The following is a 69,844-nucleotide window of genomic DNA, read 5'->3' on the forward strand; positions in this document are numbered from 1 at the left end:
GACAAGCTGAATAGCGACTCGTGCCCTTCTCGAAGGATTTCATATTAGCGTAGGAACATCAAAACTACTTCAAACGGAACGATAACTCCGGATCCACTCCATATTTTATTACAGTGGAACAAATATCACTGAAACTAGTACTCATACATTGTATTGTTGTTGTTTTTGTTTGTTTTTGTTTGTTTGTTTGTTTGTGTTTATCTATTTAAAAGAATCATACCTCTTTGATACAACTCAGAATGGAGATATTCTGACGTACTTATCACCAGATGTTCACCCTAAGTTTCTGAAAAGTGTTTGAAAATCAATCACAAATGGGGTGTGTTTTATTGAATATGCAAATACAATTTATGAAAAGGAAAACAGCTTCATTAAATTCCAAAGCAGAAACTGAAAAATTACAAACATTTTTTTTCTAACTGAACATTTGTGTAACCTTGCTGTCATACCCCAAGTGGAACGTTACTGTTTATGAATTCGCGGACAAATATATGAATGACCAAAAACGAAGCCAGACTAAAATATTCCCAGAGATGTGGAACAGTTGCCTAATGTTATAGATTAAAGTTGATTAGTTACATACGTATATAATATCATTGCTTTGAAACTCGTAATTACATTTCCTAATTCTGTCGGAAGCGCACGTATAATCACCACAACAAGCCAGAAAGGTCATCAGAAAAAATACTCGGTGAGAGCCGTTGTCAACAAACACACGTGCGTGTATTTGAATTTCTCACCGTCAGTCGCATGATATTTATCAAACACTTCACATTAGACAGTACAATTCTGTTAGTTACGTTCTTATTATTTTCAATACGACGATTTTTTTTCAAGATTTTTTAAACAATAACATAATGCTGTAACGGAATTGACTAGTTGTGACTATTTCTATCGAAGCACCCCATCCATTACGCGTGTTCTGATTGGTTTGTCGCATTTTCGCACACAGCAAGCATCGCGAGAGGGGCGAGTCTTCATGGAGGTTACGGAAATGGGCGAGTGGTGACGAATGGAATGGTCACAGTATATGCAGTTGTCTTTTCCTGGGTACAGAAAGGTCATGGTCGTGATCTGAAAAATGGAGGCCTGTGCTGCAGTGGAACGGGAAATCGACAGAGTTTTGTCAAAATTCACATCCCTCCATAACCACAGCCAGCGAACTGTTGAAGAACTAAGCACTTCCATAGAAAGTTTACGTCGAGAACTTAATGAGGGTAAGATTTAAAACGAGAAAACATTATTTTCAGCCTTGTGTTTTCGGCCTCATCTGCTCTTTGTTTGTAAACAAACTTGATATTTTGATATTTCATGTCTAGTAAAGACGGCTGATACTGTTTCTTGCTGTGGGTAGAGAGGGTGCTGTTCTTACGATATTTTTATAGGGATTTAGAGGAATTGTTAATATGCAATAATGACTCAGCAATACCGATTTTAGGTTGAAATGAAAAACATTGTGATTATCAGTATATCAGTTTTATCACACGCACACCAAAGTTGATTTCCTGATACTTTTTATTTGTTTCCATCATAGACTACTGATCATACATGCAGTTCAGTTTCATGAACAAACTACTCATGTGACCACCAGGAAGTATCTCGAGATGAATCAGTGATAGTAGCCTACAGTATTCCTCGGGTCCACTAACACTAACAATTTGTTCCTATTGTTATGGATATCAGCCCATTTGTGTTTATACCAAGTAACCACACCTGTCAAACCCAGATCTGAATATAGATTGTCGGGATTTATTCCAGATTTTGTTCAAAGACTTATGTTGCCAACCATATTGATAACTATCTGAGAATTCAAAGAAAGAAGCATGAGAGATCAGTGAAGTAAAAGCCTCACCAAGAGCAGCTGCACTAAATGGATCTCTATGCTACTCCCTTTACACAACTGAGGCTGTCTGAACGATTTCCTACTTCTGCTACTACTAGATCTACGATCTAAATCTGCACCACACGCATGCTTCCGCAAAGTGCATGCAGATATGACAAGTTAGGTTTTAGAATGAAACAACAATATATTTAGTTCTCAATTTAGAACCCAGACTGATAAACATGATGAACATTTTTCGTCTGCCTTTATGCTCCACCATGTAAACGCTGGAGACCAGTAAGAGAAGGATCATCACCAATAATGAAAATACATTTTTATAGATTCAAGCTCCCCTGATAATATGCCCATGGCAACTAACATTCAATATCTTACTGGTGAACCCAAAATGAATCCCTTCAGGTTTTCCCAAGCATCATGTAGGAAGACTAATGTTGTCACCAGATATGGGCTTCACACACTGTAGCCACATTGGGAATCTAACCTGGGTTTTCGACATGATGAAGAAAGAAATATATAACAAAGTTCACTAAAGAACCATTTACTCATCATTCTGTCGTAGATCCTTTGCAAAACAAAAATGATACTGTCATAAACAGTGTTTGCCTATACTTATGCCATTTACAGAAATTGATAAACTCCAGGACACAGAACTGCAAAATTGTTTCGGGCACCTACTAAACACATTGTCAGACTGATTGTATTATGGGCTTGGGTCTGTCAGCATGGTTTACCATCTCCCCATGGTTATGCACATGATAGATTTACATTTCAGATCTGTTTTCATTTGTCCCTTCCCTAGTTACAGAGGACCATGAACTGAGTCACACACAGTCAATGATCCTGTCACAGAGTGTCAAGAGGATCCGAGATGCTGTGTCAAGACTCAGCACAGAGCACAAGGACCTGCATGGAACTGTATCCAAAGTGGGGAAAGCTATAGATCGGGTGAGACATCTGGATCATTGTCATCGTGATATTTTAACTGTCTATGAATGTTATCATGATTACATAAGATGCGTATATGGAGACCCATGGAGGTCCGGGTAGAATAGTCAACCTTCAGCGAACCATACTTGGTATAAAGGTTACTTTTATTTCTTCCTCTTTCGCGTTATGTTCAACTTACTGGTGGGGCATGTTTTGGTCATAATTGAGTCATATTTGTGAGGTCAGTCTGTATCGATTGTTGATTATTCATCATTTATCATTTTCTGTACTAGTGCGTTACGTAGTCATATTTTGATTCATTTTCACTTTGTATGTAATGTCAGTACTGCCATTGCTTTTATCTCTTAATAAAAAAGGAATGTCTCTCTGTTCAAATCATGAAAGCAGTTCACTGGCTGTTGTGATTATCTGACAACTCAATTTTGATCTTGAGTTTGAAATAAAATGTGTAACATTATTCTGTTATATCCAGACTGAAACCTTCCTTGGATGATTTTACAAGAATTTTGGAATCTGGGCATCATTTGGGTTTGTCATTAGTCATGATGTCAGTTGTATACACAACTGCACACAGCAACTAACCGGATTGAGTTGTCAAACTCACACACTTGGTTGACACACGTCATTGTATCCCTACTGAGTAGATCAATGCTCATGTTGTTAGTCACTGGATTGTCTGATCAGTTATTTACAAACCATTGCCATATAGCAAGAATGTTGCAAAGTGCTCCATTAAACAAACAAACCACAACTGCACACATTTTAGGATTAATTGCTTTCAGTGTAATGAGGACGATGTCATGTTTTGTGTTTCTATGCATATAGATCTAAAAGAGTGAGGGATCACAGTGACTTCTTGTAGTAATAAAATAGAAATTTGATGTCTACTCTTGATAACACAAGCTAATGAGTCTTGACTTGCTCTTGGGTGTAATGTTGAGGATTTTTTTCAGAACTTTGTGTCTGACTTCTCTGCAATAACCACTGAGGGAGCATTTGATGGCGAGGACAAGCAGAAACTTCTGAATGAGGTCGTGTGTGAGCACTTCCTACGACAAGGCATGCTGGACATTGCTGAAGCTCTCAATGAGGTAATATGATCCAGACCTCTACTGCCTGTCACTGTGATTAATGTAGAAATTGGTGTTCGATGCAGACCAAAATTTACTGTCCAAAGATCACAGACCACATCAACACCATGTGTTTAGTTTTTCTGTTCCTTGAGACCAGCAGACCATTGTTTGTGTTGAATACTGCAGCTTACCAGCAATTATTATAGGTCCGCATGTCTGAATTCAGAAGGCTAGAGACATTTCCTTTTGAACTACAGCTTTTGCCATCAGGTAGATTGCAACTCAAGGAACAGGTGACAGTTGGAATTACTTTCCTAGCCTGATAATATTTTTATGAAAAGCAGGTTGATCAGATATTTACAGTATGTAACTATGGAGATTCTTTGTAAAGTATCCCATTCTTGTTGTCAGTTGGGAGGGTTCAGACCAAAGCATGGCACCAAGTGCTCTCTCTCTCTCTTCTGTGGTGACACTACTTCAGGTGGAGTGAGGTGAAAGGGTATTTAGCATGGCATTGAAACCTGTCACTCTGTCACCAGCCAGGTGTATGCATATATATGTGTTTTGTATATGGCTGCTTGTACTGCTTCAGATTGAGCCAGGTTTCAAAAGTGTTAGTGTCCTTAGACACTCTGACACATCATCTTGACTCACATACAAACCAGTCCTTGTTTTACTCCACTAATGCTGAGTGCCTGGCAGGGACCAACAAGTGTGATGCATACTAGAATCAAACCACCAGCAATCAAAGTCTGGGTAGATGCTGAATCTATTACACCACAGACTGAGGTCACATTACTTAAGGCTGTATAAAGCGTAAAGGTAGACTAAGCTCAACAGCTCAGTATCCATTTTATGATTTGATCTGAATACTGTGACTAATACAATCTTGTTACTTTTATGACAGTCTCTCTGTAATTTAGGCTATTGTTCAATGCTGAATTTGCTTTCCTCATGATGTTTGAACTAGCCAACCAAGAAACTGCCAGGAATGTATATCAAATCTGCTGAAAGAGCCAGTTCCACTGTATATATGTTGAAGGTGAAGCATTCTATTGTTTCATGTACAAAAACATGATGTTTGAATATTGAATTGGAGGGGATTTTTAGAAGTCTCTCCTGATGATTGAAGGTTGAATGACCTTGAGCTTTGTGTGGTCACTTGTTACATATTTCTGGTTTAATTCTTTCATCATGGGCCCAGTGTGCCAGACCTATTTATGAAGATCAGATTATGAAAAGCAAAAGTGTTATCACCATGGTTACAAGGATCTATGAATCTTGTGACAGGATGCAGCACTTAAGCTTGACGGAGACAGGAAGGAACCATTTCTGGAGCTGCATAGAATTCTTGGAGCCCTTAAGATGAGAGATCTACGACCAGCTCTTGGGTAAGAAAATGAAATATCACAACCGATGGGTACCATTGTACAAACAACTAAAGTGCTAAATATTTGTTAAGAATAGAAATTACGATCATAAGATAATATTGTGCATGAAAGCACTCTGGATGGATAGTTATGATTGCCTAAATTTACTATTGACAGTATTTGCAAGTATCTTCACTGTCTTCATCTGGATTGTGTTCTAGGTGGGCAGAAGCTAATCGTGACCGTTTGCTCCAAAAGAACAGCTCCCTGGAGTTTAAGTTGCACCGTCTGCAGTTCATCGACCTTCTCCGACAGGGCCCGGAACGTCAGAAGGAGGCTCTTTGGTATACACGCAACTTCTCACCTTTTGCACATCAACATGCAAGAGGTGAGTAGAATATTCAACAAAAGTATCCACCACAAGAAATTGAACTTCAGTATTTTAGTCCATGATGATCCTATTGAATTGGGTGGGTTTACTCATTACAGTGAAGGTGTGACTTTATCATTATTCCATTTACCATTATTTGTTGTGACAGAATTACAGGCCCTGATGGGAAGTCTCCTGTACCTAAGACAGGGAGTTGAGAACTCTCCATACTCCTCCCTGCTTGACCCCATCTACTGGGAAGAAATCTGTGACGTCTTCACACGTGATGCGTGTTCCCTCATGGGACTATCAGTTGAGAGCCCTCTCAGTGTCAGGTAAGTTAAACTTACTCTGTTCAAGGTCAAGCTGAATTGATGGCAAGGCGGAGTAGCCTAGTGATTCACAGAGTAGCATAAAACCTTTTTGACTCACTCACAAATGGCATGGCATACTGACCAACATTTGTTAGTTAGTTATTATGGACCAATTATAACTGAAACTTTGTGTAGATGATGATGATTTATGATTCTTTTGGGCACCAAAGCGTGTTCTCAGTATGTCTGTTGTTAATAATATCTCTGAAATGAAACTGCTTGACTGCCTCAATTTGAAACTGATCAAATGCAGAGAGTGTAGATGAATGTATTGTACCCAGGTTTTTGTTTTGCATTGCGTAACAGTTATAATATTCTAATCATTTTAGATATACTATGTGAGTAATAGTGCCTATCCAGAGCTGACCATTAAAATTAGTTTTGTAAATTAAATACTGACCACAGGTGTTATGAGAGCTTTCATCTGAATTGTAGTATTCGAGCCGGCTGCAAGTCACTGCCTCCCCTGCTGAGTATACGACAAGTTATGCAGCAGAGGCAAGTCACTGGGGTTTGGACTAACAAGGATGAGTTGCCGGTAAGTGGTGTTATACTCCCAGGCTACCATAGTCCAGACTAACCAGGATGAGTTGCCGGTAAGTAGTGTCGTACTCCCAAGCTACCATAGTCCATACTAACCAGGATGAGTTGCCAGTAAGTAGTGTCATACTCCCAGGCTACCATAGTCCAGACTAACCAGGATGAATTGTCGGTAAGTAGTGTCATACTCCCAGGCTACCATAGTCCAGACTAACCAGGATGAGTTGCCGGTAAGTAGTGTCGTACTCCCAAGCTACCATAGTCCAGACTAACCAGGATGAATTGTCGGTAAGTAGTGTCATACTCCCAGGCTACCATAGTCCAGACTAACCAGGATGAGTTGCCAGTAAGTAGTGTCGTACTCCCAAGCTACCATAGTCCAGACTAACCAGGATGAATTGTCGGTAAGTAGTGTCATACTCCCAGGCTAACATAGTCCAGACTAACCAGGATGAGTTGCCGGTAAGTAGTGTCGTACTCCCAAGCTACCATAGTCCAGACTAACCAGGATGAATTGTCGGTAAGTAGTGTCATACTCCCAAGCTACCATAGTCCAGACTAACCAGGATGAGTTGCCGGTAAGTAGTGTCGTACTCCCAAGCTACCATAGTCCAGACTAACCAGGATAAGTTGTCGGTAAGTAGTGTCATACTCCCAGGCTACCATAGTCCAGACTAACCAGGATGAGCTGCCGGTAAGTTGTATCATACCCTTATCACAGGATTAAAAACAGTATAATTTGTCGGCTAGTAGCATCATATTTATTTAATGATTTCTGCTAACCAAAACACTTTGTTTGTTGTGTGCTGTGCCCAAGAGTCTCCTTAACATGTCACACCCAGACATTTTTGACATGATTTATTCATGTTCTACTTTTCAGGAAATAATTAATCTTCTCATTTGTGTTATATTTTCCTAAAGATATGTTGAATAATAGCTGAGATAATACAGTCTGATATACATGCATCAACACAACAAAATATTTGTATTTGACACAGGTTGAGATAGACTTGGGTCCTGAATACAGATACCACTCCATTTTTGCGTGTCCCATCCTTCGCCAACAAGCTACAGAAAACAACCCTCCAGTTAGGCTGGTGTGCGGCCATGTGATCTCACGCGACGCCCTCAACAAACTCTCCAATGGAAACAAGTATGTATTTATAGAAAACCCCCTCACATCGATTGACTGTCATGGTGTTAATTGTGCATACAGAATCTTTAAATTGTTATGTTAGTAGAAAATAATTAATCTGTTGATGCCTTTAATCAGTTTGTTTCTAGGTACCATGTTTGCTGTGATTATGACTTTGAAACAATTTAAATAATTCGTATTATTGAACAATTAACTTACCTTCTTACTTTTAATATAATCAGTGGGCATGAATTTGGGCAATTGAGGATGAGAATAGTCTTTGAAAGGGTTCTTTTGAGATATGTATTTTAGAATTCCAGTAGAAGTCATACCTTATGAATGACAGTGTGCTTTATTCCAGAGTGAAGTGTCCATACTGTCCGATTGAGCAGCTGCCTGCCGAAGCCAAGAGTATTTTCTTTTGATCTCATTGTTTGGTTGTACCCATAACATACAGAGTTGTCTCCCCTGTAGAGTATTCTCCCATGATCGCAGCAGCACCACCACCACCTCAGAGTGTTACCACATTGGCAGTTGGAGACCCACCTTTCTCAGCATCAGAAGTCTGATATTAAGATTATTTTATCTTAAGTTTAGTGAAAAAAATCTGTTACTCCACCCCGACAGCTTATGTGCAAGTTTCAAAACGTTTATCTGATCTGTCATTGAGAAATGTTTGTTTCAGGTATGTAGTATTATATACAATTATATATGTACATAAAAGCTTGAAAAATTGCTAGACAACTGCAAAAAATTAAAGATTGTTTTTGCAAATATTATGACATTTTCTGTACCTTTATTCTATTCGAGATAAAATACTTTACTGACCTCATGTTGACTTCAAGGCAAGCAGACCACATTATTTTAAAACTACTAGTTCTGATCAACAATTAAAGGCATTTGTCTGGTTTATAGGATTTTAGCTGACATTCTTTTCTTCCTGCACAAACATCTGCAGCTAATAACAATAAAGGGTTACTACACAATCAACTGAAAAAAGTGAAAATCATCCAGGCTATGAGTCTGTTTTGTAAATCATGAGTTTATTATGAATTAGATTGGTTTAACTCAAATATTTACTTAACGCAAGTCCACACTCCGTCTCAACCATTTTTCTAACTGTCAGTTTGGGTGCTCCCGATGTGCAGGGAGAGTTATGTCCCTAGGCTATGTGTACTTGGCTTCATCAGAGTGTGATAGGTCAATAACAACCATGCCATTTTGGGATTTCTACCCTTCTGAGGCATTTACACAAAATTACTGACCAATTGCTAAAGTGACATTAGTTTTCTGAGACAAATATTTGAGATACACTCCAAACTTAACTCCACAGCAAATCAGGCTGCACAGCAAATCACTATTTGAATGGGTGCTTAACAACAATCACCACATAAAATTTAAAACATACTTAACAACATCATGACAATGTATTAACAACAAAAATTATATCAGAACACTGTGTTCACATCAAACTTCACAATCACTGCATCCTTCACTTTGAGTGCAACAAATTTCCTGTACATTTTATGTGGGTGGAGAGTTTTTACATTGTAAGATGTATCTTTTGTTGAATGGTTAGTGTGAATTTGAGTATCATTTGTAATATTTTATACTTTGTCATGTTAATCATGGATTTATGCTAACAGGTTCTCGTTACGAATTATTTATCCATGTGTTGTGTATGTTGTTTTCAATGGGTTGACTGGAAGCCATATCACACTGACAATCTTCTTTTATAGTTTAATTATTTGGCTTAATTTTATCATGGCAATATCATGGTTAGAAATCATTTAAGAGATTGATTGTATAGATCAGTGAATGGTTAATTTAGAATCATCACAACGGCATTACATTTCGTCAGTCAAAGTGAAAAATTAATACCTTTGTAAACGTGAACTAAAGGAAGTAAATCTGTATTATGCATATAAAATACAATAAGTTATGGAACTTGTTCTAGTAAAGTCAGTCCCCAGGGAAGAACTGGAAGAACCATCACAGGTGCTAAGAGGCAATGGAAGTGATCAGGTGGTTATCTTCGGTAACTTTTGTGACTTTTTGTTGTTCAGTTCACAATGTCCATCATGGATTGTGACTTACAGAGTGATGAGGTAGCTTAGTAATTGAAGCATTCGTTCACCGTGCCAGAGACTGGGTTCGAATCCCAACATGGGCACAGTGGGTGAGATTGCTGGAATATTGCTAAATGTAGCATAAAACCAAATGCACTAGCTGCTGCTGACACACTGCAGTTATATATCTGGAATATTGCTGACTACAACACTTTACAAAATAACCCCTCACAGACAAGGAAAATAGTGTTAATAATTACGAACATTGTTTGAATTAAAGCAGTGCTCCAGGACATTATTAGTGTAAACTTATCTTATCCATTATTCAACTAGTAATGGCCTGTATCTATGTAGATAGTAGTATGTGTCATTCTTTAACCTTGTTGATTTGTTCCCAGTGATTGTATCCCTGTAAATGTGAATGCTTCATGGCGTACGACAGAATGACTGAAGTAGGCCGTACGACAAATGTGCTGTATTCCTTGTGTAATTTAAACAATCATAATAATAAAGAAAACAATGAAGGATCATATCAATGAAAACACTAGTCATTTCATATTATATATCGTTTTTGAACTGTTTCAGTGATAACTGTTTTACTGAGATATATATTAACACAAACAATAATATATATTCTTCATAGTTTGTGTAGGACATTTCTGAAGTAAGGGAGAATATTTTGTGGATTCGGTATGCTGGTCCTAACCATTACTAACGACATAACTACTAGGAATATATGCTGAGGGGAATAAATAAGGGATCACATGAAAGAACAAGTGTTCCTTTATTTTTTTCTGAGGTTTCTTCACAAGCTTTGTATCGCATAGCTTGTGAAGAATCATGGTAAATTGTGAGAGAACACTTGTGCTTTCATGTGATCCCTTATTTTTTACCCTCAGTAGATTTCTTTGCAGCCATCAAGGGAAAGATTTGTTAAATATAATCCCACTGATTTCGGGTAGCTCATGTTAGTTTTGGTTTGTCATTTGTTAGTTTTACATATGTTTAGCCCTCAACTTGAGAGCTCGAAGGAAAAGATCATGCATTTTAAGTCTAAAATACTCTAATCACATGTGATATAATGTGAGTTTCTATTTCTTTGGTTGAAAGTGATTAAGTTCACAATATTTAGCCTACGCTGCTATGTACAGACGTTATTTGTTATTAGGATCTGGATTTGTACGTCAAGTTGACACCTGGGTGGGCAAGTAGGGGGAGCTGTTTGCTGTGCTGTGTTGTATACATGGCTGTATCACCTCAGGCTTTCCTCCTGCATAAAGAAGTGGTGTGGTAGAGGGTTAAAGTGTTCACTTGTCAACCCGAAGACCCAGATTTGATTACCCACATGGGTACAATGTGTGAAGCCCATTTCTGGTGTCTCCCTGCCATGACATTGCTACAATATTGCTTAAAATGGCATAAAACAATTCTCACTCACTCATGCGTGAAGAAATGATAACGTAATATTGTTCGAAGTTGCAGTGAAATCAGTTCCTTCTCTCTTTTACACACACACACGCACAGCTAAATTAAATAAGATAATGTGTTTAATAAGGAGTCCAGGTTGTGTACATATATTTAAAAAGACAAAAAAAAAATAACCAAGTACATTTCCAATTTTATATTTCATAACATTGTGATTGGTGAATATTAATATGACCTATTTATTTGTGCAGCTGTCATGGCTAGTCCGGTGTATATATGTAAATATTACTAATATATAATTGCCAAACAGATCTGGTGTATGGTAGTGTTAGTCGTACTCCATGTAGTCTGTCACCATGAAGGTCTGATTCCATGTTTGTACCTACTGTGTCAGTCTTTGTGCCATTGCATTTTGAAGGTGAATATCTTGGAATAAAAGTTGAAAAATAGAACTCTTGTGTCTTTTATTCATGTTTGCCTGGCTAAATATTCCCAGCAGCATGCATAATCGCTTTGCGATTTGTTATTTGCCAGCTTTGTCAAAAAAATATGGCATGCGTAGTCCAGTGTGCTTGTCTCATCAAGCCTTTTGAAATAGCAGTGATCCAAAATTATATGCCATATATATTAGTGATGGCAGTGGTCCACCATTATATTGGTACATAATATTCAATTTATGCCATTTTTAAAGAAATAATATTATTATACTCCAATGTGTTATGTTGACTTATATCTCCTTAATCACATTACCCATATGTGAAACTTTGGATATGGCTTTGCTAATGATCCCTACAAAATAAACTGGAATCTTTTCAAACACTGAACATCAAGAATACAGTTAGGCTGACTACTTTTTGAATGACCCCATCTTCTCTAGGTTTGGCTTACACTGAAATGTGATCTGCCATACTGGTCATTTGCCAGTTTTTTCCAAAATAATACAGCATAAATAATCAGAGTACCATTTTTATTATATTTGTATTTTGACCATCCTTTATACCCATCTTCTTCATCTAGTCTATGATGAGACTTCAAAATTTCTTGAAGTGTGATCCATAAGTTCATTGATGCTTATTATTGGCCAGTGTTATCAGAAACCAATTTGGTTTGATGCTCAAACGTTTCTTCATCAATGACACACCTGTGATGATCCATGTTAGAATTAGTCATTTGTTACTCATCTGTGTCAGCTGGCAAACTCGTCCGACACGTTTTCGTATTCCAACTGTGAAGACAGATGCTCTTGGTACTGATCACTGGATTGTCTGTTAAAGACAATTATTTACAGATTGTCGCCATATAGCTGGAATATTTCTGATTGTTGGTTTGTTACACAACAACAAATAAACAATCATAAATGACAACAATGTCCCAATGCAAAATAGCTCACACAGCAGATACAGTAAACAACATTCATACCGAAAACTCAAATAACAAAGTAACAGATATTTAAGTACTTATGTCCTAAATTTTCACAACCATAGTTTACTACATGTAAGGTGAATTAAAAGTAAACAACAAAGAAATGACACAGCACTCAAAGGACTGTTCATTGTTTATTCCCATGAAAAACCATGTAAATCTGACTATCACACATTCTCTTCCCACAGAGGTTACTTGTCAAATCTTCCTACGAACCTCTGTTCTAATACGGAAATATTTGCTGGTCCTCATAAAATCACAAATAATCACAACTCGAAGAATCTCCCCTCATTTTATCCGATCAGAATGGGTGATTCATTGACTTACATCCAGCTTGACTAATCTAAGCAAGTTGGCAACTTGTGTTGATGTGACACACAAGTTTAATAGCTACCCTGTCTGTTGTCAACAAGGGTAATGGAGACGCCATTGAATCGCCATTTCATGGATGTGCTCTGTCTGGAAGAAACCTTTGCACCTCGTGTTGGGGAAGAGGTTCTAGTTTTCCTGATGCATAAGGAAATTACCAAGGCCTTACCAATGATTACTTTTGAAAGAACGTCACTGACTGCACAACTAAATCAGATGGCAACCAATCATGAATCTTGAACACTCGTACAATGAAAGGGCCATATTAGAACAGAGGTTTGTAAGAAGATATGACAAACGAAAGAAAATGACTATCACAGAGCAACAGTCACATGAAATCTGTTTGTCTAGTTCTGTCACAGAAACAAAATGATGCTAACACAATGCAAAAGTTAACTGAAACAATGCAGTACAGGTAGTGAATATAAGAATGAAATGGTAAGAAAAGGCAAATTTACCAGACCATTGGGCTATCTGTAAATTTAGACCATCCATAAGAAATCAAGGACGTCTTGTACAATCAGACACACCTTATTTTTCACGTTAATAAGAGTCACACCTGTTTGATAACGGACAATGTTTCATCTTTTCTAAGATGCTCATAATTTCTCCTTTACAAAAATGGATTTGAAATGAACTTTTCAAATCTAAATGTATTGACAAAATCAGCTGTTCTGCTCCACAAATGGGAACAATTCAACATACATTTTAAAACATTTTTACATACAGAGTTGACAAACAAATTTCATTATGATACTAATAAAGTAATAAACTCTGCTATATTCTTCTGATCACAGTTAGCAGAACACAGAGGCACCTCAAGGTGCAATGCATTACATTACATCCTGTACAAAGGCACAATATTTACCTGACAACTAACCACAGTGTGAGGTGCAGCCAAATGTTGTAAGTATTATGCTAAATACAAACTAATAAAAACAAGAAGTTTCATTTTTTGCAAAACTTGTACAGTGGGTATCCTGTTTGTTATTTTGGTGTCATGTAATTACATGTATTCACAGCCTAGAATATCCAGTTAGTACATGTCACCATCTGATTAGCTTGTTATTAATTTCCTTCCTTTTTGATTAACTGAAAATTAGGTTCTCCACTATTATTATAAACACAACTGATGATTTGAGACATTTTCACCATTGCAATAGTTAAAACCCCTCTGATACTTTGGCACACCTCCATCAGTTTTATACTAATCAACATTTGATAAGGATACCAAGCTACTTCACTAAACGACATGAACAAAACAGAAGGAATTCAGTTTCGATAGATAAATAGTATATTACATTCCCACTTCATACAGACATGGAAGTAAATAAGAACTACAATGTACAAAATAACAATGTGGTGAAATTGCAAAGTGTATTTATTTCCTGAATAAAACATTTGTCAGTTTATAAACTGATTTCATTTCAAGTACAGAAGCTGAAATCAGTAAAGTAATTTAAAAATTCTTAACTGTTTCATTGTAAGTGTTTTATGTCTAGTAAAGTTAAGCATCCTTTAACTGCCTGCATGAGAAAAAGCCAAACATTGTGATTTCAGCCTAAAATCATCTGGGGCCACTGAGGCCCCCAACAGGGTCCATGATTTATTGATTTGCATTTAAATCCACAGATTCATGGAAAATTGCCATCCCTGATTGTTGGCCATGTCTCAGATTCAGCAAGCAATGACAGAGGGGACATACACTGATTATATCTAATTTATGTTTAGGATAACATTCTGAATATATACCCACGCTCTTCAAACAAAACGTATATTATCTAAAACAAATTAAAAACTCAATGAGAACAACACTTCGCTATAGATATCAACAGTATCAATACTGATGCTGTTTAGATATTACTGATATTAATAATATATGTATATAATAAGTTATCTACGAACCACCATTTGCATGGTCCCTATTCTGATCTGTGAGATCGTTGATAATTTAGTGACGTCAGTAGTCACGTGTTACACAACATGCTACCTACCTGAGACTGAGACATACTCACATATTACAGAAAAGGTACATACCATATGCATTACAGAAAAGATTCATAGCACTTACATTACAAAAAGATTCATACCCCAAAAAATACAGCGAGGATTCATACCACATTAATTACAGGTAAGATTCATAGCGCTTACACTACACAAATAGCACATTAGAACATTATAAAAATTATTTCATTAACACCCAAACCTCTCCTTCAATGTAAGATGAGAGCTTAATATTTTTTCATGATTCATTAACAACTGCACAATGTCTGCATCTCAATATGACTTTTTTCAGAGCAAAATAAATAACTTCTAATTCTGAGCAGAACAAATTCATGTGAAAAGTAGTCCATGAAATTCTTCAGCACAGAAAACTGAAGGGATTACTGTAATGTCTCAAATGTGTTTGTACAATAAGATCCTCTCTTCTGGATCTGCCAGTGTCCATTTCTACCTTGACTCTCAATAAGACCAATGAAAGTAGAGTAATGATAATCACCCTCTATCACTGCCACTGGCCAAACACACAAGGAATATTATTCAGTGCCGTGAGTGAGTGAGTGAGTGAGTGAGTGACAACATTGGCCATTATTCTTTGACTGGCGTTCTAGAAGATGAGTAGCTGAAGAAAGAGCACTATTTCATCTTCTTTAATCTGTACAGGCAATGTTTTGACATAAACCACTTGCTGAACAATATTAGAATTTATGTCTAAATGTTGTCTTTACCGAATAAGAGTTATACAGCTCTAAAAATAGCACTCATTCTCCACTGACCATTCTAGCAATAACAAATAGATAAAAGGTGAAAATGTATGGATGACGTTTTCTTATTTATCATCACATTCACTTGATAATGGAGTAAGAATATACCAACCTTTCACAAAGATGCTGACATCAATACATTTTCAACTCTTATTTGTATCCCTTCAAAATGCAGTGTTTAAAGATTTTATTCCACAAACATATAACAAAGAAACAGTGCACTAACAAGTTTGACATCTGTCAACTGATTAATGCTTAGAGCTCACCTTCAGACATGAGCCTGAATATGTATGATCGTCCCGTGTTCACATAATTCACATTTTCTGAAACCATATACATACTGAGAGAAACAACTAAGTGAACACCACTTCATGGCAGTGTTCCTGTATTTATTCTCAGATTTCCTCCAACAGCGCTATTCAAAGTTATTGATGAAAACTGGAAAATATTAAAGGAATGCTTGAATTTTCCTGTGCTCCTCAATTTGTTTCAGGATTTGACCTGCAGGTATGCACAATATCAATCTAGCATTCAAACTGACATAACATTTCAAGGCACAACAAAATATTTGTTTCCTACATCCCACATCAGAAAAATATATATTCTCTTGATTAACTAATATCCTGATATTATGTACAAATGCAAAGTATATTCAAATAAATTCATTACGGTATTTGATGTATGCCTGAAAACAATGTGTATCATCTAACCTAGGGGATAAAATAGTATCCCATACTACAGTATACCTACCAGGTGCTACTATGGCAACAAAATATGAATAAAATGTATTCAAAGGTTACCACAACATAGAACTGATGACAGTCATGTCCAGAACACATACTGTAATGCTTGAGATCATTGCCACTATTGTTTATGAAAAGAAGGTATTTACTGTACATTTCATATTCCAATACCAAGGAACACGACTGATTAGATTATGTGAAATGATATGAAATTATGTTTATTCAGTAAAAGAAGATTGTATTCACCATAAACAGTGATTTCAGTATACATTTATTTAGATAACTGATCATGATTATTCTGGCTTATGGAAATTGTTGAAAATACATTCCTGGACAACAGATGTTATTAATAATGTGTTTAATATGACATGATCAGACAGATATTAAGAGAGGTATCATCTGTATCACAGACCACAACAGTTTTGTTGATTATGTTGTCAATAACAAATACTGAAGAATAACATCACTCTGAACATTAATCCAGAGGCGTGTTTAGAGCTGCAAGCGACTGCATGATTGCCTCCCGTGAGTGCTCGCACGGCTCCTGAATGGATGTGAGCACTTAGTTACATTAAACCATTCGTGACTAACTTGTGCTATTCCGAGACAAGCCGAAATAGATTTTCATCCTCTTCTTGGAGGTTATGGAAAAGGGCGAGTGGTGACGAATGACATCTATAAGACAAAATAGTATGGATGTCAACTTTATTGTTTACACAACATTTCTTGGGTATTCCTTGCTCCTCCTTCGGGTGATGATGATGATTTGAATAGTTTTTTTCATTAAACACGGTCGCCATCTTTGTTCGCTTGGCCAGGCAGCTGTGAGGATGGTTCATGGGCACTCGTTGAGGCTTGTCCAGGCACAGACATTCAGGGTTGAGTGCTTGCGGGCGCTCACAGGCGCTTCTGAACATGCCTCAGTTATCATAGAATTCAGGTGTGCACAAGGGAGGTAACTCTACATAGCAATGACTATGGCAAGTTAAGCATCAGGGTTCCCATATAAACAGTTACAATGTCATGGCTATTCATGGCTATTTCACTTATTGCTGGAAAATATCTTGCACTCCCAACTAAGTTCACCTTGTGAGCAAACTGTGGAACTATCACAATTTTGTGTAAAACAGGGATTTCTTTAGTCATCATTCATTTTCAAGGAGTTGATATGCCGATGTTGTATATGAACACTGCATTTGGTACAATAATGGAAAACGAAATATAGACACTACTGTTATACTTGTCATTAGTGAAATACATATAATCTACCCAGAGCCACATGACTTTGCCCTTAATCTGGGATTGTCTACTGTCATTAGCAGCCACTATTTATGAGAGATTCAGACTGTCAGTAATACAGCATACAATTTTATGCATGACAACTTCTTGTTTACTGCAAAGAACAGACATTCGTTGTAGATTTGTTTAACCTGATCACACCGAAATGTCACTCAGCAGTAATGTCCTTCAAACAAACATTCAGACTTAGGCTCAGAGATTCTGACTTCCGCTCTTGGACAGATACGCCTGCACGGACTTCCACAGTGCCTTGATGTTACCGAAACCGAACCCCGATGCTCCACATCGCTGGATGATTTCCAGGAAGAGGGTGTCTCGGTCAAACAGGGGCTGGGTGAACTTCTGCATGAGGTATCTGGAACACAGTGAGTGAGAGAATTCAGTTCTGTCCACACTGTGCAATTGTTCAGCTATGTGGCAGCAGTCTGTAAATACTCGAGTCTGGACCACACAATCCAGTGATCAACAGCAAGTGCATCAATCTGCTCAATTGGGATACAAAGTCAACCAAGTTCATGATCTTCTTAGTCGCCTCTTACAACAATGGCTTACTGAAGATCAGTTCTAATCCGGATCTTCACAGATACTGAAACACAAGTCAGAAAATATGGTCAGTGTGTATGTTGGGGGCACTGTCACACTGGGAGTCTAGGTCACACAGAGTACTTGATATTCCAGGAATCTTCTCCTCCACCACGCCAGACCAACTTGGAATTGGCCTTCAGTAACCCATGTTTGTCGCAAGAGGTGACCAATGAGATTGGGTGGACAGGCTCCTTGTCTCAACTGACACATGTCAATGTATCCCAGTTGTGTAGATCAATGTTCATTATGTTGATCACTGGTATGTCTGGTCCCAAATCAACTTTTTACAGAATGCTATGATATAGCTGAAATTGTGCTAAGTGTGGTGTAAACAACAAAGAAATCCACCCAGATTTTACTGCAATGCAAAGTCCATAAATGAAGCAAGTCTAGATTTTTTCACCGGGGCTCCTCATTAATTTGTATGGAGTTATGTGTTTCTGTCAGTGGCTAAGCATTAAATAACGGCATCTCTTACCTGTGTGAGTCTTCACTGTCCTTAGCATCTGCATCTGCATCTGCCTCCATGTCTATCAGTATACCCTCAGACTTGAGCAGTTCAGGCTTCAGCCCAATCTTCTGTATCTCATCCAGCTTTCCTTCCTGTCACCATGGAGATAAAAAAACAACAAATTATTTCTGACTTTTTTAAAGACAATTTGGAACCAGAAGCAGTGCCTTAGGACACTTACAGGCCCTAAATATATATTTTAAGGCAGGAACCCCTAAAACACAACTGAGTGTACCCAGCACAAACAAGTAGAAAGACCCCGTGAAAGTTAGTGGTGTTAAGTTTTCATGTTAGTTTCAGCAATATCCCACCAGGATGGGATTCACACACTATACCCATTCTAGCACATCAAATAAAGGTGTGTAGTGTTAGTTTATTCTTTAAACACTAGACCACTCTTACACAACATTCGTGCCCAACATCAAGTTTAGCTTGAAGCAGCGATTTCATTATAGTCATGGTAACAGGTCACACCAAGATGGAGACCTGAACCTTTGGCAAACACCTCACCATCTAGGCTAATGATGTAACTGATGGACAGCATTACTAATCAAAAACAGAACATGGATGAAAGAATCAAATCTCTTTTGCTCAAAAGAAAGCTGAATGTTTTGGATGTTTGGAAAAATCACGGCTGAAAATTTTCTGCAGATCGGTGGAATTCCAATTCTGCTGGGGTCATTCTGGGATCTGCAGCCTCCTGGATCCACAAATCATTTTCCTTTCTTTTCACTTATACCCAGTCTCATTCCTAAATAATCTCCGTAGAGTGCAAGGAACATCATGCTTGTTTCACGCCTGTCACAGTATTTGTGGATTATTTACAGGAAATTATTGTTACCTCGTAATAATAATTGGGAGGTGGCTCGGCAAACTTGACCCCCTTCTGTCTCAGCCCAGTGATGGTGGAGATGATGTTTGGTGTGTGTAGAGCTATATGCTGCAGCCCAGGGCCATTGTGTTGCTGAAGGAATGTGTCCACCTGATTGGGCCCTGAAATAACACACGAGAAGAACTGATATGTTTTAAACCTCCACTGACGGATCCAAGGAGGGGTTTCAGGGGGGTTTGAACCACCACATCCCTCTTTTGAAAATGACTAAAGACCATATCGAAGGGGTTTTTACATTGACAGAGCCAACTTGAGCGGTTTCAGCCGGTTGAACCCCATCCCCTTCATAATACATGTACCTGAATCCACCAATCTATTGTTTCATTCAAGTCAAAGCTGGAACATACCGGGGTTCTGCCTTGGTTCTGATGTTTACAATCAATTAACTATACTCATGGAAATGAATACAGGAACATATGAAAGGACAAGTGTGCCTTTATTCTTTTCCAGGTTTCTTCACAAGATTTGTATTGCACTATGGGTGAAATTCTGGAAAAGAATAAAGGACCACTTGTACTTTCGTGTGTTCTTTAATTTGATACCATGAGTATACACTGAAAGGCTGTATTTCTTAGGTAAAATGAAGCATATTGGCCATTGAGAGCAAGAACTGAAGAACTTGAATCTGATTTGTCAGGAATAGTTTCCCACTTTCACAGGGCCAATCACACAGAGTGAAGGTGTAGCTTTCACCTTGTTTTAACAGAAAACATAGAACTGACATCTACCAGATAAAAATTGGTATTATTTTGAAATGCTGAAACAGCAGGATGATTTTCATATTTTCAAAGACTAAACAAAGTAAAGCAAAAATTACTATGGTCCTAAAATGCCTTTACTAAAATGAATTGTTTCTTATAAAACAATAAATATCTTTTAATATACATCAAACATACAAGAGTATTTCCAACTTTTCCAGATTTCATAAAAGATTTCGTAACAGCTGCATGATTTCTTTCAGAAAACAAAAGCATTCCATAGTAACTGTCCAGTATAACAGTTTTTCAAGAACTGCGAAAATTCAAACAGTAATCTTCCTGGGTACCTATTCTGAGCAACTTGCCATTACACAATACAGAACCAGCACTGACAATGACAATGCTGAAAGCCTATGTTAAGTTTTACTAGTTGCAGTTACCATAGTGCACAAGATCATTTTGTAAAACATCTCCATGGACATCTGTTACCTTGAAATGGCAAGGACTCCGCCAGTACAAATGTTATGCGATCCTGGTTCTGGCTAGGTGCAACCAGTCCCACCTCGGCACACTTCCAGTACTCAAAGGCCATCATCCTCAACCCAATGTTATCTCCCTTGATCACCATGCCATCTTCCTCATCCTCTTCCCTGAAAGAGGAAGAAACACACACCAGTCAGTTTAATACATGCAACATCAAATTAGGACTTGCATTCAGTGGTCAGTGTGCTGGATCAGAATTCTGGTAAGAGCTAATATTGATTCATGCTGCTGTTAGCAAAGATACAGGTGAAAATAAATAATATCAATGCTACAATACTGACAAATTAAAGAATCTCTACCAAGAGGTACACTCACAAATAAGAAGTTGTTATCCAGAAATTTGTCAGTATTGTACTTCCCAAGTTCTGAAATGCCAAACGTTATCAATGCTACCAGTTTTATGAGAAGATGCATCACAATTGATTAAGTAGGTTGCTATTTTTAAGGGGTAGCCTCAGTGGGTAAAATGCTCATTCATCACACTGAAGACATTTGCACAGTGAGTGAAGACCATTTCTGATGTCCCCACCAGAGACATCGCTTGACTATTCTTAAAACAGAGTAAAACCTCACTCACATACAGGGCTTGATTTAAGAGATGTTAACCAACTTGCACCAGGTGCAACCTATGAAAAAACCCTGTTTGCACTAGGTGCAACCTGTGACAAAAAAACTAGCTCCACCAGCCAAATTTCATTTGCACTGCTTTGAATGCAATATGTAATGAAAGAACTATGTTATTGAAGTATATAGATGTTTTCTTCAGAAGTTTTTATTTTTTACTCAAATATTTCAAATATTTCTCAAAGTTAGAATAAAAACAACAATGCAATTTCTAATATTGGGTTGCACCAGTACAAGTAAACATGCATATAATTGAGCCCTGACATATGAACAACATTCGTAATATTCTTTGACAATTCAATTTAGATAACAAAGGAGCAAACACTGGTTTATGGTTTTGCACTGTTTTGTAACCTATATCATAATCCTGGGCAGTATGGGATACCTTGGTTAGCTCCCACCAGCTATCAGGTGATATGGACTCATATACTCACACTTGACAGTTTCAGAGGTGAAAGTCCATTATCACAGTGACAAGAAATCTAACCCAGTACGGATTTGGGATGAATTACAATACACTAAAAACACAAGAATGATTTATGTAAAATGTAGTGTCTCCTGACAAGACTGGGGGTAATTCTTAACAGCTGCAACTCTTGATAAAATAATATTTCACCATATTTTTTAAAACACATGCCAATAAAGAACAAAGGATATTCATTATGAATGTAGTTACATGGTAAACCTTATTGCAACACCCATTATTTTAAACCCTTGCCATTTATATTCATATCATTGTCAAAACCATGTTTATTTGTATGATTATACTGATTCTTTGGCAATAGACTGATACTATAAAAATTTGAAGTGCTGCAATACTTGTTCCATGTGTACACCTACTTTTTACAGATTTACACAAAAATAGACAGGGTTATAAAAGGATGCTTGTAAAAGTATAAATGAAACATATTTAACCAAAGACTTTCTCCTGTGCCTTCATAATTACAACAGACAGTCCATACCAGACCATAAACAGCACAGTATTTTGTAGAGGTGTGATGATACAGAAACTTCACGATATGATACGTATCGAAATATCATGGAATGATACAATACAATTTGATTCACACCATAATATGCTATCTTTAGTTATTTTCTTTAAAATCATATATTTTGATATCAAGTAACAGTGTAAATTTTGACATAACCATCAATTTCTAGTGAAAATTAACAATTTTAAGGCCAACAATATGTATCACAATATGAAAATAGGTATCAGTCTCTTTATCATCCAATAAAGTATCACGATTATCAATATTACGATACATATCGTCACAGCTCTAGTACTTTGAGAGGCTCAAGTGTTTGAACCAGGGTTGGAGGACAAACAATAATCGATATATTACATGCTACTCCTTGTACTATTAAACTACTTCTTGTACTATTAAACTACTTCTTGTACTATTAAACTACTTCTTGTACAATTAAAATACTAACTTTCCCCACTTCATGTACAACAATTATTGTCCAACAAAGAACCCATTTGCTATAATCGCATCCATCATCTCAGTCAGAGCTGAAGAGATCGATCTGCTGAGCAGCAAAATCAAAACAATCCCAGTGACAATATTCTGGGTCAAAGGTTTCCATTTTGTAATCACTCAAACACTATTTAAGGAACTTGTAACACACACCACCAGAAGTGAGTGAGTAAGCTGGGTTTTCAGCCACTTTTAGCAATATACCAGCAATATCATGGCAGGAGACGCCAGAAATGGGCTTCACACATTGTACTCATGTGGAGAATCAAACCTGGGCCTTTAGCGTGATGAGCAAACGCTTTAACCACCAGGCTACCCCACTGAGTGATCAGTATGTTTTACTGCTAATACCCCTAACTTAACATACAAAGCAGGGAAAAATACTCACATTTCATGAATTTGAAATGTTTGTGGTTACTAAGATTATTCTGGGACAAATATTGTTGACAACCAAGTTAATTACATCCTCATGAGTCACTGGTAATAAAAACTGACACTGCTCCTTGCTTAATGTTCATATATAAACATCAGAAATACCACATTCACTGTACTAAGCACCCCATTTTAATAACCTCAATCTATAAGTGCTAGTATTCATTTTTAGTGCCACACACTAGAATTTGAAAAATGTGCATGACAGTCCATAGTTTCCAGTCTATATCACTTACTTTTTGATCAGAAGTTTGCATGAAAAGGGATGGAAAATACATGCAGTTATTTACATATTTTCCAAAAGCAGCCATATTACCTTACTGGCATGAAAACACCGGGATGGGCACATTTCACTTTTCATTCTTTCACTGATATGTATTATTCAGCAGTCTTGTTAAGCTTCACTGGTGTATTTGGTGAATTGAACTGTATTCCTTTATTATCTGTGGTCACTAGAATTGAATATTTACCAATATGTGGAAGAGAGAGTTTTTCTGACTAGGTTTTACTGTTCGTTCTTTGTGAATGGAATGCAAATTGGAAGATATGAAAACCATGAAGTAGTTTAACTGAATTAGTTAGACACGCGGCACAGACCTGGATATAAGCAACATTGTTTATGATGTACATGTTTTCTTTAATATAGAATATATTATTTAGATATTTCAGATTAAGTATTCGTGAATAAACATTCATTGTCATTCCCGTACATTAATAAAAATACTTTATTTGATTCATTTTGTAGCTGTATCATTTATCAGTCAAATGTCATGCAGTGTTTCTGTTTTGATAATGACCACTGGCCACAGGGATTTACAGGACACAAATTCCTGTATACTATATGCATAAAAATTGATAATGGATGCAATGAAATAGACTAGTGCCTCCACAGGAAGGCAGAAAAAGTCCAAATACATTTTTTCAACATGTTGACACACAATACAATAACAGTGACTGAATTGCAACAATATTATAACATAGTATCAGTAATAATATTTAAGTGTCTGGGACCCCCATTTTATAGTCCAGGACCCCTGGAAATTAAGAGTATGAGTCCAACAGACCCTCAAATACAGGACTCAAGGTAAATCCCTGTGTCACATGAAGCATGTACAGAAACAGTGTGGCTTACATCACCTTCTGTACAGATCAAATCACAGATTGAACAGGAACCCTACTGGATTAAATCTAATGGCTTAAATCTAATGGCTTAAATCTAATGGCTTAAATCAAAATTTACCATTATTTACCACATGTCACACTTTTCTAAAATTCAGTATTGCATTTGTCTCATCGTGCTCATTAATATTAACTACCAGCCCTCACATATTACTGTATAAATTAAAAAGATTGAAAGAATTAATGCAATGTTGCATTGAATTGACTCTCGCACCCTCTAAGAAACCAAACTTTATTTCAAGAAAATATCTCGTAGAACAGTCTTTCCGAATACCCTAGAACCACAACTTGTAATTAAGACCAGTTCGGAAAAAACTGACAACATTGTGTGTCACAGTCTTTGATGTACGGAGCAATCGTTCACAATCCATATATGGAAGTGTTATCTGCTTGGAAGCCATTTGCCTCGAAGTATCAATTATCAATTTCAGGCAAGTGGTAAGCGATAATAGGTCGCTCAGGAAGTTCAAGTGAGTACATATACCCTAACACACCCAGAATATATACATATATATATATATATATTGATATATATATTATTACAGACCAGAATATTGTCGAAAAAGTGTGACATTGTGCCATTAAGTACAGTTTCTCATAAGATCAATTGTGCATAAACAAAAAATCTAGGAATTGCAACAAAACCAAATTTTGCACAGGCACATGAAATCGACAGACCAATTTTGATGACTTGTCTCATAATTTTGGACACCTGAATAAAAAATGTTGTGTAACAAATGCTCATCATTTTGTCACATTTTGCTATTTTTTTACTACTTGTTAGTAGAACTGCCAGCTAACCAACAAGCAGGCGTATTAAAATGGGGGTCATCTCAAAAGCCGTTATCTGGATACCACTTCAGACGTTCAATCGGAGTCAGTGTTGCCGCTTTCAGAAGCCATGACTGAGCATTTGGAATCGGTGTCGCTGTTGTCATTGTTGTCCGAATTGGTGTCTAGACTGTTGATGACTGGCTTGATAACAACATGGTCCAATCCATTTTGTTCCCAATAATGTCTTTCGATACGAAGTTGGTCTGATGATTTCATGTGCCTGTCCAAAATTTGGTTCTGTCGTAATTCTTAGATTTTGTGTCTGTGCGCAATTCATCGATCTCAAATGGAATGAAACTAACTGTAACAGTGATACATAATCATATCACAGATTTTACAAGAGAGAATAAACCTACCTGGCTTAATTCATGTTGCTTACATCAAAATTTACAAACCTATTTTTCATTGCCTAGGGGACTTATTATGTTAAATAAGGCATTGTTGACAGACAAATGCTACCTATGTACAGAGGATGTGCCTGCTGGTGTGTCATGAAATCAACATCTGCTTGACCTGATGACTAGCGGTGATGACTTCATCAGTGGTTGATTAAAGCCATTCAGACTCCAGCCAAGTTACTGATCCGCGCACCTGACATCTGACTGAGTATCACAATCATACTGACCAGTATGTCCATCCATTTCAATTAATGTATTTGACATATTGTATTTTGTTACAAGTGAAAGTAACTATTGTCAACGCTCTCATGAAGGGTATGCACAATATTTGATCAAGTCTATCAGTTGTTGGACTTTCACTTTTGTGGAAGATGAAAGAGTTGAATAGGTTATATCGTGTGCTAGAGATTGGTGCCTCACTTTGTGAAAGTGTGGCTGTTCATTATCCTGAATGGTACTCAACCCCCAAACAGTAGCAGAATCAGGGATGGCAACAGGTACAAGTGATTTCCGAGGAAAATCAGATCGATTGATTTGTATCTAAATCGACAGAAAAAAATGCCATCCCTGCTTTACAAAGTGGACCGAACTTTCTGATATTTCCTTGAAGATTTTTCCAAGTTTTACTTTGACAGTTACTTTTTTTTTCAAGTCTGAATATATTCCTCACTTCTCTATCGATATCACTGATTAACAGTTCTTGATCACAGGTTAAAATTTTCACCTTAGGGACCGTTCATAATTTATGGCTTAGGGGGAGAGGAGTGATGATTTTAATGGGGGGTCATCCATTTTGTTCTGAGGAGGTATGGGGGGTCATTAATTGTGTACACATGTTCTGAGGGGTGGGTCATTGATTTTGTACATGAAAAGTAGGGGCGGTCACTTACTTTGTACATTAATTGTTGATGGGTCATTCACATTATACATGCAACTTTATAAAAATTATCATCACACACCAACAAGCCATAAATTATGAATGGCCCTACATTTCAGTAGATAATTTGCTGAAAGAAACTATCATAATTCATGCCACCATTTGCATTTACCGATATGTGTCTAAAACAGCATTTCCTATAGGCGGCATTGACCGATGTGATCCAATGGTGTATTAGCATGGCTTTGTTTACCAACTTCACAACCAATTTTATGATCAGTTGATACTTATGTATGACGCATCTAGATGCCAATTCAGTCATTCTTGGGAACAACATTTATGTCAAGTGATTGACAACCATTACAGGTTTTATTCTACTTTCAATTACTCACAGAGTCATTATCACTCAAGGCACATTTTCACTAATTCTAAAACAGTTGGTTTTGTTTGTTGTTTTATGCCACAATGAATGATATTCCAGCTACGTGGTGATGATCAGTAACCAATCAAGTCTGGGACAGACAACCCAGTGATCAAAAGCATGAGCATCAATCTATGCAAATGGGATACAGTGACCTGTGTCAGCAAGCCTGACCACCTGATCCTGTCAGCTGCCTCTTACAATAAGCATGGGCTTCTGAAGAACAGTTTTAATCTGGATCTACACAGGTACTAAAACAAGTTGGGTGTAATTAATGCAGTTAAAGAAGTACTAGTAAAATAGGGACCAGCTGAAGATTGGATAATATTGTTACCTACCTGTTAACCATGAACCTGACCATTCCAAAGTGTTTTTGATACCAGCTGATCACGTCATGGAGTGTCCCCATTTCACACACAAATGTCACATGGTCAACGTGGGTTAATTGTACATTGTTTACACTTTGGGAACCGTTAACTGAAGTTGTATTCAGCGTGTCATCTGGGGTCACAGGGACAAAGCCTGGCATAAACAATCCCCGATAACCATTACTCTGTACAAGGGTGTGTTTCACGTTCCCAACGCATGATACGATGGTGGCAGTCTTTACGTCTCCTTGATCGCTCGTATGACATTGAATCGGTCTGAAACATTCCACTCCGGAGTCGATCAATTTCTTTAGACACTTTTCAATGTCTTCGACTTGAATTGCGACATCAAATGCTGTGTCGTAATTTAACTTGCTGTTTCTCTCTCTTTCCGACCCACTTGTGCCAATTCTGCTCCGATCAAACCATATTTTGACATACGGGTCTGCAATAATTTCTTCATAGATGTCGGATGTAATTTCTGTTAGAAGAAATCTTGCCCGTCCGGTCGTCAGCACCCACTGTTTCGCAACTGCAGAGGTTCTTGTGGCGATTAGCTTGAAACAATACTGAGAAATTAATTTCTGGGCGAATTTAGAACCATCTTTCACACCAAATTCGACGTGATGAAGACAGCACTGATCCATTTTGTCGAGTTCACCCCTAAACTACCACACGTGCCTTTCACCGCTTGCAGCAGACAGCTATTGCTACCTCCAAACAACGCTTGTCCTTGCTTATATAGTGCTTTCGTATGCAGAGAAGCGAGCCCCCTGACGTTGCGCGGAGGTCTAGTGAGTAAACATAGATACCAAGCTCCAAACAGTGTTTCATTACCGTTTATATAACTATGAGTTCTCTTACAAAACGTAGTATGCGCTGTCGTTGAGTGTAATTGTATTCTGAAATAACGGGATACATGACATGATCAGGTTGATGAAAGAAGGTAAATTCTGGAGATATTAGATTTCTGTCTTTGTATCCACTACAGACCGCCAGTATAAAGTGACCGAACAAGAAATTACAATCTGGTCAGTGTTAAATTTGTGATAAAACATGTGATTTACGTCAGAGACCATATAATAGAAATCGGTTATATGGTCTCTGTTTACGTTTGATTGTCTTTCTTATTTCTTGAATCATTCTTTTTATATGCAGAGATTATGATTATTGTATGTCAGTGACTAATCTAATTACTGGAAATATCAATCAGCTTTACACACATTTCATCCAACGTCTACCGGCAAATCAGTGAAAATATATACTGGACATTATAGTACAGTATACACATCTTTCTGAGAAAGCGGAGATGTACAATCTCGAGAAAGAGGGAGTTTCTCTCTCCCTCTCTCTCTCTCTCTCTCTCTCTCACACACACACACACACACACACACACACACACACACACACACACACACACACACTTGCGACTTCAGACTTCAGAAAAATGTGCACTATTAAATCATATAATCATCGCTGCTAAAAGACACTTTTACATATAATTTTGCTCTAAAAAAGTACCGAAAACTGGATAGTTTCTTAAAGCTTTTAAAAGATGCATGTACACTCAAGGTTGAAAAGTTTATTTCCAAAACAAATAATAATTTTGCTAAATTTTATCAAAAGTTGTCTCCATTATTTCCAGTACTTGAACCTGATGACCCTTGTTAATATTAATATTTATTTTTTACTTTATTCATCTTTTTTATACTAAACTCGTAGTTAAAAACATTTAATTAAAGTGCGGTAGTTTAAAATCATCTTTGATTAAAAACCGACCTGCTTAAGGACAGAAACTGTTCCTTTTGCATGCATACGATGATTAGAATAGATTAGAATAATTGTTTAATATCTTTTTAGGAATTTGTGTTACATCAGCAGAGCTAACGACACATCGGAGAGATAGATTTATGCATAACATATTTAGGTAAATTCATTGATTAAATATCTTCAAATTTGTTTAAAAGAGATGTGGTACTTGGAATAAAGGATGTGCAGGCTGTCTCAGTTTTCACAATTGGAACTGTGTAGCGGCGCCCCCTGATGGAAGGTTCTTGTATTCCGAATTTACGTCGTGAGTTGGTTACGTCCCATAGTGCCTATAGTCCCAATCTGCCTAAATCACAATCTGCCTTTAAAAATATTGTAGGCACTTTGGGAAATGTTTTTTACCCCTTGAAGTAATGGAACAGCCCAACTATCAATGGACGACGGGCGTGTTGATTGTAGTAAGGGTCTCTTTTTCATAAGCATCAACGCCACACAACCACCCCCCAGTGGAATCTGAGGACGAGGTTCGACGCCTTAGCAGACTACGTCAGGGCGTACAGGAAGACGTCACGTCTACCCAGCAGCTGTATGAAGAGGAACTGGCCGAGGTTGCTGACCCAGGATCTGTCTGGTCGTACTCGAGTGTCAAGTCGTCTATCTATCGACACGGAAGCAAAGTCCTGCCCAAGTCACTGGCTGAAGTTCAGCTTGAAGGACCATGGGCATACACTTAAGATGGAAAGGAATTCCTGTGCATTGGTGATGGGAACGACGACGAGATGTTTGGATGCTTCTTTCATTATACGCAGGTCATGTGGAGAAACGTAGCTGAGGAGGGACTGGCGAAAGACTACAATGACAACCCACAAGTTCAAACTCATGTCAGGAGAGCAGCCGCCTTTCCATTACTTCCTCGAGACATGGCGCAGGACACTTGGATCGCTGCCATGGAAGAAGACCCAGAGTCAGACAAGGTCAGGAACTTCAATGACTATGTCACGAGTACATGGCTTGACTACGAAGGGCACTTTATCGTATGGATCTGGACGCATAATGAAAATATAGGACAAAGGACAAACAACCACTTGGTAGGATGGCACCTGAAACTGAAGAACCTCATCACCAATGCCCACCCACACATCTACCTCTTCATCACAAACATAAAGAAGATAGAAGCAGCAAACAAAACCAAGTGTGCCCAGCTTGACTGTGGTGCCCTTCCTAAGTCTCGGAAGCGTGTTTACAGAGAACTCGATGCGACTTAAGGAACACCTGTAGAGCGGCAGAAAATCACTTCTTCAAGATCTGGATGCTGCAGGACATCTTATCAAGTTGGCTCATTGAAATACTATCATAGTGAACTCTGAAACCAGTGTACAAGTTACTGACCAGTGTTAAAAATGAAACGGTGAAAACTGTTATACTACATCATTATTATTTATATCATTGTTTATTATGTATTATCACTGGTTCCATGTCTGAAAATAAATGGAATTCTCTGAACAATAAAAAAAATTGTTGGATCTTTGGAGGCAGAGTGGGAATACACCCAAGAAGTACACGGGTAGGTTCATTCAGCAACTAACAGGTGAAGTCCATTTTAACGGGGGTTAGAACAGGTCAGCTCATTAACCACATGTCCCGACCACTGGACCATATCATGTTGTTTTAAGCTGCAGGCAGATTGGGACTGTAGGCACTTTGGGAAGACGCCCGTGAGTTGGGTCAGATATAAGTTTAACAGCTTGATTTCACGATTTGCCTCTCATATATTGATGATAGACATTCAAATATAACTGCAGCTATTCTACTTGCAGTGTTAACAATTTTGTCTATTCTAGATTTGAGATGAACTGAAAGTGAGCGCGTATAGTTTTAAGCCACACTCAGCAATATTCCAGCTATATAACGACGGTCTGTAAGTAATACCAGACCATGGACAGAGAGAGACCCGTACCAACAATGAAAGGAAACTGAAAAAAATATCCTGAATAAATGCTGCAAAAAGTGATGACATCTCAGATTGGCTGACATTAAAAGATCTTAGTTTGTGCATGAGACGAAGACGTTGCAGACACTTGTTGTATAGTATTACTAATATTACTTGGTCAGGCTCGCTGACCTAGTTGACACATGTCATCGGTTCCCATTTGCGCAGATGCTCATGTTGTTGATCACTGGATTGTCTGATCCAGACTCGTTTATTCACAGACCGCCGCCATATAGCTGGAACATTTCTGAGTGCGGCGTAAAACTAAACTCACTCGTATTTATAAGTAGGAATTCGAAATACACACAACTGACTAGGGACCCAACCAGACAACCATTCATATGTGCCCCTAATCAGCAATTAGACTTGTTATAATTTAGTAACGAGAATATATTCTGAGTGTATTATTTGAAGTAATTTGATCAGTTTTTTTTGTTTTTTTGTTGTTTTTTTTCATTTTGCGGCGGGCTGGGTGTATCCTTGTTGAGACCGCTTGGTCTGTTAAGGAACAACTTGATATATATACTATTTATTAGTTACTACCCATTGTATCTTCCGATGGCAGTGCTTGTGATTTCGGTCTGTAATGTTAAAACGCATCTCTAAGACGGGGCGGTGGGGTAGCCTAGTGGTTATAGTGTGCGATCGTCACGTCTAAGGCACGGGTTCGATTCCCTACATGGGTATTATGTCGTGATATTGCTGGATTATTGCTACAAGCGGCGTAAAACCCAACTCACTCACTCACTCTAAGTTCAGTTGTATTATCCGATACTAGTAGAGATTATACAAATGTATACCGGCATCGTTTTACCACGTTTTTACACTCTTATCACATTCCACAAAATGCCACTAGAAAAACTGAGAATTGAAATTACTTTTTTTATACCGACACTAAATTTTAACTACAACAGGAAAGGATGCTAATAACTGCAATTTTATTGGTGTTTCACTACTCAACCACACCATTCGCAGGAAAATGCTTTTGAAGTAAGAAATATTAGAACGCACATTATTTCCTTGACGGATGATCCTTACATTAAACAGCAGAATGTATTAAAATGAACCAATGCTCGACAATAGGATATATTTTGACTATTTTGAAAATATGTCACGTTATCGCGTCATCGCCCTCTGGTAAAATACGAAATGTAATTCAGTGCGGACAATGTGACTACTCGATAAAAGGGCAAAATGTCTCTTTGTTGTAATGTTGCTCTGGGTCTTCTTCACGCAAGGAGACAATGTCTCTTCTAATGTTACACATATACATTCATAAATTAAATTCTTAATGTTCCTGAACACTGCACGTCTGTCGTGCCTGGTGGCGTGCATCGGATTGGATCAAGGTGACAGTGACTAGGTCGCTTGTCACACCCTGACTTAACGTCCAGGGCCCGTTCAACAAAGCTCTCTTAGCTCTAAGATGATCTTAACTCCAACTTTAACAGAGATTTACGACAGTCGTAGCACTATGATCGCTTTGAGGAACGGGCCCCTGGCAGACAAAGAATACAGCTGGACAACGGCTGTCTCACACGGTAAGTCACGTGATGCGCCTATCAATGAGACTACCGATACGTGGTTAAATATATTAATTTATGATTCTTTTTTCAAATATTAACAAGTGGTTTAGTAGGTTATGAATGTTAACACATTTTTCTTGTTTTACAAGTTAGGGTTCTTTTTATGAAGTATTTCGGTTGAGATGAATGCTATTGATTTCACTTTTTTACACATATCATTTAAACTGTTTTTCGTCATGATCTGAAAATCGCAATGTCCGTATGTAAATTAAACCAATTGTGTATTGGAGTTACCAGTAAAGTAAAAACCGAAATTAAAACTTCTCTGTATCTAATTCGACACCACATGGACTTTTCAACATTTCAATTGGTCATGTGCCTCGATCTACGCACCTGGGACACGATGACGCGTTGCAAACAAGTCAGAGAGTCTGACCACCCGATCCCGTTAACCCTACGACAAGCATGGGTTAATGATGACCAATTATAACCGTATCTTCAAGGGTTTATGTAACACGGTAAATATGAAGTGTAGGAGGTTGTTTAAGTGAGTGAGTCTAGTGAGGGTGAGTGTAGTGAGAGGTGTGGATGTGAGGGTGGGTGAAGTAAGGGGTGTGGATGTGAGGGTGAGTGTAGTAAGGGGTGTGGATGTGAGGGTGAGTGTAGTAAGGGGTGTGGATGTGAGAGTGGGTGTAGTGAGGGTTGTGGATGTGAGGGTGAGTGTAGTAAGGGCGTTGACGTGAAAGTGAGTCTAGTGAGGAACGTGTGGATGTGAGTGTAGTGAGGTGCTCTAGATGATAATTCAAGCTAACATTCACACACAGAGGCACATACAGACACACACAGACCCAGACAGACACACAGACACACACACACACACACACACACGCACGCACGCACACACACACACACACACACACATACACACAAGAAGATCCGGCGTATGTATATATCTACCTAGATGTTTTCAAACCGTATGATCTTATGTTATATAGAATGGAAAGTAAGAGAGAAAGAATAAGAAATTAAAGAAACCTTTCGTTCCCAATTATTTTCGATGTGAAACCCAGCAAACAACAAGCCCAAACAGAATGAAGCGGATGTATAATCTGCAGTTAGGGCGCCCGCTTTGCAGTATTGACCAAGATCCTTTTCGCAGAGTGTAGATAATGAATGGTGAATTCTTTTGCTATGGAACACTGAATTATGAGGGAATCCTGAACTTGTTTACAATTTTCTACATCAGATTTCAGTAATATATAGAATATCAAAATATACAGACTGAGTATTTACAGAACATTTATAGAACATTAATAAATGTGGCTTCGCGCTTTATATTCTGAACATACCAGAGAGTGAGAATTTGCAGTACCGTACCTCTTAAGTAAGCATCCTTTGCAAAATATCACACTGACAGACGCACAGACACACACACGCACACGCGCGCACACACACACGCACACGCGCGCACAAATACTGGAATACCACACTGCCCTTCTACGTATATTCCTTTACAAAAGCAACAACCATGTGTATCAGAGTGCGTTCTGAACTCCATGTATGCTGATGAGCTAACGAAAACAGGGCCCACATACACAAAGCGATCTTAGCACTGCGACTATCTTATACCTATGTTGGAGAATGGGAGTTACACTCACTGTAGCGCTAAGATCGGTTTGTGCAAGTCAACACAGGTGTTATTCTAAAACATGAAGTATAGTAAGGGTCTGTCCATGTTCGCATGGTCTGCAAGGTTTGTGGGTTTTTTAAACAGTTAAACACTGAGGATTTTTTTCTTGAAAATTACCCTCTGTATATGAATGGGCACTATACTTAGTTCATTTCAACACTTGCAAGCGAAGGAGTTTATAACTACACCATACTACCATAACTACACGTGGGGGTATTGTCAGGTTCGCTGTCTTAGTTGGCACATATCATCGCGTCCCAATTGCCTATATCGATATTCATCGTATTGATCACTTGATTGTCTGGTTCAGACTCGATTATTTACAGACCGCCGCCCTATAGCTGGAATGTTGCTTAGGGCGGCGTAAAACAACAGCCAACCTTTAGGCGTGATAAATGCAGCACAATTACAACCTCTGATTTGGATACGGGCGAGTAATGTTTTGAAATCACATTATAATGGCTGTTAATTGCAATTTTAATAATGTTGACATATTAAATGCCTAAAAGAGGTTTCGGATACGAGCTAGTAATATTTTTAAATTACATCATCATGCAAGTTGTAACGGCTATTAATTGTAACTTTAATAATTTTGACATATTAAATATCTAAAACAGGTATTTTGAGTTCAATTTCCATAATGATTTCCTGTCCTCACATCCTGAGCTGTTGGACTTGCAACGTATTGCGGCCAACAACGCCCGTCCCCCGCCCCCACTTTATAGTAATAACAAGCTATTCATCAATGCTATTTAATCTTTGACGACCCAAACAAATCCCCTGATGACAATGTCAGTGCGCTGGGTCAGGGAAAATTGGTATTATTTGGCTGTATAAGTATTTCCCCAATCACCAAGCGGGGTTTTATATGTCAGCCACATTTCATAATACTCAATTCCCCAAATGCCAAAAGGTTATACTGATACTTCTAATGATATTCTATGTTGTGAAAATATCTGTAGTCAAGCGGGGTTTTATATGTCAGCCACATTTCATAATACTCAATTCCCCAAATGCCAAAAGGTTATACTGATACTTCTAATGATATTCTATGTTGTGAAAATATCTATTATTAAGATCCGGGGTACAATAGGTCTTCAGCAAGCCACGCATGTCACAAACGGGGACTATATATGCTTGTCGTAAGAGGCGACTAACACGATCGGGTGGTCAGGCTAGCTGACTTGGTTGTCATCGGTTCACAATTGCGCAGATCGATAGTCATGCTGTTGATCACTGGATTGTCTGGTCCAGAGCGATTATTTCCACATAGATGGAAATTTGCTGTGTGCCACGTAAAACCAAACTCACTCACTCCCTCTTCTTCTGCATACTCAGTTTCATCTTAACTTCTGCATGGTTCCAACTGGTGAGGAATGATTACACGATGCCTGGTGAGGAATGGGTTGAAAAACATGGCTGTCACTACCATTGTTGATCCAACGACAGACTCTCGGTGCGTGAATAAATCGTTAAAGTTATTGTTGTCTGGAGATTAAATTCATATTTTAATTCACACTTAATAAACAGTTTCAGTTTCAAACACAAAACACACACAGTAATTTACGTATTTACAGCTCATGGTTAAATATGTCACTGCATTAGCCATACTAAAGTTCATAAACAACATATAAAGTAAAGCAATATTTAAAACGCCAAATACTCTATATGTATGTGACTACATCTTCCCGAAAATATAGATCTATTGCACATGTATGTACCTCACACTCAAACGCTGTCGATGTTGCAGTAGGTTCAATATATAAGACATCGAGAAATATAGCCGGGTTCGATTCCCCACATTGGTACAATGTGTGAAGCCCTTTCTGCCGTGATATTGCTAGAATATCGCTCGAAAGCGGCGTAAAATTAGATTCACTCACTCGAACTATAGATGTGTGGTATACGTACAGACAAGATAAATACAAGTAAGACAAATCAAGACGAAAATGGAATCTATTTGTAACTGGTAAGATGAAGAAGAAGACTTTAAATAGAAGTTGCCGATCCAGTGTTCTTTTTCATAATACATCTGGATGACCACATGCTTCTGTGGTAAATGCATGTGGAGCAAACTGTAAATAGGATATAAAAAATCAGATAAGAAGGAAAAGAATGAAACACATGTCAATACAAGTGTTGCTTTCTTCACCTCCAGGTTTCTTCTTATATTAAGGTACATATTGCACTGTGGGTGAAATTCTGTGAATAAATACAGGAACATTTGTACTTTCATGTGTTCCCTTATTTGTTTCCATGAATATATATCAAAAGGAATGCAAGTATACAGAACCGTGGTAAATGTCTGTGGAACATATTATGCCATGTGGAATTAAGTACAAAACAGAGAAACCTAAGGAAATGCGAAACAAGAACATGCAGCGGTGTGTAGGTCAAAGAAACTTTAAATCCAATAAGACGTGTAGGCAAAACTATAATACGGAATTATGGTTCACGTACAATTTCGTTAGGGAAAAAGGTACACGCTACACATATAATTTACGTGTGTTTATTGTTTAATATAGCTACAGTTTACGGCACTTGAAGGCCACTTTAAGCGACCACAGCTGCATGTGCAGTGTATTTAATGGTTAACTTGATGATCGTCATTATGAGGACTTTGATGCTGTCGTTGCCCGACGTTCAGCTGCTAGAGCGTGTGATCCATTCTGTTTTCATTATAAAAAGAAATTTATAAATATAGGTTTCATGTGTATACCTAAAACCGATCGAAAACAATCATCATCATAGTCGTCGTCATCATCATCATCATCATCATCATCATCATCATCACCATCATCATCATTAAATACGACTACAGCAACATGGACTAGCATCATCTACATACAAGAAACAATACCTGTAACATATGTTTGTAAAGACTGTAGACTTTCTCGCCCCATTGATGACACAAGACACATGCAGATGCAACACACTTAATAGTCAGTGGTTCACCTTGAATAAACAGCCAAGGAAGTATTAGTATACTGCAACCAAGGAAGTATTAGTATACTGCAGCCAAAGAAGTATTAGTATACTGCAACCAAGGAAGTATTAGAATACTGCAGCCAAAGAAGTATTAGTATACTGCAGCCAAGGAAGTATTAGTATACTGCAGCCAAGGAAGTATTAGTATACTACAGCCAAGAAAGTATTAGTATACTACAGCCAAGAAAGTATTAGTATACTACAGTCAAGGAAGTATAGGTATACTACAGCCAAGGAAGTATTAGTATACTGCAGCCAAGGAAGTATTAGTATACTGCAGCCAAGGAAGTATTAGTATACTACAGCCAAGAAAGTATTAGTATACTACAGCCAAGGAAGTATTAGAATACTGCAGCCAAGGAAGTATTAGTATACTACAGCCAAGGAAGTATTAGTATTATACTACAGCCAAGGAAGTATTAGTATACTACAGCCAAGAAAGTATTAGTATACTACAGCCAAGGAAGTATTAGTATACTACAGCCAAGAAAGTATTAGTATACTACAGCCAAGGAAGTATAGGTATACTGCAGCCAAGGAAGTATTAGTATACTGCAGCCAAGGAAGTATTAGTATACTGCAGCCAAGGAAGTATTAGAATACTGCAGCCAAGGAAGTATTAGAATACTGCAGCCAAGGAAGTATTAGTATACTACAGCCAAGGAAGTATTAGTATACTACAGCCAAGGAAGTATTAGTATACTTCAGCCAAGGAAGTATTAGTATACTACAGCCAAGGAAGTATTAGTATACTGCAGCCAAGGAAGTATTAGTATACTGCAGCCAAGGAAGTATTAGTATACTGCAGCCAAGGAAGTATTAGTATACTGCAGCCAAGGAAGTATTAGAATACTGCAGCCAAGGAAGTATTAGTATACTGCAGCCAAGGAAGTATTAGAATACTACAGCCAAGTAAGTATTAGTATACTGCAGCCAAGGAAGTATTAGTATACTACAGCCAAGGAAGTATTAGTATACTACAGCCAAGGAAGTATTAGTATACTACAGCCAAGGAAGTATTAGTATACTACAGCCAAGAAAGTATTGGTATACTACAGCCAAGGAAGTATTAGTATACTGCAGCCAAGGAAGTATTAGTATACTACATCCAAGGAAGTATTAGTATACTACATCCAAGGAACCAATTTGTATACTAGTAAATCAAATTGCATACGGTATTAGGTTTGTCACTCACACTGCTGAAATATTGCTAAAAGCGGCGTAAAACCATACTCACTCACTCATGATACAGATAAACCACGACGAAATGGTGGAGCAAAATGACATCAGTGTGTTTTTTGTATATATTGTGACAACTGTTTGCATCAACTACTAAAGACAACAACCAAATGTATGGCTTGCTGAAAAAGAACACCACAAAGAAGCAATCGGCAACAGCAACCATTTTGAGCAATTTATTTACACCGTCCGCCATGCGTCAACTCCAGCGAACCGCACTCTTGCACACCAAACGTACCAACACAAACAAGGTTCATCAAGAAACGTTCCAATCTCTAACAACAATATCCACCATCGACCACAGCAACGAACATCTACCGCGCCCACCTAGAACAGTTCCCTGTCAACACAGTACTCCATCAACCAACACCAACAGATAGACAGACAGACAGACAGACAGACAGACAGGCAGGATGATAGATAGATAGATAGATAGATAGATAGATAGATAGATAGATAGATAGATAGATATTATTTCCTCCAGTGGAAAGAGGATGCAGTTATATTTTACGTTATGTGATTAAGATGGATAAGTGCTTTAGTCAGGAATGCCCATATACATGCAAGTGTTTTAAGAAGTATCCTAATAAATCGACTTACAATAATTATTACTTCTGCTCAAACATCCCATTCTAGTTCCATAATATATTCTATCGGACATCCACCAAGTAAAAATGCAAGAATAACATCATCGATCGTCTTGATCTCTAATCTTAACAAAAGTATCTACATCTAGAATATCAGATATGGAGTTAAAGAGTTCATTTCGGTCATTCATATTAATGGTACATGACACAAACACGTGCTTTACAATATCATTGTCGACAGTTGTACAATAGCATTCTTTTAAAACGAGTTTATCTGATCCATAGAATACAAGTCTTGCAATATCAGTGAACTGGCCATTTTTCTCTGTGGCTAGCATACAGATATAATGTTCCTTACTAATATATCTTGACAGACTCGATGAGATTTAATCACGACATTTGCAGCACTGGACCAGTTTTTCTTATTAATAAATGCCAGCGCCAACAGACATGAACCCTGTCCACTAAGAACAGTTCCAGTCACTGTCAACACTCTAACCCGTCCCTGACCACAATGTCCACTATCAACCAACGCAAAATGACATCTACCCTTTTCAACAAGAACGGTTCCAGTCACTGTCAACACTCTAACCCATCAACAACACCAACCAATATCTACCCTGTCCATCAAGAATAGTTTCAGTCCCTGACCACAATGTCCACCATCAACCAACGTCAACTGACATCTACCCTTTTCACCAAGAACAGTTCCAGTCTTTGGTGACAATCTCCACCTTCAACCAACGCCAATATACCCTGTTCACCAAGAACAGTTCCAGTTGCTGGCCAAAATGTGCACCATCAGCCAACGGCAACTGACATCTACTCTGTTCACCAAGAACAATTCTAGTCTCTGGTCACAATATCCACCATCAACCAACGCCAAAAGACATCCACCTAGAACAGATTCAGTCCCTAGCAAAAATATCCATTATTACAGAAAGTCAATCATTTTAACCTCGTCCACCAAATACAGTTCCAATTCCAAGTCACAATGTCCACCATCAACCAACACGTACATCGTCAACCAAGAACAGTTCCAGTCCCTGGCAACAAAGTTCCAGGCCAGTACATGGTACACCAATTCCAAGCCACAATGTCCACCATCAACCAAAATCTATATCGTCCACCAAGAACAGTTCCAGTCAAGTACATGGAACAACGTCCACAGCCAGGCACGATCACTTCCAGGTTGTCGTCATACAGCTGGCATAAATACAGGTGCATCAATTCCATACCAATTAGAGCATGTGCAAAGCCAACAAAAAAGCATTGTCAATAACAACAACAACGCTATTCATCACGAATAAAACAAAAACAGGATGGCGTCACAAGCGGCATCATCAGCTTCAGATGACGCCACAGGCGAAAACAGCCCTCGTGCCTACGCACCAAGGAGCGCCAGATTGTCAATGATAACTACCGATGACACACCGATACGTCAGGGTCAGATGAAATGTGAAACGTGTGTGGACGAAATAAGTGCATGGAAAGATCAGGGAGTAAATTACTTGGAATTGGCGCAGGGAGAGCAACTGTGTCGCCGTATGGAATTACAGTAAGTGGGTTTTAATTGCCCAATTGAACTTCATCTCACTCATATAAGACAGATTCCCGTTCCAACAACTGGCAGTAACACAAGACAGTGGATAACAAGCTGACATGACTGGTTTGATCTGTGGGATCCTCTTGTCATGGGCTGCACTGTGTGGTAGGTACTCATTGTAGTCCTTTCAATACCTCGTAAGTTACGATATGGAAGCTAACCCGCAGAAGATATACTGGCCTCCACACACCGTACCCATGTGCGGAATCGAGCGGCCCTAAAATACTTCAGTATCAGTATTACAACGCACGCACGTATTCGCGTCAACAATTTGCGTTACTTCCATGCATAACCTGTATTTGTAGGGCTCTTGGGTAACCTAATGTAAAAGCGCCGATGGTTAAACTAATGGTTCTTCACGCTGAGGTCCGAGTTCGATTACCTATATGGGTAAAACGAAAACTGAGTACTGTAACTATACCACATGTTAGATCGGGCTCAAACATAGTATCACTCGCAAATTTTAGGATATTTCCATGTTTCATTTGTGCCAAATATTTATTACATTTGTATTTTGTCGTGATTAAAAGTTGCTATTAACGTTTAACCAAGCGTAGTGATATTGTTGTGTTTTCGCTTTATAAATCAAGCATTAGCATGTCTGTAAGAAGTTTTGTGTTTATGAATACTTCTTACAATATACTACAATACACACCGCAATACATGTAAATGCTTTCGCATCGCTGTTTATAGCAATGTGAACATTCTCTGCAATACCCACCCCTAAAAGTAACGTTGTTTTCGTGTCATCGCTCACTACAACCATCGGTTCAAAATCTGTTATTTACAGGCGTTCGGAAAATTAAAAATGGAATTAAACGAAAACCATACGATAACCAAAAAAGATAATGTAAATGTTATTTTGATATGTTAGTTTTGTGTATGCCAATGGTTAAAATATTTATAAAATGTGGGTTGAAGAACACTTCATTATATGTGTTTGAGTAAGTGTAGTGTAATGGCAGGCAGTATCAAGGCTCCAGAAAGGCTTAACACAATGTACCTACGCTGTAAATCGAACCCGGGCATTAGAACCGGTAAAAGAATGCCTGACTACTTTGCCACCCAACACTCCCTATAAATGGAATACAGGTTTCTGAAGCTTTTAACAAACACTACTATCACTGAACTGCAATACTTTAACACAGACAGTGGAGTGCTTTTTTACCTTTTCGACAACAAATTCTGGCAAGGATTGACTATTGTAATAGTTTGCTTGTAGGGCAACAAATCAGAAGGCTGCAAAACATCCAAAGCTCGGCAGTTAAAATCTCCTGTTCTGTCACATCACTCCAGTAATCAGGTATCTCCATTGGCTCCCTGTCAAGGAACGGATATATCATAAGATGTTCATCCTCACATATCAGTGTAGAAATGATACAGCTCCTGGTAATCTGTGTGATCTGGTGGAAGACTATGTCCCTATGAACTCTCCGTTCCAGTGATCAAATGCTACTAAAGGTCTCCAACATCATGCTCAAGACATTTGGCGGAAGATCCTTTGCACATAGTGCTGCCGTTGAAAAGAACGCTCTCCCATTTATCTGAAATCAGCTCTAACTCTAACTTGCTTCAAGAGGCGTCTTGAGACCAACATGTCCAGTAGAAATAGATTGTAAACATGTGATATATATGAACTCTGTTAGCGCTTTGAGCACACATTATTATTACTATCAATTGGGGATCGTTTGGACAATATGAGGGCTACATATTGACAAGTGCTGTTTGACAAACCTTTTGCGACGAAATATGTTGATCAGGTATTACGTTAAGAGGGATTATTTTCTTGAATGTGTACATATTATTTTTTAGAGTGACGTATTGATAATTCAACCACGATTTTAACAGAAGCTCACTTTCCTAGTACAGTATATTCTTTCGGTCGGTAGGCATTTCAAATAAATGAAATCAGAATAAGAGGTCACCAAGTACAGAGAGCTGCTAACTACAATATACAAGCCTGTGTTGCAGACGCGACTAAATTTACAGCTTGAAGTATACAGTGTATGTCAAATATATCCAGCTGACCACGAAATAGCCGCATTTATCATTATTCTGACTGTGGGAGAGGTAATGATTTGCGTATTAACTGTAACAATGTAACTCAAGAATGTTTGTACTACTGTTAACCCGTTATCGATTGGAAGGTTACATCAAGCTACAGTTAACAACCCATGCTATTGTACGCTTGGACGATATATACTGAGGGAAAATAATAAGCGATCACATGAAAGCGCAAGTGTTCCCTTATTTTCTTCCAGGTTTCTTCACAAGTTATGCGAGATAAAACTTGTGAAGAAACCTGGAAAAAAGTTAAAACCACTTGTCCTTTTATGTGATCCCTTATTTTTTTCTCTCAGTTTATATGTGTATATGTGTATATGACTTGTTTAACGTGTAACTCGTATCAACGGTTCCTGTCATATGATTGTACAGCTGACACCTCTATTATTTCCGATTCTAATAACTGCATGTCAGTTAATGTTTGCCTCTTGTCCTTCTAAGAACCAAGTAGATCCGGGTTAGAATTGAACTTCAGTAACCCATGCTTGTCGTAAGAGACGACTAACGGGATCGGGTGGTCAGGCTCGCTGACTTGGTTGACACATGTCAACGGATCCCAGTTGCGTAGAACGATGTTCATGCCGTTGATCACTCGATTGTCTACGTCAGACTCAATTATTTACAGACCGCCGCCATACAGTGCGGCGTAGAAGTAAACTCAATCACTCACTCGTAAGTATAATACTGTTAAATACAGAGAGAGTTTGTATTTACGGTTATTGTAAATTATCCCAGTAAATGCCCAGTAATTATGAAGGTGTAGGATTGTGGACAACTTAACGCCTCATACAGAAACAAATAAAAATAACCGTGTTATAAGACATATCAGGGATGGGTGATAAGACTCTCCACTCCATGTTCATGATGTTGATCACTGGATTGTCGGGTCCAAAATCGATTATTTACAAACTGCTGCCTTATAGCTGGGATATTGTTGAGTGTGGCGTTAAGCAACCAAATCAAAGAAATGGCTTTGTGGGGTTTTTTTCCAGTTCGGTAACGTGATGTTTGTCTGGGGACAACAGACATGGGGTTCACATGCATACCATTATGGTTTCTCTGAAGCGGTTCAACGGCGTGACAAATAAACCACTGGACTCATTCACCAGGATCAGAATACACTAAGCTAAGATAATGCTGACGTAACAAAACATTCTCTGACTTCAATAAGAAAATACAGCGGAAAAATAGTAAAATAATAACATGAAGTTTAAGTTCATTTCTGTTCTGCAAGGCAAAGGATTTCTTCTGGAACGGGTACTTCAAATTACCTATTGCTTAAAACAGGCTCCGATTCAAAACTTAAACGACTTGACATGTTTGTCCTGAAGCAAATAACAGTTTGTTTGGGCCTAATCAAATGAATGCACCGCGTTAACACGGCATGGGGTTCAGTTATTATCAACGAGTCGCATAGATCTCCGAGGTCATTATGTTACGACGGGGTAATTTGGCACCCACGATGATGAGCGTTCCCATAGTGGACCGCGCTTTCCTAAGGATCCCTTCTTTTTAATTAAGTATTAAAAAAGAAATAAAGAGAATGTGAAAAAAAACGTCAGTTCAATAAAGTTACATTTTTCACAAGAAGCACGGTACTGCGCAGTAGACCACCCACGCCATTGATGCAAATCACAATGACGCGAGTGTCATGGCAACCAAGCACTGGCACAAACATTCACAGACACACAAACAACACAAAGACTATACCAGGTACATTCCAACCATAATACCGAAAGCACATAATCAATTCTAACACCACTACACTAACAATCCTACATTTACAGCCACACACAAGCAACACGTACACCACCACACCACCAAACGTATATTAACAACCCAAACAAACAACACGTCATCGCCATGCCAGATCACAGATCTCTCTCTCTTTCTCTCTCTCTCTCTCTCTCTCTCTCTCACGCACTGTGAAATATATCTCTTTCACATATTTAGATATCTCACACACTCACACAGATCTCTCTCTCTCTCTCACACACACACGCACTGTGAAATATATCTCCTTCACATATTTAGATATCTCACACACTCACACAGATCTCTCTGTCTCTCTCTCTGTCTCTCTCACGCACTGTGAAATATATCTCCTTCACATATTTAGATATCTCTTACTTAAAGATCTCTCACACACACTGACCTATATATATTTCACATGATCTCTCTCTCATTCCCTCTCTCTCGCTCTCCCTTTTTCCTCTCTCTCCTCACACACTCTCTATCTATCTATCTATCTCTCTCTCGCACACACACGCGCGCGCGCGCGCGCACACACACACACCACAAATAACACTAACACTATTTTACAAGCCGTTACGTGACCACATTTCAAATTTAAATAGAAACTAAGCTACTCACTCACGCACTCACTTTGTTTCAGCAAGCAGTCCCTCCTTCCTGGCTCGACGTCAGGCGTCTATCGGAGGCTGTGATCAAGTGAGCATCATGATAGCACAAGAAAATTGCTACGGGCCCCTAATGAATGTCAGCCAAATGCAGCCTCCGAGCGGGGACAATGTGTTTAATGACATCGAGGCATCATGCAGGTAATTTTTACAGAATACTGTCAAGCAAACGCTTATTGGTGTCATTTTAGAGGCAAAGATACGTTTTTGAAACTGAAATGCCTTTTAATGCATAATGATACAACGATGAAATAGATACGAGCATAAAAGAAAAATAAAGAGGAAAAACTGGAATTTTTGGAAAAGGAGACAAAAACTGTAATAACGAAGGATTAGGCCAATGGTCATAAGCTTTTGAGCAATATTCCATTAATATCACCAGAAATGGGCCTCTCATATCGTACCCATGTCGGGAATCGTTGGAGGTAAGCAATGGTAGGCGACGGAATGTCTTTGAGCAGGTGACCGTGTTTGCCGGTTTGACTCTTGAGAGTTTCTAAGACATCAGTCCTGCTTCACGAGGCACATGTGATACATGTGGTCTCACCTTAGACAAGTGAGTTTGTTCAAAATTGCCTCCTCTGTTCACCCAGCAGAAAATGAGAACCCATTTTGATAAAGATCACGTGACTACAACCTTCTAACTTCCAGCAGGCAGCTTGAGTTATCCGGGATAATAAAAAGAAGAAAAACAAATTTGTTTATTGATGTGTCCCGCAGCATACAACTAACCTACAGCCTATGAGACAATTGCTAAAAATCTACATAAAAATGTTGAACTTGTTAATACAAGACTTAAACATTAAAATATTGATGCATGTATGCATATCATTGAGATATCATTGAAATCGAATGGTAATCAATTTAGAAACAGTGTTGTCCCCTCCTTCTGGGTACTGATTTGACCATCTAAAGATCATACTTTCTAATCTGGTTTGGTCCAATTTCTGTGGTTTTCTCTAACGCTTACTCTAAATATGAAAACAAATCAATCTTTTGGTTTGTTAAAGACTGTCCAACCCATGTTTTTACGGATGGTCAAATTTGGGCTTTCAATTCCTACACCTAAAACTAATCCACGTGCAGGATTCTGGACAGATTGGTACATCCAAGCTGTTTGATATTGCCGCACCATATAAAAAGATGGGCTGATTTGAGTTTCTGTATAGGGTGTTATAAACGTCATCAGGGAAGCCACCGACAGCTTTAAATCTACGAATAAGAGTACCAAGTGCCCGACTTGCAAATGTAGCGTTTGCTGTAAATCCAAAATTCATGCCGCCAATCTCCGAGATATTTATGAGCATGTGCAAATTCTATATGACTCGCGTCAGTTCCGAAATAGAATTGGGATCGTATAACAACAGTTAGATGGCAATGAACCACCTTAGTTTTTCTAATGTTAGTGTGTGGAGTTCCACAACACTCAGTGTTGGGACCTGTCCTGTTCACACTTTATAATAAGACCCTTAGCAACATCATTGACTATCACGGATTCCATCGACACGTTTACGCAGACGATTCTCAGTTTTTCGATATGTTCAAGCCACAAACATCTGCACGAACTGATGCAAGCTCCAGAATGGCATTCTCCTGTGAGGATATCAAGAAATGGACACTACTCGTATCCTATCAGTCTGTCGCAACGCTAATTCTTTCCCAACTCGATTATTGAAACAGCTTCATTAGTGGAGCAGCAAAAACTGTGACATCTAAACTGAAGAGAATCCGAAACACAACAGCTCGAACCGTCTCACGAACGTGTAGATACGATCACATAACGCCTGTCCTTAAGAACCTACATAGGTTACCACTGGGAAACAGACTGAAGTTCAAAGTCCTCTGTCTCAATTATCAGCTCGTCTCAGACACAGCTCCTGCATACCCACGTGACATGACTGAGGTTTACCATCCCTCCAGGGCACCCTGATCCTCAACCTAATGAGGATAATATTCAGATTCTGATTACAACGTTCAGAAAGCAAAAAGGCAGGGGGAGTATTTAAATGAATTATTGTTATATGTTTCCAGAGATGTTGCAGAGGCAAACATATGTTTTGAAGACGAGATGAAGATATGTGGAAAAAGCGGAAGAACATTGGCGACTATGATGGCCAACACCTTTGAATATGTGTGTGGAGAGGGGCTTGAAAGTAAGTTTTAAAAAATCATATATTAAAAACTTACCGTATACCAAGACAAATGGGCCCGTGAAGGTCCCGGGGTAGAATAGGCCTTCAGCAACGAATGCTTGCCATAAAAGGCGACTATGCTTGTCGTAAGAGGCGACTAACGGGATCGGGTGGTCAGGCTCGCTGACTTAGTTGACACATGTCATCGGTTCCCAATTGCGCAGATCGATGCTCATGTTGTTGATCACTGGATTGTCTGGTCCAGGCTCCATTATTTACAGACCACGGCCATATAGCTGGAATATTACTGAGTGCGGCGTAAACTCACTCACTCACTCACTCATTCACCAAGACAAAGGTTGCATAAAGCACGAGATAATATACAGTCGTGTCTCATTCTTCCACCACTACTGTTTTATCTTACCTCACACATAAATGTCAATGTACCCCGCTTCCAAAAGCAACTCATTCGGTACTTCGTGGTGGTTACTTCTTTATCTCGCGTAACACTGAATCACCCATGATAAACAAATATCGAGGCTGCATCAACCCATGCCCCTCTCGTGTCCGGTGAGCAATTTATATCTCATCATATGGTCATATCACACTATATATAGTTATATCTCGCCATATACAGTCATATCTCACCATGAACAATCATATCTCACTATATACAGTCATATATCACCATATACAGTCATATCTCTCCACACACTGTCATATCTCACCACATACAGTCATATCTCTCCACACACAGTCATATCTCGCAATGTACAGTCATATCTCTCCACACACGGTCATATCTCGCCATGTACAGTCATATCTCACCATCTAAAGTCATATCTCACCATATACAGTCATATCTCACTCATCACCGTCTATAAGCAGTAATGTCTCTGTTCAGTTATGCTGTCAGAGTCCGACTGCTGGGCCCACGAAAATTTCACCTCGGATATTCTAGAGTGTTCGGCGATTATGGAAGCAGAATTTGCAAGACTGGGATATAATGGTTTTTGTAGGTAAGTATCCCATAACGGGGGCATTATCCATGTATATAGACAGATCAAGTGTCAGCCTTTCTGATATTAGCATTTCGGCTATATACAGGCCATAAATTCTCAGTGTTCTTTGGTGAGAAAAATACATGACACCATTCATTGTACATGCCACATGGGAGTGGGTTGGGAAGGTGGGGTGTCCTCTGTGGATTTGTAGCATGTACATTAAGTGACGCGTATACAGCCATCTCTCACCCACAGCAATGCCTCACTGCCATACTCTAGATCCTCGACTATGTTATATTTTACTACTAAATACTGAGTAGTATAAGGACTGAGGGTACGGGACCGCGTAAACGTATAGTTTATGTTTCTTTCACTACAGTGAGTGCTATATCGGTTAACCTATTCGAGCTTGACATTCACTGATTAATCCATCATTTGTGTGCGTCATTCCGAAATTCTTAGAAGCTGGTTGGGTATTTCGTTACTCACGTCGACTCACGCGCTCATTTAATTCAGCCCAGTTCGTGAAGAGATTCGGGTGTCAGGTCACCTAGAGCATTGCATGTTTGTTACGAGAGAGGACTACGGAGTCATGAAGCTGCGCTGATGCATGTTATGGCATCCCGGTATTCAGTGCTCATAATGTTAACCTCTGGATTGTCTTATCAAGTTTCCAGACTACTGTCATATGACTGGAATGGTTCGTCTTCACTAACCATGCTTGTCGCAAACAGCGACTAAAGGGATGGGGTGGTCAGACTCGCTGCCGTCTTTGACATATGTCATCGATTCCCAATTGTGTAGCTCAGTGCTCTGCTGCTATCAATGGTCCAGATTCGAGGTTTTCACAGACTGCCGACATGTAGCTGGAATATTGCTGAGTGCGGTGTAAAACAACAACGATTCAATCATTCTTGAAAAATCTTGAATCATTCTATGAAAAAGCCTACCTATACCTTGAATACACTGACTCTGATCACAAATATAATATGAAACATAATCATAGCAATATCAGAGATCAGAGATAAAACATCTGCTCCGATGTAAGTTAACAGAGTGCCTGTATCAAGAGAGGTTCCAGCAAACAAACCTTCATCAGATCAATTTGCCTGTTATTAAAGCAAGGGAAAAAGTAATATCATGTATTATAGCGTTAACAGATCAAGAAAAGAAAGTAAGAGGAATCCTTAAATATTCTGTATACATGTACATAACATTTATACATGGGCAATTATCTCTCAGTTCACAACCTACATATAAAGTACCGAGCCCAGACAGTTAAAAGGGGCAGTAAATGGTGAAATAAATTTCATTTACAACTATACAATAAATAGACATGTTTGGGCAAGTAAAATGCATTAGATGTCAATAAATAAAGGGTTTTTTCACACTCCGTCAAAGTAATGATTTTTGTTAACTGTTTGCTTGAAGAAGGGCGTTAGTTATTAATGATATGCAAAGTATGTTTGGGTTTTCTTCACAGCGTCACCAACAACTTCATTTGGTGCATTGGTGAAAGAATACAAAGCAAAACTGTGTGCTCGGAGGAGGCCGCTTGGTTTGTGCAGGAGTTATTCAGGAGGAGCATTCGACCAGCAGCTGACCTCATGAGCTGTCGCCTTCACACTAGAGCCATTAGTAAGTCACTAACTTCAGCAGTAACTGTTCAGAAAGCTGAAATCTCTAAGAAATTAGAAATCTGGTACAAGGTTGGAATCAATTAAAGTAAAGTAAAGTAAAGTAAAGTTAAGTTAAGTTACGTTAAAGTAGCATATTTGTCAGGAAGCCGTTATCTACAAGAAACCTTAAATATATCGAAAGCAAAAGTAGAAAGTAGAAATCTGTCCGAAAGCTGAAATCTGTCAAAAAACTGTAAGTTGTTAGAAAGCGGATATCTGTCAGAATTACCACTCAGCATATGAACCGAATATGTAAAGTAAATCTAGATAATAGATACTGCATGATTGCAGTGTTTGAGAATATCGTCCTCCTTGACAAGTGTTTCAGCTTGATTGCCACCCAGCTCGCAATTTATTCAATTTATCATACATCACAAATCATCTGTAGACAAATGACATTAATGTTGTTCATTTTCCAGGAGCTATTGTCGACGTGCTACGAAGAAAGTAACATCTTGAAATGCATCCCCATCAACCCGGGTTCAGAATTACAGCAATGTTGTATTCACAATTCAGAAACAAACTCTATATTTCTTATATTAAAGTCTATTGTCATTTACTATCACGCTGTTTGTTGAGATGTTTTCGTTTGTTCGTTGTTTAACGTACAGTATAACAGCGGACAATAAATAAAGCATTTCCTCTTACAAGCGCCGAGCCTGGAATAAGCGCCGGGGGTAAAGTTGCTCACTAACAATCATAGTAATTATACCCAGTTAGAGCAAAAAGGCCTCTAAATGAGCATTAGGTCTGTGAGTCAATAGAAAAAATACGCACCTGGGCACTTATTAGAGGAAGTACGGTGCGGTACAAGAGTTTCTCGAACAGGCAAACTAGTGATTGATGTAGTGAAGAACGATCCACGTCGCCAGGTTACGATGACGAGCAGTTAACCAAGTCACCATTGCCAATTATATTATATTATATATGTATATATGTATATATGAGCCTATGAGCGAATGAGCCTAGTTTTACGCCTCTTTTAGAAACAGTCCAACAATATCACAGCGGGGGACGCCATAGATACACATTGTACATGTGGGTAATCGAACCGGGGTCTTCGGAGTGGCGAACGCTTTTAACACTAGGATACACGTGGACAAGAACGAAGTGCGGCAGTCTGCATCCTCTTGTTCTCCTGGGACCTGAGAGGTATTTACGGGACTGGTTCAACTTTGACACCTTTACCGCACTCAGAATCCTCAAAGGCTACGACCAGAGGTAGCACACAGTAGATTGGATGGTATGATTAGGTAATTTTTGCCAATTATATTTCTTTGACACCAGTATTCAATAAACGTGACGGTGGACCTGCATTTGTGAGTTCCATCCTGTTAACATTTGAATGCTGTGATTTGGTTTTAGTTTTTGTCAGTAATATATCCCTGTCATCATCATTAGACCAAGAGGTGTCCGCATATAGGTTGTAGCACGTAGGCTTAGGATTTTCATCGCCGATATATGTATATCATGTATACTATCCTCTAATGAACCAGTCGACATGATGATAAAACAACAGCCCAACGCAAACAACAACGCCCGCTTGATCAAACATCATCTGCAACAAACAGATAAAACATCGTGAATTACATCGGGGCGGCGGGGTAGCCTAGATTTTAAAGCGTCCACTCGTCACGATGAAGACCCAGGTTCGATTCCCCACAGGGATACATTGTGTGAAGCTTAATTGTAGTGTCCCGCGCGTGATATTGCTGGAACATTGCAAAAAGCGCCGTAAAACCATACTTGCTCACTCAGTTACATCAAACCACAAGCATCATCAGTTGGGTGGAACATCCCCATCAGCTGAATCGAACATCACTAGTAGCAATTATCACATCGATTCGGTCAAACACAAGATGTGACAAGAACCGGGTGAAACATTTCCAGTAGCATCAACTGAACCAACTATCACTCATAACATCAACTAGAAAAAATATTACTACTTACATCAACCGGATAAAGCATAGCATCACTGAAGAAATCCTCACCCTTAACATCAGCTGAGTGAAAAACATATCCAGTAATACCAGCTGAAGCAAATATCACTCATAGCATCAAACATCATCAGAAACAACCGAATCAAACATCATCAATTACATCAAACCACTAGTAAAATCAATCCGGCGAAACATCCCCATCAAGTGAATCGAACATCACTATTAATTATTACATCACGTATAACATCAAGTGGATTAAACAACAGCGGTAACGTCATCTGTATGAAAGATCACTCATAAGATCAAGTGGATTAAACAACAGCGGTAACGTCATCTGTATGAAAGATCACTCATAACATCAAGTGGATTAAACAACAGCAGTAACGTCATCTGTATGAAAGATCACTCATAACATCAAGTGGATTAAACAACAGCGGTAACGTCATCTGTATGAAAGATCACTCATAACATCAAGTGGATTAAACAACAGCAGTGACGTCATCTGTATGAAAGATCACTCATAACATCAAGTGGATTAAACAACAGCAGTAACGTCATCTGTATGAAAGATCACTCATAACATCAAGTGGATCGAGCATCACCAATAACAACTTGGTGAAGCATCATTATTAACATCAAACAACAATTAGAACATCAACTGAGCCAAACATCACCAGTAAAACCAACACGTTGAATCATCACTAGTAACATTAACTGAACCAAACATCGATGGTTAAAGTATCAGAATCAAACATCACAAGTGAGTGAGTGAGTGAGTTTAGTTTTACGCTACACTCAGCAATATTACAGCTATATGGCGGCGGTCTGTAAATAATCGAGCTTGGACCAGACAATCCAGTGATCAACAACATGAGCATCGATCTGCGCAATTGGGAACCGATGACATATGCCAACTAAGTGAGCGAGCCTGACCATCCGATCCCGTTAGTCGCCTCTTACGACAAGCATAGTCGCCTTTTGTGGTAAGCATAGGTTGCTGAAGGCATTTTCTACCCCGGGACCTTCATGGGTACAAACATCACCAGTAACATTATCAGAATCAAACATCGCTTGTAATATTATCAGAATCAAACATTACCAGTAACATTAACTGAACCAAACATCACCAGTAACATTATTAGAACCAAACATCGCTGGCAACATTATCAGAATCAAACATCACCAGTAACATTATCAGAATCAAACATCACCAGTAACATTATCAGAATCAAACATCACCAGTAACATTAACTGAACCAAACATCACCAGTAACATTAACTGAACCAACATCACCAGTAACATTAACTGAACCAAACATCACCAGTAACATTAACATGTTGAAGCATCACTAGAAACATAACTCGTGAAACATCAATTGTAACAATAATCAGATCAAGCGTCACCAGTAATATGGACTGCAGATTGGAGTGCAATACCTCTAGCAACATCAACTAAAGGTGAAACATCTGCAGGAACATCAGCTGTGTGAAGCATTTTAATTTACCAGATCAAACTTACAGGCCATAAAAATATTGTTGTATTCTAATGAAATTGTGTACTCTGCTTTCTGTGAGTGGCGTTTAGAAGTTGGGAAATACAACATCTGGGAAATACAACATCTGGGAAATACAACATCTGGGAAATACAACATCTGTTACTTCATGCTTGACAGGAGTACAAGTGTCTTTATCAAAACGAGGAACTCACGAAAAACAGGAGTTATTATTCATAAAGTTTGTCCATGCTGTTCAAAGTGTATTAAGACGATAACGAGATAACAGTACTAATCACACACGATGTGCATAAATATTACAGTAGGTATTTATTACTGAAACATGAACAGAGCAACCAGCGTCAAGAGAAACGATCGGGGTATATAACATGTCAACGGACACATTGACGGGGATCGTAGCTAGTTCATTCATAGGGCAATGCAGGCATTTCATCGACAAAGTTGTTGGGTTGGTTTCAAACAAACCAAAATACAGTTCTGCAGCCGCATTGACAGGACGTTATGTTGATGAACTGGGTATATCGGAATCCTTTATGGAATCGCCCCGTTATAAGATTGCTTTGTGGGTCCTACGTCATGACATTACGCCATTACAAATGATGTCACAAAATAAGTAGTGTGACTGGCCATGAATCACATTTTCTATGGTAGATAGTGCAACAATTTTTCACTTGCGTTGCTGTAATATAACACTGCCGACTTTGGTTATTAATCTGTGAAAGAGAAAGGTCAGCACTTCAGCTTGGCCGATAGTGCCTCTGGGTTCACGGTCCGAATGAGGAAGGCAGCCAGGTTGTATGGGCATCTCTTCATTGTCCAGTCTCCCATGCAGGCCCACACGAAGTCGTCCAGGGAGCTGCAACATGGACGGCACCATTCATTACGACAATCACAAACATTTCACGATGACCTAACGACTACCATGCATACTCATACAATCTATGTAGTTTTATTACTAACTCATCTAATCTTAAAACAGCAACACAGCCGTAAAATGCAATAAGTTAAGGTGAACTGCATGTGTCACTTTGATTTTAGCATTTCCACGTTTGTCGCATCAACCACTGCAAGTCCATTTGATGACATATTTGGCAGTACTCGGTTCCAAATGAAATCTCTATGAAACATTACAGATACTGAAGTAACTAGCTTCAAATATATCATTCTGTTTTGTGTCTTTTGTGTTTAAAACCAGGTACTTAGGCGGAAGAATGAGATCTCACGTTTACGTGTGTGATACGTCCATTGCGCGAAATCCTACTAGGGTCAAGGTAACCTCAACGTGAAAGTTTTAATAGTGAAGTTTATAGTTAGATTTGAAACGATTTAAATAGATATATAACATCCTGCTTGTTCACTTGCATCCAGTATACTAACTGGATTTCTGTGAAGCGTTCTCATGCTACTATATATGAATAGGAATTAAATTATGTCCTTACTTGCAGAACGCGTACGGGTCGGTGAAGTTGCCTTCGTGAACGCTGGCAGCGATGTTGTCGACGTCATGTTTGGCCTTACAGTGACGTATCCGGGCAGCAACGTTGTTATCAAACCAACAGGACGCCCCGGAAATCAAATCTGAAAGAAATCAGTGTGAGTAGAAGCCGTTTGATCAAATTAGTCAACACGTTACTGCTATTGTATGTACAATGTAAACTAAAAGACCGGTGTAGGTCCGGGGTAGAAAATTGGCCTTCAGTAACCCATGCTTGTCGTAAGAGGCGACCAAAGAGGATCGGGTCGTCAGACTCGCTAACATGTCAAAATCAATGCTCATGTTGTTGATCTTTGGTTTGTCTGGTCGAGACTCGATTATTTACTGACCTGTGCCACATAGCTAGAATATTGCTGAGTGCGGCCTAAAACTAAACTCACTCACTCAATATATACTAAAATAGAAGCGTACAAATATTAGTATTTGCATCATTTTAACTCCACTCTCAGATTTATTGCATTACATCGCATATTAATTTAGTTACATTGCGATTACATTACATTACATCAAATGAGCAAGTTAAAGAATACGGGTCTTATTTCAAATGCTTTCTTGTTCGAACCAATCCCTTCATTGCAAGTTCAGCACCAGTTGTCAACTCAGTTTCTTTATTGTCAATGAAAACGGTTAGAGTGCCTGACTGTTACTTTGTCAATATGAACATCCAATTTTCACACGGTAGTTCCTTGCTAATCATTGAACATGTTGTTAATGAGGTTCATTTGTGATCTCCATTGCAGAGATTACCAGAGACGTTCCTTATCATCTGTACAGTCCCAATTATGTTGTTGTCATGTCTGATAACACTAATTAGCAAGTCAATCGGTCAGCTGATGCATACTCTTGCAATTAATATGCATTAAAGTGTTGCTGTATGTGTTCTCAACAGTCTGAGGTGGCCTAAACGCATACACAGCCAACATACACAAAAGCATAAACATGATATAAAGTGTAAACACACCAAACAGATGCAACTCACACAATGCACCACCCTCAACATAAATAATATGCACACACATGCACTCTCTCTCTCTCTCTCTCTCTCACACACACACACACACACACACACACACATACCTCACATACAATCTCCTCACACCAAACACATACCACGCACAAACAATGCACAAACACCAAACACACAAAATGGACACAAAACAAACATACACAGGCTACAAAACGCACACACACTAATCACACGCAATTTACAAAATGCACATACACCATGAACAAACATACACGCAACACAGACACAAAATGTATCTACAGAGCCAACAACAACATACACACACCCAAACACACATATCACAAAACCAAACACCACACATCACTTAAACACATACACACAACACACAACATTCAAACACACCCACAATACATATAATAATCCAAACACACAGGCACACGCTGTCCCTTATTAACAACTATCTATTCACATAGCGTGCGTGCACAACAGACACGCGTGCGCGCGCGCAAGTCACATGAAACATACAAAATGAACACACACACAACACACACACATACAACAAATAAAACGTACACACGTCAAACAGAAAACATAACACACCACAGACACACATACACACTTCCCCATACCTAGATTAACACACACCTCTTCACACACCTTTCCTTCCTTCTCCACACACATAGGACAGCATCCCAGCTCTGTCCTCCACTTCGCCAGTTTTCCCGAGCCCCTTGCAGTCAGCTAGGTTGTTGTACACACAGCTCACACTTCTGTGGACCTTCCTGTTTGATAAAAGATCAGTCTGTGATTATTATCAACTCTAAAACAAAGTGCCAGAAAGTGAAGGCAAGGACCTAACCATATGTTTTTATCACACAGCTCACACTTCTGTGGACCTTCATGTTGAATGAAAACATAATAGCCAAAGAGCAGTTCATGAACTTTATCAACTCAAAACAAAATACTAGCAAGTGAAGGCAAGGACCTAACTATATGTATATATGTTTATCACCATACACTTTACCTGCAGAATTTCTTCACAACAGACTGTGGGTCACCGAACGCTTCAGGGTTCTTGGATTCAATCATTGGAATCTGCAGATTCGATATGGCTTTCGCGCACCTGCGGAATCTCTTGTGATGGCATTGGTTGCCATGGGAACCAAATGCTTGACCTGTAGAATGTATGGAAGGGTCATTAGAATCTGGAGCAATCTTATGATCATAATGAAACTTTATGACCAGTTACGTGTTACTCTAGGAACTAGGAGAAACATTTGGCAAAAATACTTATTAGATCCTGAAGAAACTGACAAAAAGATCATTGTTTCTTTACACCCAAAATGCAAAATAAGCATGGTTTGCCGTACATGCTATGTGTTTTGTAAAATAAATTGTGAAACTGCATTTGCTTTGGGTTTTTTTATGTTCAGCATCTTCCACATAAACAAAACATTACGTGCTTACAGAATGTCCTGTCTCCTAAGAAATCTCCAGAACAAACAGTAAATCTATTGTCGATGTCGTGTCGCTGACCATCACCATTTTTGCCAGGATATTGTACTACATATTCTAAAGTGGTTGTACATCAAAGCAGTTCAAGTTCATGTAGAGGTCATTGTGATTCCAACTATACTGTGAGCCTTTGTTTATGAATCAATGTTACATAGAGGTGATACAAATTGTCCGCGAATTTGTGAGCTTATTCTGCCCCGCCGGTGCAAGTTCACTGTCCACCTGAATAACACGCGGTAACCTAGCTATACTGGGCAGAGTAAAAACAAATGAAAATGAAGAGATGTATGTGTTTATGTTTATATCTTCTATTTAAAACTTGACAAAGAGCCAGAGTTGCGTTTCTTCTGCTGTTCAGTATAATCGTGCTTGAAATAAAAGGGTTGTTTCTTGCATTTGCTGGGACATTCTTGAGACACTTGTGCCCACTGATTGGCACACATTCAAGGTAGGTGATTGAGTGCATTATTCGGGTCACCAGTCTGAGGTAGGTGACAGCCATGATCCATTACTATGAAGCTGTAATGACCCACTATCGTACAATTAAACTCATTACGTAGTTATTCATTAACTATTCATGAATTCCAGTGGTACTAACGGCATTAGCACCACACTAACCTATCCACTGTTTGAGGCATCATGGGCGGGTCATTAAGAACAAACATGGCAGCAACATCATGTTGGAACGTTTAAGGTAAGGCTGTTTTCAGACAGCAACTGCAGTGCAAGGAAGTTGACCACGTTGTGTGTGACGTCACAGATTCAGAAACAGCTGGGCCAATGAAGCTGAAACTTGAGATGTCTGTCATCTGTAGTAGATGAAGAAAGTTCGAATCTCTTATAAACAATACGAGATTATGTGTAGAGTCTAGATTTCCACAACTTGGTGAAAATGAAGATAGTCGCTGGGCTCCTTTTTATTACACTTTATGATTATAATTTTGGAATATTTTCTGTAAAATATGTCATTTCAGAAACTATATGTCAGGGAAAACGGTGAATTACAGTTTAGATATCTAGATACCTTTTCGGCTACACTGCTTATTTTAAGTCTGAACATATCTTATTATATTTTTCCCGTCAAACTGAAGGATAATTATATTTAAACTGCGGCAACGTAAACCGTCAAACAATCACGTTATCGCGCATTGAACAATTTTAAATTGCTTTTTTTTTAACAGAACCAGTAAATACGCTAATATGTTTCTGGATGTCTAATGGATGTCAATCTTCTAGTTACGGTATGTTAGGTGGCCGTCACAAAGCAGGGTACTGCTGTGGAGTGTCAGACAACCACTACGGCAGGTCACGCTTTAACCTTTCTCGTGGTGCCATCACCGACTTACGTTATCTTTTCGCATGTGTTACATCGCTAATTACCTTTAACGCCCAATGACATGTTAGGACGGATGATCGAGACTGGATGTTCTCTGCGAGCGACAGTGATACCGCGACAAAACAGCTTTGTCCTTTCTAGAATTTCATAATACGTTTGGAAAGTGCAGTGTGGGTGAGACAACGACTACTGTCACCGTGTAGTGTAATTATTGTTGCGATGCATTGCGGATTAGAGTGGAATGCTCAAATCGTGAACTCTAAAGGGAGGTTTTCTTCGTGAAGTTTGACCGTCCGTTTCACTATCAAAAGTATTATCAATACTGTTCTAATTTTACTATAAAAGGCGACAGTACTTGTCGTAAGAGGCGACTAACGGGATCGGTTGGTCAGGCTCGTTGACTTGACTCATGTCATCGGTTCCCAGTTGCGCAGATCGATACTCATGTTCCTGGTCACTGGATTGTCTAGTCCAGACTCGATCGGAGTCAAACAAATACTGGCATAAGTATGATATCACTGGGTCTGTCCTGTCACCTTACAAGTATGAATATCCCTGAAAATCGTTATTAGTGCGTCTCGTTCTTGTCTTTGTCTGACGAACTGGGTCTTCTGAAAGTTCAGCACTGAACACCGCATCACTGCATCAAGTTAGTCATTAAAACAAAACACATATATAGTGTTTTGGTATTAGTGTATACTTTCTTTTGCACGTCAGTTTAGTATGGTCCTAATGTGAACGTTTACCGCAATTTCTGCCATGAACCTTTTATGGAAACTAAATAAGAATCAACTGAGAATAGTTACGTATTCGACATGAGTATCATAGATGTGACTCGAAGCATTTAGGCGACTGTTTCCATTTTCCTGGCAATTGTTTCATAACGTCTGCAATTCTAGTGTCACGTCCGAGTATCAACTGTTTGCTATAATTTGCCCGCAACATCTGTCCATCACATAAGAATCGATACCTTTAAAGCTAACTTTACGATCACTATTACTGACTACATGAATATAGAATCATGGCGTAGATTTTCGAAGCTCTCTTAGCGCTAAGACAGTCGTAAGTGTCATACATTAACAGTAACTTACGACGATCTTAGCGCTAAGAGAGCTTCTAGACCCAGCTATAAAAAAGGCGACAGGAACCAGCGATTATATTGCGACTGGAACATACTTGCAGGTGGCCTGATAAAACACATGCTGCTTTCCTGCATCTAATGATAGAATACTAAACACGTTATATAAAACACAGTTAAAGCGTCGTGATCAATCTTCCGCTTTTCCTGTGTTGACGGTTGACCATTTATGAGTAAATGACGAAATGACTGGAACCATACCCACCGTCACCATAACCCATGTACATTCGTCTATGTGAGCTATAATTATTTTATTCTATTTATTATTGTCAATAGAAACAATAAATCATTTGAAACGAAAGATACTTGTTAACGAACTCACAATGTGAGTGATTGATCATAATGTCTGTTAACAGGAGAAACTGTCCTTAATCAAACATACTCAGTTTAATTAAAATTAATTTGTGTGGAAAGTGTTGTAGACGCCCTTGATTTACTATTGTTTACTGAAAGAGAAATACCAGTTGCTTAATGTGAATTATTCATAATTAGACAAACAATTATACAGTAATCTGTCAACATCTGAATGTTCCCACGACTTCAACACAATTATGTAAACAATGAAAACGATAAAGTTTGATTTACAAGACTTACCCAAACACACCAACACCCCAACGGATAGAATGAAGCACGTCTTCATTATGGACGCCATATGATAAAAAGTGTTAGTCTGGAAATCGGACAGAAATGTAGATATTGCGATGGCTGTGCAATGTTAATGACAGCGGGACCTACTTGAGGTAAATGTCAGCCAAACCATTACTTTACAAATGAATAGCTTCCGTTGAGTCAATAGTCAAGCTAGAGTTGATCGTGGATGGTGACAAGCGTTCGGCTGGTCCAAAATGTTAAAGTTATTCCGCCGGGAAGTAACCGATTTAAACGATGCTTAGTTTACAAAACACTGAGTTCATTTACATACTGTGTGACGGTGTTTCACACTTCCAGTTTTGATCCAATGATTGGCTGAATAATGTACGATATTTACCCTGTATGTAATTTCTCCGGTTCATAAATATATGGATGGCAAATACGTTCAGCTTATAAAGTGATATTGTGGGAATATTTCTAAAAGTGGCGTATAATCATACATAATTGCATACTCACTCACTCACTCACTCACTCACTCACTCGATGGCTATTGGTATCTCTCACTGTAGTAGAGACATTTATTTGCTCACTAAAAGTCCCTGGTGGTGTTTACTGCTTTAAGTGTTGTTGACGTGTTTGTGACTGGAAGTAGTGTTTGGATCTGGACGAGCATCAACACATCACATCAACTTCAAGCAATGCCCCCTGCTATCATATATAAACCCATTATGACAGTCATAAACACACGCATACCACACCGACATGGAGCTATTCTTTCCTGTGTCGAAGCGACCTCTTTTTGGAAGTGACTCATTAAAAAGTCAGACGAACCTTTGGCCGAGGTCAACAAATCAGCCTCGTCATCGGAGTGCGATTATACGCAAACCACCTGACCTTATTATATGATACTGGCATGCATATTAAGCTATTATTGCTTATAACAGTACCTGTTGTCTGTTCAGTCTTGGAACAGTGGGTAGCCTACAAGTGAAAGCATTTGCAAATCACGCCAATTACCTGGATTCGATTCCCTTCGTGGGAACTTTGTGTGAAACGTATTTCTAGTGTCCCTTGCCATGATGCTTTTGGAATATTCCAAAATGCTTGGTAATATCACTTGCGTTGTGTGACAATTCAGTGATACATGCTTTTGAATTTATATTTTCTATCTTACGCACTATGGAAACGTTTTCGTCCGATTTTCGAGATTCACTGCACCTAAGGTGATGCTGGTAACATCACAACATGGCGCCAGGTAAGATAGGTTGACGGTTATTTCCCTCCAACTAGCAATATTCCACACGTATACAATTCGAGGGGGCCGTTACACTTGGTGAACATGTTGTATTTTATATTTTGTATAATAAAAGTGGCAACACGAACGCAATATTCTTCGTCGTTACCATCAGCCCTCACGCTCCGTCACCGACCTCAAGACTTTGCAATTCCGTTACCGACAACCTCACGCGATTTTGAAAATGCTTATTCTTCAACACACAGATATTTATAAGCAAATTCGGTGCATTCTGTGTACAAATATTTTCACCATCAAGGTTTACCAGTGTGCTAAGTCATTTTGATTGTATACACGTGGAGGACTGCTAATTGGAGGGAAGTAATCTCCACGTGGTCTTACCATGTTGGGATGGGTTAAAGTCAAAACGGCCAAAGGACAAAAGGGCTAAAATTGAAAAAGTCACAAGGGCCATAGATTTAAGTCAAAAGGTCCATAGATTTAAGTCACAAGGGCCATAGATTTAAGTCAAAAGGTCCATAGATTTAAGTCACAAGGGCCATAGATTTAAGTCAAAAGGGCCATAGATTTAAGTCAAAAGGGCCATAGATTTAAGTCAAAAGGGCCATAGATTTAAGTCACAAGGGCCAAAGATTTAAGTCAAAAGGTCCATAGATTTAAGTCACAAGGGCCATAGATTTAAGTCAAAAGGTCCATAGATTTAAGTCACAAGGGCCATAGATTTAAGTCAAAAGGTCCATAGATTTAAGTCACAAGGGCCATAGATTTAAGTCAAAAGGTCCATAGATTTAAGTCACAAGGGCCATAGATTTAAGTCAAAAGGTCCATAGATTTAAGTCAAAAGGGCCATAGATTTAAGTCAAAAGGTCCATAGATTTAAGTCACAAGGGCCATAGATTTAAGTCACAAGGGCCATAGATTTAAGTCACAAGGGCCATAGATTTAAGTCAAAAGGTCCATAGATTTAAGTCAAAAGGGCCATAGATTTAAGTCAAAAGGTCCATAGATTTAAGTCAAAAGGGCCATAGATTTAAGTCAAAAGGTCCATAGGTAACAAAGGACTTTGTGTCACACAAACTAAATATACTTTATATGTTTGATTATATTAATATTTATTTCTACTGTTTATATTTGTATTAATGTGTAAATAGTAACAAAAGCAAAAATATATTGTGATCATCATGCACTCAACAGTTGAAATGGACCTGAAATTGAAGCATAAAATATTTGATATGATGATATATTATGATATGGTCACTGAATTTGAAATGTTCGTCTTATTTAGTATTCTGAGTCATGGGACCAAGCACTGAGTGAGTGAGTGAGTTTAGTTTTACGCCGCACTCAGCAATATTCCAGCTATATGGCGGCGGTCTGTAAATAATCGAGTCTGGACCAGACAATCCAGTGATCAACAACATGAGCATCGATCTGCGCAATTGGGAACCGATGACATGCGTCAACCAAGTCAGCGAGCCTGACCACCCGATCCCGTTAGTCGCCTCTTACGACAAGCTGAGTCGCCTTTTATGGCAAGCATGGGTTGCTGAAGGCCTATTCTACCCCGGGACCTTCACGGGTCACCAAGCACTGAAATTACTGACTCGTGTAATTTACACCCATGACACTGTTTACACGTCATAACAAAATAAAACGTTAATCTTGTTTAGATTACTGACTAGAGTCTGACATCTATAATTCTGTTACGTCTTGTAGTCATTACAGAAACAGGTGGTTAGATAAGATAAGATAAGATAAGATAAGATAAGATAAGATAAGATAAGATAAGATAAGATAAGATAAGATACGATAATGCTTTATTATCCCGAGGAAATTTGTTTTGCACGGTTAAAATTGAAAACACTTAAAATACAACAGAAACACATACAATACAAGAGACAACACATACAATACAAAAGGTACACATACATAAGGACACAAAACACCCATTCACATGTCAAGTAGTGCTAAAACAGCTAGCAACAACGGCCGGTACATGAGATTGACTATACTCGTGGCATAAACACTTTAAAAAATATAACCAATATGAAATATAAAAAAAATATAACCACTACTGTTAATCTTGTTTAGATTAACGACTATACCTGTAACCATTACACAAACAGTTGTATGGTATACGGTAAATACGTAACGACTCTGAGAAGTTGTAAATATACAAGATTGAGACACTCTGATATGTTAAAGATGTGATTAGAACTACTGCCAAATTATAACACATTTCTTTTAGACATACTGTTTTCTAAACGTTTGGCCCTTTTGACTTTTCTGTTGGCTCTTTTGACTTAAGTATGAGGACCTTTTGACATTCCGCTGGCTCTTTTGACTTAAGTATGAGGACCGTTTGACTTTCCGCTGGCCCTTTTCGCTTAAGTATGAGGACCTTTTGACTTTCCGCTGGCCCTTTTCGCTTAAGTATAAGGATCTTTTGACATTCCGCTGGCTCTTTTGACTTAAGTATGAGGACCTTTAGACTTTCCGCTGGCCCTTTTCGCTTAAGTATGAGGACCTTTTGACTTTCCGCTGGCCCTTTTGACTTAAGTATGAGGACCTTTTGACTTTCCGCTGGCCCTTTTGACTTAAGTATGAGGACCTTTTGACTTTCCGCCGACTCTTTTGACAGGGGCGTAGCAAGCCATTTTTCGTGTAAGCTCGATAGTATGGAAATCTTTATATTTAATCGGCATTGAGCCCTTGCGCAGCTTTCATTTTCAAAATCATGTGTAAGCCCGGGCATTTTTCATAATGGTACAGCCACTTTAGGTTCAAATGAGAACGATGATTGATTAAATACCTCGGCATATGAATAAGTGCACAAAACATAAATAAGACACGTGGCCCTGGCACCTCTGTACCCAACAGGATCTGAAATAGACGGCGCTGTTCCACCAGCTGTCTGTTACCCCTCGGTGTGAAGCTTGAAATAGAACAACGTTACAGGATAGTTTCTTCCACAACTTTTTCCTTAATCGATAATACACGTCAGATTTCCGATCATGTTGGATACAGAGGTTTCAGGACCATGCGTCTTAATTATGTTTTGTGCTCTAACCCTATTTCGAGTTATTTAATCATTTGAGCCCAAACAGACTATAAGTCGGCCCCTGAAACCCGTTTCTATAATATACCCCATTTTGTGTTTTCCAAGCTTCAGCGGTAAAATAAAAATGATTACAAGCGTCTGTAAAATCTTCACATACTGTTTGCGAAACGCAAATTCTGTTTGGCCCTTCCGTCATATTCTTTTGACAAAGTGACAGCTTAAAAGTGTCCAGTTTCGATTTCATCTTTACGGTGTGATATCAAGCTGTACCTCACCGTGATGGTACTTTTATACCAGCTTGAGCTGGAACTGCTGTTCCACATAGCAGCATACAGGTAACTCGGTGTACATGTACAATCTTCTTGTTGGCAATGTTAAAATCCTTTTCGCCACTCCTCATCTATAAATCTACAGTCTGCTCAAGTTTATAGCCACTCAAGTTTAACTGTTATACATTCCACGACGGTTTTCACATTAACGTCTGTTCGTTCAATCTACATATTCACCAATACAACCTGTTCCTGTTTTGTTAAGGCTATCTTTAACTTTTAGGGTGTGGAACTGACCAAAGGCCATATTAAATGTCCTGTTATCGCAGTTCCATACTCTTGTGCTACGAACCGGACAAAATATTATTGAGTAATCATAAACATATCTGATAGGTAGTTACATACAAACATACATGATAAAATATTTTTTTAAAAAAACCCAATGATTCTTGATAGTGGATGTTTGCTACATACGTTGACGTTGTACGCTCCGTGTCGAGCTGAAGATCCTTTAAATCTCTCTACCTTTGACCATGAGATGAGCAAACACATTCACCTTTGCTAGTTCATTTGTACCCCATACATGTATGCCAGAAGACTTGATTGCATCTAGCAGCGTTTTGATGTAGATTCGTATACACCGCCAAACGACCTGTCCATGCAACTCATGTGGTAGTGGTCAAAGCGTTCGCTCCTAACGCAGAAGACCCGGTTCGACTGACCACATGGTGTCCCCCACCGCGATATAGCTGGAACATTGCTAGACGCAGCGTAAACGTCAAGTCATTCACTCACACGTATACAACCTTGAAAAACTACAAACCTTGTAAACGACGATTGGATTAATGTTTATCAAATCTCCTTATTGTTTACATTTTGCATGATGACGTACAGCATTCGTGGAAACGCTATGACCATTTTTCTTCAAACATTCCTGCATCTTTATATGAGAGGATTCCATATTGTAATGTGCGTGAAAGTATTTACTATGAAGTCAAATAACACAGTAGAGAAATACAATCCCAGCTATGTCTATGAAGTAATTGGGAACAATAACTCGGGATACTTGTCTCCATTTCCTGTCTTTCTCTAGGGAGTCCATGAGGGGCTCTAGCCGATCCTTGTATTCATCCACCTCTCTCAGGAACGTTTCACGCATTACAATGCATATAATTCCGCCTGAAATAAAAGAGTTCCTTGCAATAAATCTGCCATGTCCTATAACCTTAGATGTATCAACGAATCAAATCGGTTGTATTTTAGAAGCGAGAAGGTTTAAAATATCTTCTCATGGGTGGCCTGTATTGGCTGTTTTGTCCACCCAAACGAAAACAGCGGTGGGGGGTGGGGTGTCAGTAATTTTGTACATAAAATATTAAGAAATTATGGTTAAAATTTTTGTCATAAATTATGAACAGTCCCTAAGGTCCTCTGAGGAATACCAAGAACTGCTGCAATATGGAGATTGTGTTCAAGTTGCAGACAATAAAATACTTTTTACACCATCATATTTAAAACCTCAGTAGATCATGCCTGTCTAGATTTTTCAAAATTCTCCAAAAGGCTCCAAAATACTTGAAGAAGATTTACGTGACCAACAAAAGGTGCACGTCAAATAACGAGATCCTTATCTTCCCATGCCCTAACATACATCATCGTAGCGCTGAGATAGCTTTGTGAAACGGGGACCAGGGCCCTTATTCTCGAAACGTTCGTAGCCCTAAGAATTCTTAACTTTGGTTGTAGCCAATGTGTTAAGAATGGGCTTAAGAACTTCGTAGGGCCACGGACGTTTCGAGAATAGCTAGCCTGCTTTCGTAGTACAAGGCCACCTCAGCACTACGTCAGTCGTAAGTCTGTGTTAAGTGTTAAGGTATGGGAGTAACGATCATTTAAGCACTAAGATCGCTTTGTACAACGGCACCCTGGGCCTAGATTATGGAAGCTCTCATAACGTTAAGATAGCCATAAGTTGATGTCGATATATGGCACTTACGAGTATCTTAGCGCTAAGAGAGCTTCGAAAATCTAGGGTTCTGGTACTTACCCGGCTTTACGATCCGGATCAGCTCCAAAATTCCGGAACAAGGAATGTGCCCCTCCCCCATCCCACCACTGGTGACGGCACAGTCGTACGTGTCTGAAATGTTCGAAGGCTAATTATTCAGATGAAATTTCATATACAAACATAATCACTGCCACATGACAAGCGCCTGGTAACGTAATTTTAGAGCTAACACACATACATTAGACTTATCACAGACATAATATAATCAACAGATGGAAAGCATCCTTCTCCAACTTAGACAATAAACAATAAAAGAGAATAAGCCTAAAACACAGAAAACAGCACTCGACAAAAGATTCTAAAGAGTTTCAGTTTGGGTGGAAACGTTCATGACTTCAAAATGTCTGTATAAAGTTTGCAATAGTAGATGGTACGAGGTATTCTGTCATCAGAGAAGGTTAAAACATATGAACATATAACCATTCCAAAAACCTTAGGCATACTGGATTTACAAGACTGATAAAAGGCACACGATGAAGCTAAAGAGGAAACAGATCATGAAGAGAAATGAAAGGAAAATGTGATAATTTAAACCATTCCTTTGTAAATATTTCACTTGCATGAATATTATGTTTTCTCATATTGGCATTGGCTAGGTGTATGCATGCAAAATGGAACATCCCTTACTTTTCTATCTTATAGTTAACCTCTCATCGCCACATGTGTATTCAAACGACTTCCAGCTTACCTGTAGGAATGGAGAGGGGAACACCACACAGATACTCGTTATAGCACTCCTCGTACAAGCCCTTCTTCCTGGCTCTCTGTAGCATCGTGTTGCAGGGTTCCAGGGCATCGATGTGAACAAACCCATGAGATCTAAGCTGCAAGAAACGCTGCATATGCTTGCTATGTCTTATTCTATATACCCTGTGAAGATCCAGGTTAGAATTGGCCTTCAGCAACCGGACATTTAAGAACTGACGTTCTCTTTAGGCGAGATCACTGGAGCATTTACCGTCATGAGACGAGGTCCATACTGCATGAACGGTTGCGAAAACTGCTATAAAATGATTCAAACTTAATAGTGGAAATGGCAAACGTAATGGTGTATTCCCAGAGTGGCCCCTCTGTGTACTACGTAACAACCAAATTCAAGGGCCAGTCCGGGACAACTCGTTAAGAAGGTGGGAAAACTATGAGAAAACTATGAGCCACTATGTGAAGGGCCACTCTGGGAATAAATCTTTGAGATCACGATCACTACGATTGCACCTGGCCATGAGAATGTTGTTACAAAATTACACTGACCGTGACTAAGTGCTTCTCAAACATTAGTTATAAATCTCCAGGGCTAAAAGCAACTCCGAAAAAATGATAGGAAATGTGTTTGATAGTTTTGTTTGATATGCCCATAAGCACTGCCTGCTTTTGGAACCAATGAACGTTTTTGTCAAGTTCTGGCATAATCTCAAACTATTCCCCATTGGGCCCCTGTATTATCGTCCCAGATGAAGCCCACCTGTTCAGCCACGAAGCCAGTCCCTGCACCGATGTCTACAATCTTCTTCTTCTCTCTGTCGCATTCAAAGTAATCAGCAACTGCCTTTCCGGCAATCATGGGTCCGTTATACCGCCCTGGACACATATCCTGAAACACATGATGGATGGAAATCAGTTACGACACTGTAGATGGGATGCTTTTTCTGGGAATATCTTTTTCTAAAACTGTAAAATCCTGAAAACGTTTTGGAAAAAAAGCAATACGAAACATAATTTCCACGTCGACAGAGAAAATACATCCACATCATGTTCCCACATGCCAACAAACATTACTTGTAAAATATTCTCAAAATAATATCATTTGAATATTATGTTTCCCACTAAATATCAGCTTCGGATCTGAGGCAACATGCCTCACAAAGACAAACGTTCAGCTTCATAACGTCATAGGTTTCGGGTGAGTTTAGTTTTCAGTAATGAAGTAAAACATGGCTACAAAATAATTTAGAATGTTTTCCTATTATTCCGGTTTTGTCAGGTCTCATCTGACAAGCGGGTACTACATTTATGGAATTTATCAGTGAAACGTGATCAAGGGCAAACTTAACCAGTGTTCTAGTTAAGGTCATGTCGATAAGAAAGACACACATATAAATTACTTTCATTGTCTACCATTACATTTACGTAAATACTTGAAGAGGATTTTGTGAAATCCCACATGATACCACCTAAGCCTGATCATACCACAACATCAAACGGAACATCATCAACAGAAACGGCAATAGACGGAGATATGCAATAAACAGATGTCATGCTGTATATCTTTAATAAGGTAAATAGCTTAACGGAGCAACCGGGACATTTGACTGACGGTTGCCATGATGGCGTCATATCGACGATTGCATCACTTGCATCTTCTGTTCATCACTTGGAAAGTCAAACTCGTTTATATCGCGTAAATCCGTCTCT

The 69,844-nt window shown here is 38.7% G+C and overlaps 5 protein-coding genes across 9 annotated transcripts in view; 2 read left to right on the forward strand and 3 right to left on the reverse strand.

The window, feature by feature from the left end:
- Positions 1-1,052: 1,052 nt before the first annotated feature.
- On the forward strand, positions 1,053-11,594 carry LOC137265420 (E3 ubiquitin-protein ligase RMND5A-like). 4 transcript variants are annotated; one of them, XM_067800818.1, is made up of 9 exons: positions 1,053-1,217; positions 2,643-2,788; positions 3,745-3,882; positions 5,155-5,255; positions 5,456-5,622; positions 5,774-5,939; positions 6,414-6,516; positions 7,517-7,671; positions 8,015-11,594. In XM_067800818.1, exons 1-9 carry the CDS (start codon positions 1,082-1,084, stop codon positions 8,076-8,078), a joined length of 1,176 nt encoding a protein of 391 aa, XP_067656919.1. In that variant the 5' UTR covers positions 1,053-1,081; the 3' UTR covers positions 8,079-11,594. The 4 variants fall into 4 exon arrangements, with proteins under 4 accessions (XP_067656919.1, XP_067656920.1, XP_067656917.1 ...); XM_067800819.1 differs by having other exon boundaries at positions 2,649-2,788; XM_067800816.1 differs by having other exon boundaries at positions 1,062-1,217; positions 8,000-11,594.
- A 5,540-nt stretch (positions 11,595-17,134) lies between these two features.
- Positions 17,135-28,302, reverse strand: LOC137265419 (4-hydroxyphenylpyruvate dioxygenase-like protein). Its single transcript, XM_067800815.1, has 5 exons — positions 27,559-28,302; positions 20,921-21,081; positions 19,683-19,834; positions 18,809-18,933; positions 17,135-18,100 (listed from the first exon to the last, which is right to left on the reverse strand). The coding sequence occupies exons 1-5, from the start codon at positions 28,233-28,235 to the stop codon at positions 17,938-17,940; spliced, it is 1,278 nt and encodes a 425-aa protein (XP_067656916.1). The 5' UTR covers positions 28,236-28,302; the 3' UTR covers positions 17,135-17,937.
- A 12,676-nt stretch (positions 28,303-40,978) lies between these two features.
- LOC137265511 (uncharacterized) lies at positions 40,979-50,845 on the forward strand. The gene is made up of 6 exons (XM_067800925.1): positions 40,979-41,089; positions 45,444-45,609; positions 47,500-47,621; positions 48,505-48,619; positions 50,088-50,242; positions 50,703-50,845. Exons 1-6 carry the CDS (start codon positions 41,041-41,043, stop codon positions 50,732-50,734), a joined length of 639 nt encoding a protein of 212 aa, XP_067657026.1. The 5' UTR covers positions 40,979-41,040; the 3' UTR covers positions 50,735-50,845.
- Positions 50,846-53,705: 2,860 nt separating this feature from the next.
- Positions 53,706-60,925, reverse strand: LOC137265512 (uncharacterized). The gene is made up of 5 exons (XM_067800926.1): positions 60,783-60,925; positions 57,224-57,374; positions 56,857-56,981; positions 55,177-55,315; positions 53,706-54,593 (listed from the first exon to the last, which is right to left on the reverse strand). The coding sequence occupies exons 1-5, from the start codon at positions 60,838-60,840 to the stop codon at positions 54,467-54,469; spliced, it is 600 nt and encodes a 199-aa protein (XP_067657027.1). The 5' UTR covers positions 60,841-60,925; the 3' UTR covers positions 53,706-54,466.
- Positions 60,926-66,196: 5,271 nt separating this feature from the next.
- The window catches only part of LOC137266069 (methyltransferase-like protein 27), an 8,779-nt gene continuing 5,131 nt past the window's right edge, over positions 66,197-69,844 (reverse strand). Inside the window, exons 2-5 of one of the 2 annotated variants that reach the window (XM_067801571.1) lie at positions 68,895-69,023; positions 68,121-68,256; positions 67,412-67,504; positions 66,197-66,543 (exon numbers count right to left, since the gene is read on the reverse strand). In XM_067801571.1, the coding sequence (XP_067657672.1) occupies positions 66,359-66,543; positions 67,412-67,504; positions 68,121-68,256; positions 68,895-69,023 (543 nt within the window). In that variant the 3' untranslated portion in view covers positions 66,197-66,358. The remainder of the gene's footprint in view (positions 66,544-67,411; positions 67,505-68,120; positions 68,257-68,894; positions 69,024-69,844) is intronic. The other variant, XM_067801570.1, reaches the window with a different exon arrangement.

The sequence above is a fragment of the Haliotis asinina genome, chromosome 15 (assembly GCF_037392515.1).
Source record: "Haliotis asinina isolate JCU_RB_2024 chromosome 15, JCU_Hal_asi_v2, whole genome shotgun sequence".
Lineage (NCBI taxonomy): Eukaryota > Metazoa > Mollusca > Gastropoda > Lepetellida > Haliotidae > Haliotis > Haliotis asinina.

Bases quoted from the DNA above. Each gene is read 5' to 3' on its own strand.
- LOC137265420 (XM_067800816.1), top strand. From the start codon at position 1,082: ATGGAGGCCTGTGCTGCAGTGGAACGGGAAATCGACAGAGTTTTGTCA. The intron at 6,517-7,516 runs GTAAGTGGTGTT...TATTTGACACAG, and splicing joins CTAACAAGGATGAGTTGCCG to GTTGAGATAGACTTGGGTCC. The intron at 7,672-7,999 runs GTATGTATTTAT...TATGAATGACAG, and splicing joins AAACTCTCCAATGGAAACAA to TGTGCTTTATTCCAGAGTGA.
- LOC137265419 (XM_067800815.1), bottom strand. From the start codon at position 28,235: ATGGATCAGTGCTGTCTTCATCACGTCGAATTTGGTGTGAAAGATGGT. The intron at 19,835-20,920 runs GTAACAGATGTC...GTGTTATTTCAG, and splicing joins GGAGTCCTTGCCATTTCAAG to GGCCCAATCAGGTGGACACA. The intron at 18,934-19,682 runs GTAACAATAATT...CCATGGTGACAG, and splicing joins CTCCCAATTATTATTACGAG to GAAGGAAAGCTGGATGAGAT.
- LOC137265511 (XM_067800925.1), top strand. From the start codon at position 41,041: ATGACTGGTTTGATCTGTGGGATCCTCTTGTCATGGGCTGCACTGTGT. The intron at 41,090-45,443 runs GTAGGTACTCAT...ACTTTGTTTCAG, and splicing joins GTCATGGGCTGCACTGTGTG to CAAGCAGTCCCTCCTTCCTG. The intron at 48,620-50,087 runs GTAAGTATCCCA...TTTTCTTCACAG, and splicing joins GGATATAATGGTTTTTGTAG to CGTCACCAACAACTTCATTT.
- LOC137265512 (XM_067800926.1), bottom strand. From the start codon at position 60,840: ATGGCGTCCATAATGAAGACGTGCTTCATTCTATCCGTTGGGGTGTTG. The intron at 55,316-56,856 runs GTGTGTGAAGAG...GATTTCTTTCAG, and splicing joins GTGTGGAGAAGGAAGGAAAG to ATTTGATTTCCGGGGCGTCC. The intron at 54,594-55,176 runs GTAAGGACATAA...TCCATGTTGCAG, and splicing joins GACCCGTACGCGTTCTGCAA to CTCCCTGGACGACTTCGTGT.